This window comes from Oncorhynchus kisutch, linkage group LG14, assembly GCF_002021735.2.
Source record: "Oncorhynchus kisutch isolate 150728-3 linkage group LG14, Okis_V2, whole genome shotgun sequence".
Classification (NCBI taxonomy): domain Eukaryota; kingdom Metazoa; phylum Chordata; class Actinopteri; order Salmoniformes; family Salmonidae; genus Oncorhynchus; species Oncorhynchus kisutch.
This window is the reverse complement of record NC_034187.2, coordinates 50502579-50574667: the sequence shown is the minus strand read 5'-3', so window position 1 is coordinate 50574667 and position 72089 is coordinate 50502579. Positions and strand designations below refer to the sequence as shown.

The following is a 72089-nucleotide window of genomic DNA, read 5'->3' as shown; positions in this document are numbered from 1 at the left end:
ACAGGCTTCCTTCTTTTCACTCTGTCATTTAGGTTAGGATTGTGTAGTAACTACAATGTTGTTGATCCATCCTCAGTTTTCTCCTATCACAAACATTAAACTCTGTAACTGTTTTAAAGTCACCATTGGTGTAAAGGGTCTGTATTTATTTTCTTAGTCAACCTTGTGTTCTGTTTCGTTGTGTTCTTGAACGTAGCTCTGTCTTTCATTTTTGTTCATTGATTTCACCTGTATTTGTTACTCACCTGGTCTCATCAGCTCCTTATTTGGTTCAGTTCATTCTGTTTGTGCCTTTGTGAGGTATTGTTCGTTTTGACTCTACTAAGCCTTTTCCTAGCTCGTTTGTGAGAACCAGTTATAGCCTTCAGTCCTAGTTTTGATTCACCTGCCTGTTTGCCTACCTGTGTATGACCATTGCCTGCCTGTGACCACAATTCCTGCCTTCTGCGAAGGCGAAATAAACACCTGCTGCTCTCTGCTCGTGAATCTACACCTTTTTCTCCCTGAGTATTCATTACAATTGGCTTCATGGTGAAATCCCTGAGCGGTTTCCTTCCTCTCCGGCAACTGAGTTAAGAAGGATGCCAGTATCTTTGTAGTTACTGGGTATGTTGATACACCATCCAAAGTGTAATAATGTTACAATACACAAAGAGATAGTCAGTGTCTACATTATTATTCTTTGCTCATCTACCAATAGGTGCAATTCTTTCTGAAGGCACTGTATAGCATATCTTGCAATACAATCTTCTCTAAAAACAGTTGTACAATGTCCTCTACAATAAGATAACCAGAGTTTGATGTTAAAACCAGATGAGTTCTCAAATAGCAGCTGCCCAATACCATGGTGGGCATGCAGAATGTTTGACGCGTTGGAATAAAAGTTTTGGAGAATGATACAGATCCTGTAGGATTATAGAAAAAAACAGTGGGGAAATGAATGTTTGAGTTTCAAATACTAAAGGTTCAGTGAATGTGAGTATATTTGGGTGGTTTACATGATTAACTTTCTGTCACGAATCCCGCTTCCTGAGTCTGTGTTTGCCTGTGTTTCTGTCCTGGAGTGTGTTTCCGGTGTCCTGGAACTGTCTGGTTGCCGGGCGAATTAGCTTGTTGGGAGATCGATGTTCACTCGCACCTGTATCCCATCAGTAATCTGCACACCTGTCCTGATCATCACCTCTCCCCTTCAAAAGCTCTGACCTGACATCCATTCCCTGCCGGATCGTTAGCCATGAACAGTATGTTGTGCCATAGTATCAGCCTCAAGTTGGATAGAATTTGTTTTGTTGTTTTTTTTACGTATTGCTTGTCTTAAACTTACCTCTGTTTGTTCTGTCTTCAGTTACTCACCCGGATCACTTACCCCATTCCCGCCTGGTCGTCGGAGGATTCCGCTACCCCATTGGATCCACCTATTTACTCCCATCAACTCACTGCCCGCTACGCCACCTGGATATATCTACCCATTCACTTGTAAATAAATGCTCACCTTCTTCCTACTCTCCTTGTCCTGGTCTGCTTCTGGGTTCGATTTTGAAAGAACGTGACACTTTCTTACTAACCTTTTAAAAGATGACAGTGCCAAAATATTATATTCTACTAACTATGACTGAGTGTGATTCTATTGTTAGGTTCTGAACAAACAGAGTAAAAATACGGACGACTCGAAAAAGCTCAAACCAAGTTTATTAACCCACTGGGTTCAACAGCTGCCCAGATCAAAACATGTTTTTACAAGCACATGTATTTATACCCACCTACTAGGCGGAGGCAACTACTTTCACATCTAGACAGCCAATACATCTCTGTTGCTAGGCAGGAACTTTATTGGTTCCTTTCATTGGTGTAGTCATGGCCCTGCCTCATGCTAGAGCCTTCGTGGGTGTGGAAATATGTGTGTGGGATAGGACTTTTCCTTCTCACTTCATCTGATCTGACCTCGGGCCGAATTCCTCACTCTTCCCTAATCCACGGCTGTCCTACCTTATCAGTCACTGAAACCAGACAGTTGCCTTTTCCCTCCCTCAAATTAAAATCTAATTTCATTGGCCACATACACATGGTTAGTAGATGTAGCGAGTGTAGCGAAATGCTTGTGCTTCTAGTTCCAACCGTGCAGTAATCTCTAACAAGTAATCTAACAACTTCACAACTACCTTATACACACACGTGTAAAGGAATGGATAAGAATATGTACATATGAATATATGGATGAGCAATGACTGTGCGGTATTGGCAAGATGCAGTAGATGGTATAGAGTACAGTATATAACCCGGACAGGAAGAGGTTGAAAATGTCAGTGAAGACACTTGCGAGTTGGTCATGGCCTGCTCGCTGTACACGTCCTGGTACTCCGTCTGGCCCTTTGGCCTTGTTTAAAGGTCTTACTCACATTGGCTGCGGAGAGCATGATCACAGTCGAGCTTAGAAATAGTTTAGCTCGTCTGGTAAGGCTCGTGTCATTGGGCAGCTTTCGGCTGTACTTCCCTTTGTAGTCTGTAATAGTTTGCAAGCCCTGCCACATCCGACAAGCATCAGAGCCGGTGTAGTACGATTCGATCTTAGTCCTGTATTGACGCTTTGCCTGTTTGATGGTTCGTCGGAGGGCACAGCGGGATTTCCCACTCCTTAAAAGCGGCAGCTATAGCCTTTAGCTCAGTGCGGATGTTGCCTGTAATACATGGCTTCTGGTTGGGGTACGTACGTACAGTCACTGTGGGGATGACATCATCGATACACCTATTGATGAAGCCAATGACAGATGTGGTGTACTCATCAATGCCATCGGAGGAATCCCGGAACATATTCCAGTCTGTGCTAGCAAAACAGTCCTGTAGCTTAGCATCTGCTTCATTTGACCACTTTTTTATTGATCAAGTCACTGGTGTTTCCTGCTTACATTTTTTCTTGTAGGCAGGAATCAGCAGAATATAATTTTTGTCAGATTTACCCAATGGAGAGCGAGGGAGTTATTTTCCTCTCATTGCACATTTAACATGCTGACAGAAATTTGGTAAGACCGATTTAATTTTCCCTGCATTAAAGTCCCCGGCCACTAGGAGCGCCACCTGGGTGAGCGTTTTTCTGTTTGCTTATGGCGGAAAATAGCTCATTGAGTGCTTCAGTCTGTGGTGGTATGTAGACAGCTACAAAAAATACAGATAAAAACTGTGGTCTACAGCTTATCATGAGATACTCTACCTCAGGCGTGCAAAACGTTGAGAATTCCTTAGATATCGTGCACCAACTGCTTACAAAAATACATAGTCCGCCACCCCTTGTCTTAGCAGATGCCGCTGTTCTATCCTGCCGATACAGCATATAACCAGCCAGCTGTGTGTTGATAATTCCGTCATTCAGCCACGACTCCGTGAAGCATAAGATATTACCGTTTTGAATGTCCCGTTGGTAGTTTAATCTTCCATTTTTCATTATTATAAATGTCGCCAGCCAAACAAGAAACAACAAAAACGAACGTGAAGCTTACTAGGGCTATACAGGCCACTAACAAAGACAACTACCTACATAATACAAAAGCAAAAAAGGCTGCCTAAGTATGATTCCCAATCAGAGACAACGATAGACAGCTGTCCCTGATTGAGAACCATACCTGGCCAAAACATAGAAACACAGAACATAGAGTTTCCCACCCGAGTCACACCCTGACCAACCAAACATAGAGAATAAAAGATCTCCCCCCCCCCCCCCAAAGGTGCGAACTCCGGCCCCAAACCTAACACTATAGGGGAGGGTCCACAGTGTAAATCAAATCAAATTTATTTATATAGCCCTTTGTACATCAGCTGATATCTCAAAGAGCTGTAAAGAAACCCAGCCTAAAACCACAAACAGCAAGAAATGCAGGTGTAGAAGCACGGTGGCCAGGAAAAACTCCCTAGAAAGACCAAAACATAGGAAGAAACCTAGAGAGGAACCAGGCTATGAGGGGTGGCCAGTCCTCTTCTGGCTGTGCCGGGTGTGTGCCTAGCCCCCGACACATAAACTACTGCAGCATAAATACTGAAGGCTGAGACAGGAGGGGTCAGGAGACACTGAGGGGTCAGGAGACACCACTTTGCCAGAGCACAGCCCCCACACCACTAGAGGGGTATCTTCAAGCACCAACTTACCATCCTGAGACAAGGCCGAGTATAGCCCACAAAGATCTCTGCCACGGCACAACCCAAGGGGGGGGGGGGGGGGGGGCAACCCAGACATGCATATAATTGGTCCCATTGGATAGAAAACACTTTGACGTTTGTAGAAATGTATCTATCCATTGGATAGAAAACACTTTGACGTTTGTAGAAATGTTTAAATAATGTACAAGACTATAACACAATAGATATGGTTCTACAGCTGCACCATCGAGAGCATCCTGACCTGGTTGCATTACTGTCTGGTATGAAAGCTGCTCGGCCTCCGACCGCAAGACACTTAATTTTTTAATTGCGTTGTTGGTTAGGGGTCGTAAGTAAGCATTTCACTGTAAGGTCTACACCTGTTGTATTTGGCGCATGTGACTAATAACATTTGATTTGATTTGAAATGCACTCAATCTTTATGTGGGCAGTACCACGTGTAATAGTACCATCATATCCTCTGAGCGTATTCAGCGGACATTGACTCATGCATGTTTTAATTACATCTCTCTGCACTTTTGATACTGATTCATCTAACATGGTTAAAGAGGGAACATTGATTGTCCTCAGGATGTTTTCACTGCTGAGATGACAGAGTGAACCTATCATAGTTACATATATGCCAGATTATGAAGGCTGTGTACTTGGCCACGTTGCATTTAGTTGTATTTATATACAAATAAACATGCTGTTTTTAGCCTGCCTCCTATTCGCCAGCTATACACCATCCATAAAACTGTTGCTCTCCAGCGTTCCTTTATTTAACCAGTATGTTATACATTGGATAACTCCTTATGAGTTACAGCATACAAAGACCAATAGTCATCTACAGTGAGCTCCAAAAGTATACTACAACACTTTGGATTTGAAATGATACAATGACTGTGATGTTAAAGTGCAGAATGTCAGCTTTTATTTGAGCATATTTTCACCCATATTGGGTGAACCGTTTAGAAATTACAGCACTTTTTGTACATAGTCACCCTATTTTAGGGGACCAAACGTTTTGGGACAAATTCACTTAACTGTATTGGTGTAGTCAAACGTTAAGTATTTGGCCCCATATTCAATAGCACGCAATGATTACATCAAGCTTGTGACTCTACAAATTTGTTGGTGTTTGTTTTGGTTGTGTTTCAGATTATTTTGTGCCCAAATAGAAATGAATGGTAAATAATGTATTGTGTCATTTTTTAAATCACTTTTATTGTAAATAGGTATATAGTTTATTTCTAAACACTTCTACATTCATGTGGATGCTCGCATGATTACAGATAATCCTGAATGAATCGTGAATAATGATGAGTGAGAAAGATACAGAGGCATAAACGTCATACCCCACAAAAAAATGCTAACCTCCCTTATTATTGTAATGGTGAGAGGTTAACATGTCTTGGGGGTATGATATTTGTGATTTCTCACTCGTCATCATTCACGATTCATTCAGTACAATCTGTAATCATGCGAGCATCCACATTAATGTAGAAGTGTTAAGAAACATATTCTATTCTTCTTCTTTTTTACGATAAAAGTGACTCCAAAATAACACAATACATTATTTACCCTAAAATGGGTGGACTATGTACAAACAGTGCTGTAATTGCTAAACGGTTCACCCAATATGGATGAAAATACCCGTAAATTGAAGCTGACAGTTTGCATTTGAACCTCATAGTCATTGTATCATTTCAAATCCAAAACACCAAAAAAAGGTGTCACTGTCCCAATACTTTTGGAGCTCACTGAATAGTTGAGCACACAAGATTTTTCACTTGAACGTATTATGCCCCACTGAGTTTGTGATCCAAAAAGAGGGCAAAAACCTTTCCTCACAGGTTTGCTGATCCAGAGATATTTCTGTGTGTGTGTGTGTGTGAAATCCTTTCTACAAGAACAAATCGGACCGTTTTCATAATACTCCTCATGTTTGTAACCGGGTGGAGGAGTTTTTTGACCATTGCAGTTGTGCAAAGGAACTTTGGAATGAAGGGTACAGGGAGTATCGACAAAAAAAAAAAATACCGCCTAACTTTCGTAAGCACAGCATCCTTTATCAACCTCCATCACTGTATACTTGGTCAACTTTAGAAATGTCTGTGCACTTTTAAAATGTGAAGGTATTCAATCACAACTTCCTTGCTCCATTCCGAGAAACGTGGGCTTTTTAAAATAAAATTACAATACAAGTAGAGTATCCAAGGAATATTCGCCAGTCAATGATACTCTCATGACATCACAGTGAGCCCCTTAAAGGACTGATCAAAGAAAGTCCTTGAGACGACTGGAAATAAGACCTACGTGTACTAATAAAAAATGTTTTTTAAAGAGCCACAGTTGAACAAAAGCTGTGGCTTCAGAGTGAGGAATAGTGGGGAAGAGAAGAAAAAGAGCCCCAGTGTTCATCAGCGCATCTCCGCAGTATAACTGTGACAAAGATGGACTTCCTGACAGCCCAAATATGGGCAGTCGTCGATGAGGTGTGCAACCGATGACTCATCTGCTAGCCACCCACGTACAATAGCCTCAACATGTGACAGATTTGGAAAGGGATACTGTAGAAAGGAAGAGACGGAAAATAAAGAGAAGCAAAGATGTACAGTACCACTGCACTGGTTTTCTTTTTTTAAAGTAACCTTGTGGACAGACATTGACCTGCAAACCGACATGCATGTTGGGCTACATCCATAGATCTGACAGGAGAGACAAAGATGCAGAGGGAAATGCCCAGTTTCTGCAGACTGTGATGTTATGGCTATTGTGCAGAGAGTCCTTTGTTCCAATGTAGGCAGTGAGATGAAGTACATGTTGTGAGCAGTGGTATGTGGAGTCCACCTACGCTGATTGCTCTATAGTTTGTCCCTGATACATCAATATTATCCAGAGAGCTAGACAAAAAATGATGCCCTGCATTTGTTTGTTCACAGGAGAAATATTGTGAGAGGACAAATCAGAGACGCCTCCTGCGATTGAAAGTAAAAGGGAACCACAGCTGGACAATACAAATGCTGATCAATGTGCACAAAACCACCCAGCTCATACAGTAGTTTCGCATTGTTAACCACGTTAGATGGTGACAATCAATCAATGACATGGCCATGGATGTTTTGACATCTCTGTGTTCGATGCCCAACACAAGTAGCTCTGTCATCTGCAACTCAATGTGAGATACACACAAGGCACTCTTGTGTCAATGACACAGCTATTTCAAAGTTATATCGGGTTTTTAAATAAGCGCGGAAAGTGAATACCTGAAAGGTGCGTCGGGTGAACCTAAACACAACTGTAGACACCTTCGTCGTCTTCGGAACCTATTATTGACACAGCAGCGCTACTGTAGCTATGGAAGTGTAGGAGCGGTTGCAAACTAACTGCAAGCAACTTTAGCTAGCCCCCCAAAAAAAGATATTTCGACAAACATGTTATTGCAAACCCATTGCTTCAATGTGAGCACTATTGCATTGCTATCAGATGGTGCAGCATCTTTACAGGACCAGCACTACGGCTTCCTGGCAGAACTGCATAATCATGAAGGCCAGAGTGGTTCCCTTCACATGACGGCGTCGCGACATTATCTGTTCACCTCCCCCTCCATGTAAAAACAACCTTTCCTCAGTGCACTGTCCAGCCAAATGATAATGACTCAGAATTACATGATATGTTATAAGTTCCTTCTCTGGCACTGATGTTGTTATTGTTGATCGAGAGACGAACACCAGGCTGGTGTCTTACAGATTTAAACAGGGTTTCCTTTGTTGGCAGGGTCTGTGGCAGCAGCGTCCTGCTGATCAGCACTGATACCAACACAAACACAAGCACCCTGTTGTGTCCACATTGACTCAGCTCGGCACTGAGGCCCCATATATTATCAATTGGAAAGTGATATTGACAGACAGCATTGCCACACAAGGTATCTTTCCACCGTTTGCATCACCGCCTGGTATGGCAACTGCTCGGCATCCAACCGTAAGGCACTACAGAGGGTAGTGCATACGGCCCAGTACATCACTGGGGCCAAGCTTCCTGCCATCCAAGACCTACAGTTGAAGACGGAAGTTTACATACACTTAGGTTGTCTTAGAGACTTAGGGAGTCATTAAAACTTGTTTTTCAACCACTCCACAAATTTATTGTTATAACAAACTATAGTTTTGGCAAATCTACTTTGTGCATGACAAGTAATTTTTCCAACAATTGTTTACAGACAGATTATTTCACGTATAATTCACTGTATCACAATTCCAGTGGGTCAGAAGTTTACGTACACTAAGTTGACTGTGCCTTTAAACAGCTTGGACAATTCCAGAAGATGATGTCATGGCTTTAGAAGCTTCTGATAGGCTAATTGACATAATTTGAGTCAATTGGCGGTGTAAATGTGGATGTATTTCAAGGCCTACCTTCAATCGCAGTGTCTCTTTGCTTGACATCATGTGAAAACCAAAGGAAATCAGCCAAGACCTAAAAAACAAATTGTAGACCTCCACAAGTCTGGTTCATCCTTGGGAGAACTTTCCAAACACCTGAAGGTACCATGTTCATCTCTACAAACAATAGTATACAAGTATAAACACCATGGGCCCACTCAGTCGTCATACTGCTCAGGAAGGATATGTGTTCTGTCTCCTAGAGATGAACGTACTTTCGTGCGAAAAGTGCAAATCAATCCCAGAACAACAGCTTGTGAATATGCTGGAGGAAACAGGCACAAAAGTATCTATATCCACCGTAAAACGAGTCTATATCGACATAACCATGAAAAGTCGCTCAGCAAGGAAGTAGCCATTGCTCCAAAACCGCCATAATAACGCAGATTACGGTTTGCAACTGCACATGGGGACAAAGATCGTACTTTTTGGAGAAATCTCTTCTGGTCTGATGAAACAAAAATAGAACTGTTTGGCCATAATGACCATTGTTATGTTTGGAGGAAAAAGGGGGAGGCTTGCAAGCAGAAGAACACCATCCCAACCGTGAAGCATAGGGATGGCAGCATCATGTTGTGGGGGTGCTTTGCTGCGGGAGGGACTGGTGCACTTCACAAAATAGATGGCATCATGGGGAGGGAAATTATGTGGATACATTGAAGCATCATCTCAAGACATCAGTTAAAGCTTGGTCGAATATGGGTCTTCCAAATGGACAATGACCCCAAGCATACTTCCAACTTTGTGGAAAAATGACTTAAGGACAACAAAGTCAAGGTATTGGAGTGGCCATCAAAAGGCCCTGACATCAATCCTATAGAAAAGTTGTGAGCAGAACTGAAAAAGCGTGTGCGAGCAAGGAGGCCTACAAACCTGACTCAGTTACACCAGCTCTGTCAGGAGGAATGGGACAAAATTCACCCAACTTATTGTGGGAAGCTTGTGGAAGGCTACCCAAAATGTTTGACCCAAGTTAAACAATTGAAAGGCAATGCTACCAAATACTAATTGAGTGTATGTAAACTTCTGACCCAATGGGAATGTGATGAAAGAAATAAAAGCTGAAATAAATCGTTCTCTCTACTATTATAATGACATTTCACCTTCTTAAAATAAAGTGGTGATCCTAACTGACCTAAATCAGGGAATTTTTGCTAGGATTAAATTTCAGGATTTGTGAAAAACTGAGTTTAAATGTAATTGGCTAAGGTGTATGTAAACTTCCAACTTCAACTGTATATACTAGGTGGTGTCAGAGGAAGGTCTAAAATATTGTCAAAGACTCCAGTCCCCCAAGCTATAGACTGTTCTCTCTGCTACCGCACGGCAAGCCCTACCACAGAGCCAAGTCTAGGTCCAAAAGGCTCCTTAACAGCTTTTACCCCCAAGACCCCCCCCCCCTGTTTTTATACTGCTGCTATTCTCTGTTTATTATCTATGCATAGTCACTTTACCCTGACCTACATGTACAAATTACCTTGATTAACCTGTTCCCCCGCACATTGACTCAGTACCGGTACCCTCTGTATAAAGCCTCGATGTTGATATTTTACTGTGCTATTTTTATTTGATTTGAATTTTTACTTTAGTTTATTTAATAAATATTTTCTTAAATCTATTTCTTGAACTGCATTGTTGGTTAAGGGCTTGTAAGTAAGAATTTCACAGTTAGGTCTACACCTGTTGTATTCGACGCATGTGACAAATACATTTGATTTGATTTAGACATGGTGTGGAGTTTGTAAACACTGCTGGGTATTGCATTAGCCGAAGTCATTTTCCAACAGTCGATCTCTTGTTGTCATTTCAAACGGCAAAGGCTTTCAACCCAAATGCTCAAAGCTACATGTTCATATTGATCCCAATTCCCATGTATTATCTAACCAACGTTGACATTCAGTACAGTCAATCATTTCTTGAGCTCTTGGACAATGGCCCCAGAGTTCACCGTGACTTCTAGGTGAACTCCCATGGGGTCATTGATCCAAGCCATGGCTGCATCCCAAATGGTACCATTTTCCCTTTGTAATGCGCTACTCTTGCTCAGGGCTTATAGGGCTCCAGCCAGGTCTGGGGGGGTGGTCTAAGTCTTACTGGTCTAAATCTTACTGATGACAAAAGTGCACTCACTTGGCCATTATCACAAAAGGGAGAACAACACAGAGGAGGAGTGAAGGTAAGGTATATGGATAGAAGGCATCAGAGATGCTGGGGATGAGAGGAGGTGAGAGCGGGCGTCTGGGCAGGGACAAAGCAATGAGACTGTTTGGAGACCTGCTTGGACTCCAGCAAGAGTAGCGGCTGCCTTGGCAACAGCTAATGGGGATCCTAATAAATACTAAATACTGTGTCTGCATGTGCACACTCAGGTGGTTTGTAATAGGTGTCATTATATAATTGAGAATGACAGTATTCATTAACTATATTCTATTATACTCACTTCAAAATTATTAAAACGTCCTGTTTAGACCCACTAAGTATTTTACAAACTACAATTTTTACGGTCTGCAGGCAGACAATTAGTTTGAGTTTGAGTTAATTTTTTATTTTTACAGGGACATTGCACATTAATCAACGTTTCAGTAAAAGTGCCGGTTTTAGCCAGCCGGCTAATTTTCAACCGCAGTCCCTGGGCAGGTTATTAAAAACAATTACAATATAGACAATAGCAACATAGAACAAGCAAGACATAGCAACATAGGACAAGCAAGACATAGCATACAGACAGAGCAACATAGGACAAGCAAGACGTAGCATACAGACAGAGCAACATAGGACAAGCAAGACGTAGCATACAGACAGAGCAACATAAAACAAAAAGCAGCAAGACAAAAATCATAAAAGCAACAAAGTTTTTCCACACCTCACAAACTACAGACAACAGACAACATGGAAAGCGGCAACACACAGCTAGGGACCATGTTCACAAATCTAATTAATATAATGGCTTTGTTTAAGTATTTGAGGTTTTGTTCTTATCTTACAACGAAGAGGAAAAACGTTCTACTAAATGGCAATTCTCCTTGCAGTGACCTTCCCTTCTTCCTTTCAGTAACCTTCCCTTCTTCCTTTCACTTCTTGCTCCCCACTCCTGTCCCTCTGCGAAGGTCTTATGTTTGAGGATTGTACACCAGGCCACTCTGTCCCCACTAAGGATATCCAGGAATAAACCCACCCCTGTTACAAAGACAAAGAAAGATATGAGTTACATAGACAGGTCATGGGGCACCCCATCATGTGTGGGAGAAAGATAGATCCTGGTCCCCATCGTGGTTAAAAATGATTGTTTTGTTTGTACAAGAGAAATATGGTGATGGATCTACAGTACAGGGGTATAAAGGTCTTCATATGAAACCAGACACGGAATAAGAGGTCTTTAAAGTGTAAAGGAAATGGAGACCAAGGGCGAGATTCAGTCAGACTGTCCTCTGGGTGGTGAACCATTCTTGATAAACACGGAAAACTGTTGAGCATGAAAAACCTAGCGGCGTTGTAGTTCTTGACACACTCAAACCAGTGCACCTGGCACCTACTACCATACCCTGTTCAAAGGCACTTCAATTTTTTGTCTTGCCCATTCACTCTCTGAATGCTACACATACACAATCCATATCTCAATTATCTCAAGGCTTAAAAATACTTATTTAACCTGTCTCCTCTCCTTCATCTACACCAGGCCTGGGCAAAGGCCAGCCCGGGGTCTGTACGTCCTGATTCAATACGGCCCGCGGAATCATGCTCGGATCACATAAAGAATTTACGTATTTCTTAATTCAAATTAAAAGCCCAATGAATACTTGATTTTGTATAATAATTTAACTCCCACCTCTTGTGGGACATTTATTTTGAAGGCATGTATAAATAACTACTGCACGAGGACAGACAGTGACTGACAGGTTGACACACAAGTCAGTTACAAATAGTAGCTTGCAAGAAATTGCGCAAAAATGAGTTTTTCAAAGATTTCAAAGAAAAGGAAAGTAGACAATAAATGTGGGGTGTTCCAGCAAGAGTGGACATCAACATATTTCTTTATTGAGGTATCAGGGAAAGCTGTGTGCTTAGTGTGCTTGAAAGATTACAACTTGTCCCGACACTTCCAGACGAAGCATGCAGAGAAATATAGGAATATGTCTTCTGAGCAGAGGGCAAGTGCATCGAAAGAGTTGCTTTCTCAGTTGCAAAAGCAGCAAGGACTTTTCACAAAACTACATTCAGCAAACGACGGAATTGTGAGAGCTAGCTATGTACTGCCCCACAAACTTTCCAGACATAGCAAGCCATTCGCTGAGGGCGAATTCATTAAAGAATGTTTAATTGACTCTGCAAGAAAGAGCTGTTTGAAAATGTTTCCCTGTCAAGACGAACAGTGACACAGCGTGTTGAGGACATAGAAGAGAATATGGAACAGTTGAAAGATTTAACCTATTTCTCCTTGGCCCTGGATGAGAGCAGCGTGACACGGCGCAGTTGTTGATATTCTTACAAGGCATAACCCTAGACTTTGAAATGACAGAAGAGCTCGCTTTAGTGCAGTCAATGAAGAGCACAACCACAGGGAAAGATTTATTGGAGGATAATAAGTATGGGGCAAAGCTGGGACTGAGTTTTGAAAAGTTATCAAGTGTGACCACTGATGAGTGCCCAAACTTGACAGGAAATGACGTTGGCCTTTTGAAAAGGATACAAGATCAAGTAGCTGAGCTGAACTCAGATTAGAAAATGATTTTCCTGCATTGCATTATTCAACAGGAGGTGTTCTGAAAATGAGCCATGTTGTGGATACAGTCACTAAAGTGGTAAACTTCATAAGAGCAAAATCTTTCAACCACAGGCAGTTTGTCTCACTGTTGGAAGATACAGAGTCGGGTCATGCAGATCTCCCCTAACACAAAAAGGTGAGATGGCTGAGTTTGGCGAAGGTGCTTAAAAGGTTGTGGGACCTGAAGTCAGAGATTGCTAAATTTGGAATTCCAAACTACAAGGGAAGGGCCTTTTCACACATCAGATGTACAGCCTTGTCAAAGCCTTCAAGGGAAAATTACTCCTACCTGACCCGCCAAGTAGAAACCAACAATCTCACCCAACTACTGACACTACTAGTCTCTCCCTTCACCGTGGATAACACTCCCACTGACCTGCAACTTGAGCTTATCGATCTTCAGTCTGATGCAGTGATTGGAGAACTATTCAAAACAATGTCGCTGACAAGGTTCTATGCATCTCTCGAACAAAACTACCAAAGATTAGAAGTCATGCTCAGAGGATGTTTGTACTGTTTGGGTCAACCCCATGTAAGTGAACAGACATTTTCAGTGATGAAATATAACAAGTCACAGATCATCTCTTACTGACTCTCACCTTTCAGCAATACTGCGCATAGCAATGTTTTTTTTTTTTTTTTTTTTAATTTTATTTCACCTTTATTTAACCAGGTAGGCCATCTGAGAACAAGTTCTCCTTTACAACTGCAACCTGGCCAAGATAAAGCTATCAGTGTGACAAAAACAACAACACAGAGTTACACATGAACAAATGTACAGTCAATAACACAATAGAAAGATTCTATGTACAGTGTGTGCAAATGTAGAAGAGTAGGGAGGTAAGGTAATAAATAGGCCATAGATGCGAAATAATTACAATTTAGTGCCAAGTTTGGGACCCAAAAATATATAATTGGCACATTCTAAGATCCGATGACAGTATCAGTAATGTGTTTTCGGACCCTCCTTTGGTTGTATTCTCGCTTGGAAGAAATCTCAGATCAATTGGTAAACTCTGATTTACCACCTCCAAAATATCCCTGCACAACATCTATTTGCGCCCCTACTGGATGGAAACTACAAGTGTAATGGCTGTGCTCAATGCAAAGGCCCTTATAAATGAAGTTCCTTTAAACACCCCAAAACAGGGAAACAGATCCCAATCAAAGGTGTTATCACGTGCTCCACTAAGGCAGTTATTTATCTTATAACTTGTCCTTGTGGTAAAAATGATGTGGGTAAAACAAAGCACGAATTAAAAGTATGAATCTTGGAGCATCGTAGCCCCATTAGGTGCAAAAAGTCAACTTACCCAGTTGCGGCCCACTTTTTGGAAGCAAACCACTCGATTTCGTCCCTACGTTATATCGGCATCGAACATGTCATCCCTAGGAGAGGAGGGCGACCTCAACAATTTATTGTTAAAAGGAGAGGCTGTCTGGATCTTTAATTTAAAGACCCTTGCTCCCTTCAAACTCAACGTAGACTTTGATCTGAAGCCATTCTTGTGATTATTGTGATTTTGATATTCATTGTAAATGTTTATAGGCCTATAGAGCCAAATTGTATCCATGATCGTATGCTATCCATTCATGTTTTTGGTATGTTCTTTGTATATCTGAGAATTAACCAATGATATCAGGCCACACCCAGCCATGATTACAGACACCTGTGTGTGTCCTTTGACACTATATAAAGTAGTCACCCCGTAGTGTTTGTCATTATACCCTGATGAAGACAGCTTGTCTGTTGAAACATTGGTTATTAGGTTATTCAATTATTGCATCCGAGCTACTAGAGTGTGCCGCTCTCCTTTAATTTACCAAAAAGCACCTGAACAGCTTCTAACCCCAAAGCCATAAGACTGCTGAACAGTTAATCAAATGGACAATTTACATTGACTTCCTTTATTATTGATTTATGTTTCTTAATTGTTTTGCACTGACTCTACGCATACTATCTAGACTCTACCCACACACTGACACATACTACACTGACACACACACACACACACACACACGCGCGCACGCACACACTACATTCGCTCACACATACACTACATTCGCTCACACACACACACACACACACACACACACACACACACACACACACACACACACACACCCACTACATTCGCTCACACACACAAAACACACACACACACATGCACATGGACGCCACACACACTTACACATAGACACAATTTCACACATCATGTACGCTGGTGCTACTCTGTTAATTATATATCCCGATTGCCTAGTCACTTTTACCCATACCCACATGTACATACTGTATTACCTCAACTACCTCAACTACCTCGTTCCCCTACACATTGACTCGGTATTGGTACTCCTTGTATATAGCCTCGTTATTGCTTTTATTGTGTTACTATTTCCTTTTTTATCTAGCAAATATTTGTCTTATTGTTTGACTCTGCATTGTTGGGAATGAGCTCTTACAGTTTTTTCCAACTGCTTACACACAAAATCTTTTCATGTCACACAATTTTTGAAACCTCTCACTCAAAGTGCAAAACTACACACCAAATATCCAAAACCATAAGCTATTTCTCAGCCTTTGACTCAGTTATCAATTGCATAAAATGCTTTTTTCAAAACACTACACACAATTCTCTACCTAAAACACAAAAATCTAACAGGAAGTGACTTGCTTTCCTTTTCCAAACACAACCAAAATGCTACAATTATTCACCAGGTCACACACACACTCCTCACATGTGCAAACACTAATAGCTTAACTGATCACTTACCAATCACTGCTTTACTGTAGTATAGGCCTTTACATAGGTCAAAGGTCAGATTACCTGTTTTGAACAATGGATGCCAACAATGGACAGAGAGCAAGAGGAGTAGGAGGGAGAGGAAGAGGATGAAGGACAGGGGCAAAGAAGAGAAGGAAGGAGAGCCATCTATGATGAGATTAGGGCAACACTTGTTGATCATGTGTTCAACCACAGTTTGACCATGAGAGAGGCTGGACTGAGAGTCCAGCCCAACTTGAGTCGATTTACAGTGGCGTCCATAATTCGAACCTTCAGAAATGAGAACAGGTATGCAACTATAGCCATCCACTTACTGCACTGCAATGAATGAATGAGGTTGGTTATCATGCTGTACTACATTTTTTTGTACATTGTTTACAGTTCCTATGCTGAACACATACTGTGTTTGAATTCTGTACAGAATGGAAAGGCAAAGACATCATGGAGGACAAGGACGCTTGTTTACGTATGTACAAGAAACTGTAATTATAAATATGGTTTTGGCCAACAATGCAATTAGGATTCGGGAGATAAGAGAGCATATCTTGAATAATGACACCATATTTAACAACATCAATGCTGTAAGCCTGTCGACCATACAACGCATCCCCCAATGGCACCGAGTGACGATGAAACAACTTTCCAAGGTGCCATTTGAGAGAAACTCTGACAGAGTCAAGAATATGCGACATGACTTTGTAGAGGTATGTATGCAACACTACTTCCAGTACTTCAGACATACCATATTTACTCATCTGTATATCCTTTTGTCTGTTACAGAGAGTATTGGAGCTGGGTGCCCATGTAATTCGCCATGAATTTATTTATGTGGATGAGGTTGGCTTCAACCTCACCAAAACCAGGCGCCGCGGAAGAAATGTAATAGGACAGAGGGCAATTACCAATGTCCCTGGACAGCGTGGGGGTAATATAACTGTGTGCTGCCATCACTCAAAACGGGGTTCTCCATCACAATGTCACACTGGGTCCGTACAACACCGGCCATATGCTCACTTTTCTGGATGCAATTTACACAATGCTTGTCCCTGATCCAGATCAGGAGCCTGCTAGATTTGTGGTTTTATGGGCCAATGTTAGTTTCACCGGGCTGTTCTGGTCCAAAACTGGTTTGCCACCCATCCACAATTTGTAGTTTTGTACCTACCCCCATATTCACCTTTTCTAAATCTCATAGAGGAATTCTTCTCAGCCTGGCGCTGGAAAGTGTATGATCGCCAACCCTATGCCCGCATGCCGCTTCTCCAGGCAATGGAGGACGCATGTGGGGACATAGAGGTTGCCTCTGTCCAAGGTTGGTTACGCCATGCTAGGAGATACTTCCCTCAATGTTTGGCAAGAGAAAACGTATCTTGTATTGTATTGTGGCCAGACCCAGGCCGGAGAAGAGATGAAGCGTAACTTAGCACTGGTGACTGCCCCCCCCCACCACCAATTCCTGGACTACCCCCCGGGACCCCACACACACAATTGTGTTCTTTACTGTATTCTAAAGAATATACTTTTTGTTTACTTATGTTTATGGTTTTGTTGTATGCTACTGTATACAGCAGTAATGTTTGGCCTAATAAATATTTTTTGTTTCTACATTGCATTGGTGTTTACAGTGTACTTGTTTACCCCTCTCAGCAGATTACTTTCGCTGTAGAACATTGTATTGAAATGTAGATATAAGCCTATGAAATACCAAAGAGCTTTAGATTTAGAACAACAGTGTTTACATGGTATATCCAAAAATGTACTATTATGAAAGCAGTGTTTGCCATTTGATGCAAATGCTTCATTCCGACATGTGTTTATGGCATTTTGAATGCAGTGTTACATTTTGAAGGAGATGTGAGGCATTTTGCATTTTGTGTGTGCAGTTTTGGTAATTGTGTGTAGAGTTTTGAAGAAAAGGAGACAGTTTTGAAAACGTGTGTAAGCAGTTGGAAAAAACTGTAAGTAAGCATTTCACTGCAAAGTCTACACCTGTTGTATTCGGCGCATGTTACCAATCAAATGTAACTTGTCATCGAAAGAGCAGGTGTAGACTTTACACTTCTTGAAGATGACGTGCTAAACAAAAACAGATGTACATTAGAGCCAGTGGGAGTTGAACTATCGGTCTATCTCTCCAACATTAAGCATCAACATGATATTTACAACCCCAGTATATGTTCCACATTGTCTTCATTTTTCTACACTTTACAGGATCAAAGAAAAAACATAAAACACGTTTCTCCTCAGCCATTACACAGTTTCCAGAGCTTTCTGATTTTTAGCGCACACAGCATCTCTCTTCACTGTGAGGTCTCTTGTCCATGGAATATAAAAAGCAGCGCCCTCTAGAGTAGAGATCGCTTCACAACCACTTGAGCAGGAGAGAAGCCCGAGATGCAGCCTGCTGCTGAGAGAAATAAAAGCAAGTGCCGCACATCTAGCAGGTTGTGACAAGTAATGTGACTGATGGAGTTCATTTAGACATAAAGTGCAAACTCTAAGTAATACAATGACCCATGGAGGCTGCTAATTTATTGACCCTTATTTTAACAGGTAATACTGAGAACATGTTATATTTTACATCAACGACCTGGGGAAGAGTTACAGGGGGAAGGAGAGGGGATGAATGAGCCAATTGGAAGCTGGGGATGATTAAGGGGCCATGATGGTATGAGGTCCAGATTGTGAATTGAACACTCCTACTTTTACGATAAGTGCCATGGGATCTTTAGCGATCGCAGAGTGTCAGGACATCCGTTTTAAGATCCCATCTGATAGACAGCACCCTATGCAGGGCAATGTTCCCTTCACTGCCCTGGGTCAATGGGACGAGTGTCGGCTACTGGACCTCCAACAACACATCCAGCAGCATCTGGTCTCTAATATTTTTTTTTATTTAACCTTTATTTAACTTGGCAAGTTAGTTAAGTACATTAGTTAAGTACATATTCCTATTTACAACAATGGCTAACACCGACCAAACCCCAATCATGGCCGGTTGTGATACAGCCTGGATCTCATTATCCAGGGACCGAACAGGACCGACCCTGCTTAGCTTCAGAACCAAGCCAGCAGTGGGAGCAGGGCGGTATGGTATTGCCAACAATGTTGCTCATGCTGATGATAAAGATAGTTGTAGTAGTAGTACTAGCAGTAGCAGTAGTAGCAGTAGGGGTAGTAGTAGCAGTAGCAGTAGTACTAGTAGTAGCAGCAGTAGTGGATGAAGCACTATTTAGTTTAACAACTATATTGTAGTAACCATCATAGTTTCCCACAGGCCCAGATTATTGTCATGGTTAACATGTATACATGCAGCATGTTCTCTTTGTATACTACTAGTACATTGTTACATTGTAGTGCATGGTATGTGTAGCTTGCCATTGTCAATGATGCAGGGGTTGCCTCTGTTTGGACACGACGCTGACTCTGCTACCGGGTGGAAGTTTTTTCAAGCATACTCTGAAATAGCATAGTGAAGGGCTGGCCCGGGCCATGTGGGATGGCTTATGCGGAGGCAGCAGTGGTTGCAGTGGTGGTGATTCCTCACAACTTTCCCTCCCACTGTTATGGGCATCTGTTTGCACACCGGTAGCAGTAGGATGATGTTTGGGCATACAGCATATTGTAAGTTGTTAAATGCCCAGAAAAATACACAGTCTTCTTTTTTTTTCACCTTGATTTAACCAGGTAGGCCAGTTGAGAACAAGTTCCCATTTACAACTGCGACCTGGCCAAGATGGGATAAACAAACGTACAGTCAATAACACAATAGAAAAATCTGTATACTGTGTGTGCAAATGAAGTAAGGAAGGTAAGGCAATAGTGGCAAAGTAATTACAATTTAGCAATTAACACCAGAGTGATAGATGTGCAGATGAGAATGTGCAAGTAGAAGTACTGGTGTGTAAAAGAACAGAAAAACAAAAACAAATATGGGATGAGGTAGGTAGTTGGTTGGATGGATAGGCTATTTACAGATGGGCTGTGTATAGCTGCAGCGATCGGTATGCTGCTCTGACAGCTGATGCTTAATGTTAGTGAGGGAGATATGTCTCCAACTTCAGTGATTTTTGCAATTCGTTCCAGTCATTGGCAGCAGAGAACTGGAAGGAAAGGCGGCCAAAGGAGGTGTTGGCTTTGGGGATGACCCGTGAAATATACCTGCTGGAGCACGTGCTACGGATGGGTGTTGCTATGGTGACCAGTGAGCTGAGATAAGGCGGAGTTAGCAGTTCTATCTTGAGGGAAAATATTGTAATTGAGAATGGAAATTTCATAATTTTTGGTGGCTTTCCTAAGCCAGGATTCAGACACGGCTAGGACATCAGAGTTGGCGGAGTGTGTTAAAGCAGTGAATAAAGCAAACTTAGGGAGGAGGTTTCTGATGTTAACATGCATGAACCCAAGGCTTTTACGGTTGCAGAAGTCAACAAGTTAGAGGGCCTGGGGACACACGGGGCCTGGGTTAACCTCTACATCACCAGAGGAACAGAGGAGGAGTAGGATGAGGATGAGGGTACGGCTAAAGGCTATAAGAACTGGTTGTCTAGTGCATTGGGAAAAGAGAATAAAAGGAGCAGATTTCTGGGCGTGGTAGGATAGATTCAGACAAGGGTATGGTAGGGTTCAAGTACAGTGGAGGTAAACCTAGGCATTGAGTGACGAGAGAGATTGCATCTCTGGAGGTGCCAGTTAAGCTAGGTGCGGTCTCCGCATGTGTGGAGGGTGGGACAAAGGAGCTATCTGAGGCATGTTGAGCGGGACTAGGGGCTCCGCAGTAAAATAAAACAATGAGAGCTGCCCTAAACAACAGTATACAAGGCATATTGACATTAGAGAGAGGCATAAAGCAATCACAGGTGTTGATTGGGAGAGCTAAGACAACAACGGGTAAGACAATAATGGGTTAACAGCTAAGACAACAACAACGGGTAAATGGCAATGACTGGGCAGAGAGGGTCAGCTAGCTACACACAGGGCCTGAGTTCGAGGCTGGGGCCGACAGATAAACAAAATGAAGTACCGTGTTAATGAACAGTCCAGCAGGCATCAGCTGTGTAGCTGAGTGATCACAGGGTCCAAGGAGCAGCAATAGATGAATTAGGGAGCCGTTCGGTAGTCATTACTACGCTAGGCAAGCGGGAGACACAGAGTTCAGAAAGCTAGCGGGCCAGGACTAGCAGATGGGTCTTCACCCGACATCCACGACGCAGAGGCCGGTTGAGAGCACATCGGACAAATTACGTCAGCAGACCAGTCATGATGGATCGGCGGGGCTCCGTGTCGACAAAGGGTCCAGGCCAATTGGCAAGAGAGGTATTGTAGTTGGTGTTCTTCGTTTGCTAGCCAGGAGATGGGCCTAGCTCGAGGCTAGCTCGAGGATAACTGGTGCTTGCTTCTGGACAAGGGTGTTAGCCACAATAGCCAATCGGTAACCGCTAGCTAGCTGCGATGATCCGGTGTGATGCCCCAGAGCTTGCGGCAGGAATCCGGTAACGTAGTAGAAAAAAGCAGTCCGATATGCTGTAGACTGGCAGGTATTATCCGGGCTATCCGGGCTAAAGCGGCTGGTGTCTGAGCTAAAGGTAAAGACCGCTAGCAGTGGCTAACAATAACTAAATAGTTAGTAGCTAATTAGCTGGATAGCTTCTGATGGCTAGCTTCTGATGGAGGTTCCAGTTTTAAGGTCTAAAAAAATAGCAGATCCATACCACATTGGGTGAGGCAGGTGGCAGGAAGGTATATTTAATCAGAAAATGGAAAAAAGAGATTGAAATATATTGAAATGTATACAAAGAAAACGGGGGGAAAATGAATATTTACACGGGACAAAAACAAACACGTCTTACTGCTACGTCATCTTGGATTGATTGACATGCTAGTGTGTCAGTTGGATGGTTTGCTTTTGTAACTGTATGGTGCCCAGCTGTCATCCCTCAGCAGACATCGCTGGCTCGTGCTCCTCTTGCCTTCTTAGATCCTAATTAACAGTGTTAGAGCTCTCCTCAGTTGTCCTCCGTCTGCCCTGTTGACCTGACATCAGCGGCTGTGTTCCAAATGGTACCTTATTCAATACATAGTGCACTCTTTTAGACCAGGGCCCTATGGTCCTGATTTCACCCGCTGTTTTCCTGAACAGCGGGTGAAATCCGCTCTCCACTGCTGAGTGTCTAATGACTGATCTGATTACACAATTAGTGGGCTTGACTTGGTATCTCCATGAGTTCTGTAAATTAATGTAACTTGAAGGCTGTGTCCCAAATGGCACCCCTATTCCCTATGTAATGCACTACTTTTGATCAGGGCCCACTGGGACAACAAGTCAAGTCTGGGCCCTGGTCAAAAGTAGTGCACTATATAGGGAATAGGGTGCCATTTGGGACGCAATGTACCTCATTGTCAGATAAGTCCAACATATTGTTGATGAACAAGATAGCTCCTCCATACTGATTAAACTTTCACACGTTGTTATTGCATAGTAAAATAGTAATAAATGTGTTATTATACAATTAGCAGAGTTTAATCTAATGGCCAGGCTATATGCATGCACAAGGATGATTTTTCTGTAACACAGCTTGGTATCATAGACTAGACGTCACATAGTAAATGTAATTCCAGAACACCCAAATTAGCATGATATGTTACGTTTGGTATGGTTAGATAAGGCAGAAGGTTACTTAAGGGTGGTTGGTCGGTCAGTTGTGATGGGTGGGTGTATAACGCGAAAACCCAAGCAACCCAATGATTCCGTATTCGAATCTCATCACAGACAACATTATTATTTTTTCTCATTAGCAACATTTCAACTACTTACTACTTTTTAGCTACTTTGCAACTACTTAGCATGTTAGCTAACCCTTCCTCTAACCCTAACCTTAACCCTTTAACCTAACTCCTAACCTTAACCCTAACCTTAACGCTAACCCCTAACCTCTAGCTAACATTAGCCACAACAAATTGAAATTCGTAACATATCATTTGTTTAGCAAATTTGTAACATATTGTATGTTTTGTAAATTTGCAACACAGGATGATAGGCATCTACAAATGTAACATATCATATTAAATGGAGTGTTGCAGCTTTACATCTGAGATTTACATACAGGATCATTTTGAAATACCCTGAGACCGGGTTGTGTAAGAGCACACTTCTATGTCATTGCCTGCATGCCCCTTAATTATCCTTATGGTGCATTTCAGACCTCATAAAGGATGTCAGTGCTGCAATGCTCAGATGCCATGACTCATCTCATCCCTCAACTCAAGTGAGTCTGTTGTGGTAATACTTACAGACCATTTTGTGTGCTCTAGGGTCGCCACTGCCACTAGTGAGTAGGTCTGCACTCCATTATTGTATTTTTGCCTCTTTCTCCAGGGGATGCCACACATGTCACATACTGTATGACATCATTACTTCCATAGTGCACGTAGGCTTTAAGCCCCCAATCTTCTATGACTCTTTACTACTCACCTATGAGCATTCAGCCACGTTTCTGTCCTTTTGGGGACATCATGATGTTGCCATTAAAGCATATGCATTAAGAAAAAAGGTAGGATCAGTTAGGAGCTACAACTCGTGTTTCTTGTGGTTTATATAATGTTGAGTCATGTTGTCCGAGTATTGGGTCTAAATCATGCACAGTCGCCCTCTTAAATAGTTGTAGGTAGGCTTGCCTATAGCGCAGTAGGAGCCAATAAATCCAGCAACCTGACGCCCCCATTGGTGCTCTCCTTCCCAGCAGCTCACATGGAGGGACACTCGCATTCCGAAAGCCCATTCAGAGTCATCTACTCCCCAGAAGCGGGGGAGTGTATGGGCTGCTGCAACGTGTTTTCCCTCTTTCTGACATTAATTACGACCTTGCTTCAGCCTATCCCTACCACAATTTTTGATTGACGTGTTTCAGATTTTGCAGCGCCATATCAGAATCATTGGAAAAGTCATGCATTCACTATTAGATTACACAGCATATTGAACTGGGTTTTCTTTTCACTGCATCCACAACCTGGTCTCAGAGCATTTCGTACTATTCTGTACGTAAATCTGAGATACTCCATTTAGTATGATATGTTATGTTATGAATTTGCTAAATGTACAATATGTTATGAATTTCCAAAGAGTACAATATGTTATAAATTTGCTAAACATATGATATGTTATGAATTCTAGCTAGAAGGCTAGGTGCTAACATTAGCTAGCTCAATAACATTAGCTAGGCTAGGGTTTAGGGGTTAGGTTTAGGGTTACGTTTAGGAGTTATGTTAAATGGTTTAGGTTTAGGTTAGGGGAAAGGTTCGCTAAAAGGGTTAGGGTTAGGGGGAAAATGAGCTAACAGGCTAAATAGTCGCAAAGTACAGTAGCTAAAAAGTAGTAAGTAGTTGAAAAGGGACCATGATCAGATTCTAAATCACAACCGTTGGGTTGTTAGGTATTCACAATATACGCCCACCCATCCACCCACCATCAATTAGTTTTTGCCATCTGCCATCTGTCTTATGTAACCATACCAAACATAACATATCATAATAAATGGAGAATCCCGGATTTATGTACAGAAGAATACGAAATGCTCTGAGACCAGGTTGGCATCTTTTATCCCCTATTAAAGCTTTTATTAATCTCTGCCCATGAAACTTAAATTGCCAAGTAACAAGCAGCTGCTCTGTCAATAGAAGCTTTATTGCATGCACCTGTAGCCCAAAACCATATAATATCCCCAAATTATGATGATTTGTTTTATTCTTCAAGGTATTTATCATGTAATTATCGCATCTTATACAATGGTGCATCACATATTAGCCTGCCCTATAGGCTACTTCGCAGATATGGTGTGTGTCATAATATTATGTTAACTTGAGGCGCTTATACCATTATTTTCAATGATAGACAATGCTTGACTTGGCGCAGGAGCTGTCCAGAGTTGAGTACCGGCACCTCAACTGTTCTACTGCTTGAGCTCTTGTTCCTCTTTCAGAATACTAGCTCAAAAGTATTGTGGAGCTCCTGCACCTAAATATTAACGGTACCGGCACCCAAAATGAGTACTGGGACCTATTTCAATCCAAGTCACCAAGTCAAGCACTGATGATAGCCTGCAGTACAGACATAGGCTATGTAGACGACAGCTCCCCTTTCCGGTGCCCATGCTCCTGCGTCCATCTCTGCGTAGTTTGGTGCTCACATCGTCTTTCTCTCTCCCTCCTTCTCCTGTCTCTCCCGCCCTCCCTTCTACACAGTCACACGCACATATACATACCCCCACCTTTGCGTTGTCTCATTCACTTCAATGTGTTATCCACGCAGAGACTCCGACTCAGAGCAGGGGGGGCGGGGTAGGATAAATACTATTGAGAAGATGCCACAAGGCACACTGAGACTGAAACCCACTTGCAGTTCAAGAACCACAAGCAGGACTCCGAAGCCGGGAGTAAAAGTACCAACGATATATTGGAGCTCATAAAGGAAAGACAAGAACACATCTTCTGCTTTTAGGACTTTTTGGAGCTCCGATATACAATCAATTCGATATTTGGCTATAGTCAGTTTACCTGGATATAGCAACCAAAAAAAGTTGGTAGTACACTCTTTGGAGTTTGGTCAGAGTCGTTTTATTTTACTTTTGCTTGTGGAAGTGGACACTGCTCTAGAACTTGGGGTCGATCCGATACAGTCGTGTCTGGACTTGCCATTTACAGTTTCTGCCGTCGCCCCTTGCTGAACGTTTTGGCCCGAACATTCTGCGATGACAACGTGAAGACTCCGAAAGTTGCTTCCTGAATCCAGCTCGAAGAATTGTGGACTTTTGGATGGAGAGTGTGCACTAAAAGAACATTCTCAAGGTACAGTAGTATCCGATTCTATTGGTTGATTCATGTTTTACGTGTTTTGTTGCTTTGTCTTTTTGACAGTTCAATCATGTGGTTTGTCAGTAGTGCTTGGTCAAATAGTTGGTATTGCAATGTATTTTTTTCTTGCTGTGTTTACATGGAAGCTTATGTGAGAAAGTTGTCTCTTCATATGTGAAAAACCTGCCAGACTTTTGGAGAGTTTAGGTACTGGAATCTTAGCATGACTTCAGTCAGTGAAACGAAGCACGCATTAAGACTCACTCGCTGTACACGGTGCTGAACAACGACATTCTGACTCGGTCGCTGTCCATGGTGCTGAACAATGAGAGTCGGGTTCAGTCGCTGTCCAAAACGCTGTCAAAGTACTTCCGTTTGTTTGCAATCGTCTTATTGTTGCAATATTGTGACTTCAGAGAACATTATTGCAGCAACCTGCACATGGGATTCATGATTAGCCTGCAACAACACCACACGAAATGACAAGCTTTAATGCATGTGAATCAAGCATGCAAATGCAAATAATTTCAACAGGTCTCTCATGTACTGCTCCACTTGTTCCTTCTCTCCCTATAAATCGCCTTTAAATTATTTTGTGGGAGCAAAGGAACTATCATTCCACCTTGAGAATAGCCGTTCAGATCCGTTTGGGCTGCACGAATCTGAAGCGTATGTGTTGCATTGTTATGATCGCAAAAAATCGTCCACGTATTAATGATATCATGCAATTGCTTTACCCTTGGAGATATCAACTTGACGAATCCTTTGTAAGTTTGCACTCAGCCGGGCAATATTTCTCAATGCGCTATATGTCATTTCATATAGACACGGACACAGACAGACATCATAAGAAACCGTGTGCAATGAGCTTGTAAATTGGAAGTGATTCTTGACGACAGCATGCATTTGATCATGTTTATTATGAATGTTATGAACATTTCCGCGCCGTGGGAGTGGTGATATATTGTCACATGGACAGCAACAGAAATATACATGCATCGGCATTTATCAACAGGTTGCTCTAGCAAAGATTTCTCAATGATGGTTTCTTTTAACTGTCCAGCATTCCCGAGCGTCACAATTATACCCTGCTGAACTCTGACTCATCTCTGAATTTGATTTGATTTAATAACGTCTGTTAAGAACCTATGATTTGATTATGCAACATTTGCTATTCATATTGCTTAAATAGTTTCATGTTTACCATTTCAGTTTTAGTTTATTCTATGACTATGGAACTAGAAAAAACACTTAATAATCATCGGTGTCTTCAGGCTTTGATGACCTTCCTAATGCATGACATCCGGTGCATGCATGTTGTTTTGTCATTTCTGTGACTCAGTGTTCATGTAATGCTTCGGAAGTTAAGACACAGGAGCACATACAGACGACTTGTTTTCACATCAAGGTTTGAATTTACTAACTTGCTGCCTGCTGCCATTGCACAACATTCACCGAAAGTGCATTTGGGAAAAAACACACACACACAGTTGCCACAGCAACTGAACTGACTCTTACCATAGGTCTCCAAAACAAAGGGGGGCTGTTAGAGGCAGTAGTGCTTTATAATGTGAATAATTAGGACCATTTTGTTCCAGTGCTAACTAACAAGTCAGATCTCATATGGAGACACAAAGGGTGTGAACTTGGAATGAAGCAAAGCATATTAAAGGTTGCCAAAAGCTGTCTTGGCTTGCACATGGCATGCAATTGAATAGAAACAGCTTGAGCCATTTATTTGACTTGATGACCCCGAGAACGCGTTTATTTATTTTTTCATGTTTTTGCTTTTGCTGTGAAAGTCAGCAGAAAGAGAGCAATCTTGCAGAGAAAGGAAAAATGGGGACACAAAAGTAGAAGTGACCTCTCCTCCCTCGTTCACCCCCCCCCCCCCCCTCCTCCCCTCCCCCTAGGGCTTCTATCACAGATGGTTCAGTTGCAGCTTGCTTATTCCCATCTTTCCCTTCTCCAACCTCTGCACAAAAAGATACAAAGTGATGGAAGATCTGGGGATTTGTTTGGTCACCTGCAGCAGCTGTGGACTTAATTGCCTGCATGTTATCTTTTCAGAAGAACCAAGGAGATGTCCCTGTGTTCAAACAGTTCATATACATATTACAGGCAGTGTAGAATAGAGCAAGCTGTGTGACAATGTACTATGATTTGACTCTGATTAGAGTAGTCAGGACTTGACAGCCACAGGTATATATATCCTGCTGGCAGAATACTTGTCAACTGATCTATGATTGCCTTTAAAACAACCACATATGTACAAGGGGTAATGGTTTCTGTGGCAGCAATATAACTCCCCCACACACACCCAGTACTTTCTCACAGCTCTCCATTTTCATTAGTCATGCAAACCCATGGCCCTTCTGGCTTAAAGCGATTCTTCTATCTCTGCAGATCTCCTGTGAAGTCTTGAATCATTGTACTTCAACATAGATATGTTGTACACATTCCTAAGTCCACATCTCCGGAGAAAAACGGGAGTGTTTGTTTACTGGGCTGTTAGTGCTGATGGGTGCATGGTATTATGCAAAGCACAGCATCAGCTCTCTGGTGAAAAATGCCACTTGAAAGCTGTGCATCACAGCACAAGCAGACAGAGAGCACCTGATGGTAATTTAGCTCTTTTCCCTCTTCTGAATTTTACACTAATCTGCACAAAAAAAAATCATAACAGCTGTTTCCATAACTACCACCTGATTACGCGTAGGCTGCCTGCTTTTGTAGAAATGTTGTTGACGACAGCGAGATAGGGAGAGAGGTAGAGATGGAGCGATGAAGACAGAGATAGAGAGAGAGAGAGGGAGGGAGCAAGGGTGAGAGAGAGGGGCTGTAAATGTGACAGCCATACATGTGTTTCTCTCCTCAGTCCTCGCCCCATTTAAAGCCCATTTATGGAGCTTCCGGCTGGTTACTGAGTGGCGGAGGAAGAAGAGAGAGTGAGACACATACTCCCACACAAGCAGAAGTCTACCTCAGAGGGAGAGTATAGGAAGGAGGCTGGTGCAGAGCATGGGCAAATTGATGATGGTCTAGCTTTGAAGGATGCAGGTGCATCGCTACTGAAAGAAGGAAGGAGGAGGCAATGCTGAAGTTGTATTTAAAGTTTTTTTGTATATCATTCTGCACCTGGTTGTACCTCCTGCTACCCCACCCACCCAATAACTTAGCCAAGGCTTTGAATCCCTTTGCAGACCTACTCATAACGTTTTAATTATTTGTGAATTACTCGGCATCAGTTGGTGGGTTAATAGTGTTTTAGGGCTTCTTCCGACATTAGTCACTAGCTCAAGACGACTGGGCTGCCATAGAGACATGTAAGCAGGAAGAATAGCCTTGCCCTGCATGCATGAGAAAGTTGTTGCTGAGCAACAGTCTTCTTCTCTCCTTATTCCCCCTTAGGCCTAGGGAACGACCCCAAACCTAAGTCACCATAACACCTAGACAATGTGTAACCTCATCAAGTATAAGGTGCCACATGGAGAGTCCAGTACAGGGATACTGATCTTGTGTGCTCTTTGTTCCAGGGCCAGATAGGGTTATTCCTAATAATGACTTGACAGATACAGATGTAGGATCTTAATTTGAACCAGTTTGCTACTGCAGGAAAATAATCCTGCAGAAACATGCCATTTTAATTATTATGTGGATGACAATTAATGGAGATTTTTGTTGTATATATTATTTATTTTTTCATGTTTTTGCTTTTGCTTTTGCTGTGAAAGTCAGCAGAAAGAGAGCAATCTCTCTCTTTATTTACAAGAGAAAATAAAGTCTGAAATTATCAAATGGGAATAACAAACCTCAAATATACTACAAGTTTTAAATGTGATCAAATTAAGATCTTGCATCTATACCTCTCTCCACAGGGCATTGTAGTGCAGCAACTACATGCTGTATATGTTGGTTTATGTCTAAACATATTTAGGGTGGGAAAAGCAATGTTGCATGAGTGTCATCCCAATGCACTCCACAGCTGCATATTCTAGTGTGGGAACTGGCAATCGAATAGACCCTCCCTTCAGTCTGTCCTGAATGGGGCTCCTGATAACCAAGGCTTCTTCATTTTTGAGGGAACGCAATAGGCAAGGGTCAAACAAAGTTCATGCAACTTGTGAAGCTGTAAGTGAGATCAATGACTTAACCTTACCATGTTGCTCTTGCTTCTCAGATTCCTGGGCATTGTAGAGTGTAATTGACTTTAAGTGTTGTCTGCGGTTCCCAGTGGCAACGCGCCAGCACCAGACGTCAGCCTGACGCACTTCGGTTAGCATTTAGCGGCACATTCCCGTGTGTGGGAGGAAAGAGCGAGAGAGACAGAAAGAGAGGGAAATTGAGAGAGAGCGGAGGCTAGGACTGTAATTGCAGATCCACACACTGTTATTAAACTCTGGACCCTCAGTGCATTTGTTCACTGGAGAGATCTGCTGCTGCACAGTATTGCTAATCACAGGCTCAACACTCAAGTGGAGATAGATGTAATCAGGAGACTGGGAATTATTTTTCACCTTTATTTATACAGGTATGTCAATTACCTCAATAAAGACCAAATTCTCACTAACAAGGATGAGCTGTGCAGGTTGCAATGAGCATATGTATATTAGAAGTTAGTTCTGAAGAAATCCTTGAATTCACCATAGGGCCAAGGTACCTCTTGGTTGGTTCTGATCAGATAATTGTTACACTTAGTGACCTGTCATGTTTCTTTTTTTCATCTTCCCTTTGTCCAACAGACACATCTTTGACACATGGCTGTCTGTCTGTCCCACTGAAGCCTTTGAACCCCATCCAATTCCTCGGAAAGTAAACCAACAAGTTCCAAGCAACTGAAGTCACATCGCAACAAATTACATAAATAGAGGAGAGAGAAAAGAGTGAAATCGATTTGAGTCCCCTTGAAACGTCCTCTCGAAGCAACCACAGAATGGCGTGGCCCTTAGTGGCCCTTGTGGCCCTCCTTTTCCTCGGTTTGACTTCCAGCATCCCGTCTGGCCCTGCCTCTGATACCTGCGCCACCCTGGAGCAGAGCCGCTTCTTCGGGCTGTTCTCTTCGACCGCCAACCTGCCCTCCACACCGTGCTCCTGGACCCTGCAGAACCCAGACCCTCGCCGCTACACCGTCTACATGAAGATCACCAAGCCCAGCGACTCCTGCCTGCCCCGCCAGGTCAAAACCTTCCAGTTCGACTCCTTCATCGAGACCTCTCGCACCTACCTGGGTATGGAGAGCTTTGATGAAGTCGTCCGATTGTGCGACGCTTCAACATCTGTAACCTACCTGGAGTCTAGCAAGCAGTTCCTGCAGCTCCGCAAGGTGGCGCCAAGACACGGCCTGGAGATTGTGGAGGGAGAGGGCAGCGGTGAGTTCAAGGCCGAGTTCCTGGTGGTGGGCAAGAGGAACCCCAGTATGCCAGCCTGTCAGAAGCTGTGCCAGTGGCTGGAGAATTGTTTGTCCACCAGCACTCATCCCAACCCCTGCGGCATCATGAACACCCCCTGCCAGTGCTGGGAGACCCCCGTCAGGAAGCCCGGTGGCTGCTACCGTGGAGGCGTCTACCTGGAACAGTGCATCCCAACCCCCAGAGACAATGGACGTGACATTGTACGTGACACCGAAATCATAAGTGAGTAGAGTTACCACCACCTAACTGGCTTACTGTGTAATGCTCAATGTCCACGAATTCACTTGTCTGTTTTTGTTTTCCCATCCAATAGAGTCTAGACTAGATCTCTGTCTGGCTGATTGGAATCATGTTCCCTTGGAAGCACAGCCTCCCCATGCTGACTCAAACTAATCAACCCTCCCCCCCATTAATGATCTAAATTCTAGAGGTATAGAGAACGTGAGGTTCTGATGAAGATGTGCCCTTTGCTGCCCCAGTATCATAAGGCATAAATGAAGGGTGTTAGGAAGAGACTGTGCCTCCTTAAGGTCTAAGTGGTCAGATTGCTCCCACTGCACAGTGTTAGCTCGCCATTTTGTTTTCATGGATGGCGGACATGTTTGCTGGCTCTTTGCTGGGGGATTGAGGGATGCAAAAGGCACACACACAGTGTACACAAAGCCCTCACAGTTAGCTGGCACAGGAAATCGAAGCCAATCACTTGCAGTAACCATAGCAACACGCCAGCCTTGCACACCGTGCTTTCGAGGGCGCTGGAAAGCAAACAATCATTTCAAATGAAAAACTTTTATCTGGTGTGGTTTCCTCACAAAGAGCTGTCCTTGTGCATTTCTCCTTAGCTCTCTGACAGGCACAGTAATTTCCAGTTACAGTTTTTACATCGAAATCCTTGAGAACACTACCTGAAAAAACATTTACAGTCTTACTGAACTGTAGCAATTTCTATATCTACATTTCTGAGCGGTAGGGCTTTTTAAGAAAGAGTTAAGCTCCATCCACATCTATATATCATCTTCAAGAAGGATGTCTCTGGACTTGTATGTGATGCCATGTGTCTCATGTTTTTCTCTTCTGCAGAGGGCTGGAATGGTTGGGGCCGCTGGTCTGAGTGCAGTATGGAGTGCGGGGGTGGAGTCCAGGTGCGCAGCCGAGCCTGTCATCCAGAGGATAGTGTGTGTGAAGGCGTGGTCGAAGAGGGGCGGGCCTGCAACCCTCAGCCCTGCATTGGTGAGTCTACCTGTCAATCTAGCTGTCTAGTTGTTTTCTTGGAAGTCTGTAATGTCTAACCGACTGTCTGTCTTTGTGTTGATCTGTTTGGAAGCGGCTTGAGTTTCAGCTCACTAATCATTGTTTACCTCCCAAGGTCAAGTGCGTGCCCGTAGCCAAGCCCTAGCTTCCATTGTTGGCCTGAAAAGAGAGAACGCTGATGTTCCTAGCACTGGAGTCGTGGCCCCTCAAACAGGTGAGACACACATTCTGGTGATAAAGGATACAAAATCCAGTTTTGGAGATAGTTGGAGAGGTGTTTACGATAGTATAATACATTTAAAAGACCGGTAGATCATTTGCAGTTATGTCATGTATAGCTTAGCTCTACCATATAAGTTGTGTTACGGCCGCCGGACCTTCAGCGCTGACTCTTTGACCCCTGACCTTTTGTAGTGGACGCTGCTGCGGTTGCAGATGAGTGGTCCCCCTGGAGTGTGTGTTCAGTGAGCTGTGGAGAGGGCTGGCAGGCCCGCTCCCGTTTCTGTGTTACCTCCTCCTACAGCACCCAATGCACCGGCCCCCTCCGCGAGAACCGGCCCTGCAACAACACCATGGTCTGCCCCGGTAAGTGGTGGCTCATTTACAGGGGGCCGTGTTTAGGGTGGTGTTTAGGGTGTGTGTGTGTGTCTCTAGACAGGTTGGCAACTCTGGTCAAAATCACAACTCCACCTAGTGGATAGCTCGTGAAATGGTCCCCTCCTTGAACTCACAGTCAATAACCCAAAGACCCTACAACTCAGTTACCTATGAATAATTCATGTTCATTTTGAGGGCAAAACCATCACGTAAAAAAAAAAAGTATGTTTGGTGACATGGTCTGAATTTTTCCTCTTGTTTTCAGTTGATGGAGCTTGGGACGAGTGGTCCCCATGGAGCCTGTGCTCTTCCACCTGCGGCCGTGGTTACCGTGACCGCACCCGCACCTGCAAGCAGCCCCAGAACGGAGGAGAACCCTGCAAGGGACCCATCAAACAGACCAAGTTTTGCAACATCGCAGTCTGCCCAGGTTAGCCTTTTTACTTACTTAATTATGATATATGCCACTTAGCTGACTCTTTTATCCAAAGCAACTTACAACAGTGAGTGCATGCATTTAAGTATATGTGAACCTAGCGGGAATTGAACTCACTACCCTAACTCTTAATGAGCATATCTTTGTCAATGGGTTGGCTTTGTCACTGACCCCTGTGGGAAGACCTCTGACTGACTAAGAGACGTTCACTTTCAAGGCTTCTCTCTTTCCTCCTTCCTGACTTCCTACCCGTTCTAACTCACATCTAAAATCCTTTAGTGATGGTGGTTATCGTGGGGAGTAAAGTGTTGGTTTGGCATCACATCTGACGTACTGTATCTGCAGAACAAATACCTACAGGGCTTAGTCATGGGCTATACAGGCAGTGAGTCATACACTCCTCATGGTCATCCTCACCACTCTCACTCTCACACACACACACACGTCGGAGCTTCAGTTCTCTCTCTGGTGATACATACACACCGCCCACTGGCAGTGAATGGTTAGTCCTCTTCTCTCTCTCACCTGAATGTTTAGTCAGTCTGAACCTTAGACGTTTTTTAATTAAAATAACAATGGCTTTATATTTTGCAATTCCGTTATTCACATAGCACATAGCTGATTGTCTGCCGCTCCTCAATACTTCGGAGTTAACTCATTCAATCTGCCTGGCCATGTAGTTTCATACTGTGGACAGCAGATGGCAATATGCACCACCAAGAGATGATCGCTGTAAATGACTGTCCTTACTTTGGGAAAATCCCATTTCTAACACTGGACTTGGCAGTGAGAGAAAAAAAGGCTCCTGCTTCATCCATATAGGCTGATGGGATCACTTAATGAGGTGAAACTCGGGGAGTGATGGAATCCGACGTCCTCCAGAGGCTCCTAATTAGGCCTGCCATCCCGTGTTGGGAGACATTGACTGCATCTTAAATGGCACCCTATTCCCTATATATAGTGCACTACTTTTGACCAGAGTCCATGGGATAGCTATAGGGCTCTGGTCTTCCCATACGACACATAGTTGTAGGCCCATGTTGACCTCCAATGAGCGAGCAGACATTTTTCTCCCTTTAAATGCAGTACACTTGATGAGGTTCTCCCAACGACTGGAGGGTTTTGTGTGTCGTTTGAGGAAGGCAATTGGTTGGGGAGGCATTTAGAGTTAGAGACACCTGCAGTGGTGCATGAAGGGCAAACGAGAGCAGAAGTTGAGCTTTCACTGCTGCTCAGTCACAAAGTAGGACATGTTGAAATGTTAATAGCATCTCTGTGCCATGATGATTACTGGCCCGAGGCTTGACGGTGTCCTAATTCTCCACCTCCCTCTCTGGTTCCCTCTAGTGGACGGTGCCTGGAACGAATGGTCCGGTTGGACCACCTGCTCCGCCTCTTGCTCGAATGGCACCAAGCAGAGGACACGTGAATGCAACGGACCGTCCTACGGAGGCTCGGAGTGCCGTGGTGATTGGCGTGAGACCAACAACTGCTTCCTGAAAGATTGCCCAGGTAGACAGCTAGCACCACCAAGTTTGTAATGGAGACCTCTTTTGTCATAATAACTTGTCAAGCACCTTGTTCCAGACGTAGTCTATGTGTAAAAGGCCAGCATTGGGCCACTATGGCCAGTAAAAGGCCACTATGGCTACTGGTCAGTCTGTCGAAGGTCGGGGAAAAAACATTTGTTTGTCTCTCTCTAGTTGATGGACGCTGGTTATCATGGAGCTCATGGGGAAGCTGCAGCAAGACCTGTGGTGGAGGAAGCCAGCAGAGACAGAGGATGTGCGAAGGACCTTACTTTGGTGGAGAGCCTTGCCCTGGAGAGAGAGGAGAGCTGAGACGCTGCAACGAGAAAAGATGCCCAGGTCAGTGAGTCGAAACAACATGGCTGACATGTGGGGTGAAATCAAATTCAGTGGTTCAACACAAAACAACAGTTTTCTAATACAACTTGACCAAAGACAACCAAGCAATACTTTATTCAGTCCAACCAAATATGCAACCAAGTCTCCTTCTCTTCTCTTCAGAACCCCATGAGATCTGTCAGGAGGAGACCGATGGTGATGTTGTGTGGAAGAGAACCCCAGCAGGAGATATGGCGGCCGTGACCTGCCCTACAGATTCCACAGGTCAGTACATTAACACATGTAGCCCATTATTCTTAAAAGATGTTCACATGTTTAAGTAATGTAATCATCCCTGTGTATGATCATGCTGACCTCTGGTACTCTGTCGTACACACAGGCTTGACCTTGCGCCGATGCACCCTTGGCGCTGTAGGCCTTGCTTATTGGGAGAATCCAACCTATATCAAGTGCATCTCCAAGAACTACCAGGACATTTCTACACTGGTAAGTTGACTAGACCAGAAAGGAGTGTCTGGAGATGTATCTTCCAACAACCGTGCTAGTTATGATCGTCTATTGTTGTCTCACACAATTAGTAGTCAATCCTTTAAACTCTGAAGATGCTGCCCTTAAAGTCATAGCTACAAACCATTAGAGATGGGGCTCACTACAATGATAGATACCTAATATGAAGATCGTTGAAAACACATCTCCACAACCTATGATTTCCCGGCCGTGTACTCAAGCTACGTTGTATCAAACTCAACTCCAGAACTCAAAGCAAGTTCCACTGCGTTATTTCATTGTTCCCCTCTAATCAGGGGAAACAGACCTGAAACAGACCTGGGACACCAGGTGCTTGCAATTAAATATGTAGGTTCGGAGTTGAATGCTCCTGAACTAGAGTGTGACCTCTCTACTTACCCTCCTGTCCTATAGGCCCAGGATGGTGTTGATAAGGCTAAGAAGGGCTTGATGGCTGATGGGATTTCTGAGGTGATCTCCCGACTGAGGGCCACCTCTGATGAGGGAACCAAGTACAGCGGAGACCTACTGTCCATCATGGATGTCCTCAGGAACACCACTGAGATCTACAAAGGAGCTGGATACAGCCTGAGCAATGCCGATGTGGAGGTCAGTCCGAAATACTGTGTTGCTTTTGAATTAAGCATTGCAAATAAAATTGCAATGTGTATTGTCACTCACACATTTTAAGCTATTCCTTTTGCCATTGTGTTATGTTCTGACACTCCTCCGGCAAAGTATGATTTGGGCTTGATCAAGTCTAACACCCATCGCTCATATCTCCTCTTCTACAGAACTATGCCCAGACAATCAGCAACTTACTGAAGGAGGAACATCATGACAAATGGGAGGAGGCACAGCTGGTGAGTGACAAGTTCTGAGAGCAGTGTATTTAGGCAATGCAACATGTGAACAGGTGCGAGTGGATGACTGTGTCACTGAGAAAAAGAGTGGTGGAGAAAGTTTTTCATCCTTTGTCAGGTTTGTGTGAGAGATGGAGTGGAGGAGAAAGTTCGGTCTGTGAGAGCGAATGGGGGAAAAAGTGGTAACTGGTGGTACCTCATTATCACCCCCCCCCCAAAAAAAAAAACATTCAGTTCACTACCATGGAAATAATAGGCTCCATAGTAAAAAACAGGACACTCAGAGAAAGAATGGGCAAAAATGTGAGAGTATTGATTAAAAGGAACAGAACGTGTCATTTCAATCCTCACCCCTTGACTTCCCTCACACCACCCCATACTGAAGATAGTGTTAGGAGCATTTTTAACATGTTATGCTCTGAATCAGATGAGCCTCGTGAGAATTTTAAGGAAGACTCTTGGCGGTCTTTTTTCTCATTTGTCATGACATGTTGCTATATGTTGATTGTGTTACTTTAAACCCCTGTTCAAGTGAACTTTGACCTCCAGCCTCATGGATAGGATTAGTCCAGGTATTATTGTAATAGATATTGTGTTCTCAATAGCCTACTTGGTTAGATAAAAGTAATACATATATTAGTATGGAAAACTCCAGTCACTAACCAAAAGGCTCCACATTCAGGGAATAACAATTTGCTCGTCAAATTGAAGATGAACTGATTACGAATTAGCCGTGTGTCAGTTCGGGGCAGAGAGAAAGAGCAAGGCAAGACAGGGAGAATCACAACGCCCACTCTCCAATCTGTCTCCATACCAACCCACAGACCATGGTCGTTGTAAAGAAGGGACACATACACAGACACTGTACAATATGTATTACACAGATATACACACACCTTTCGCCCACATTGCTACAGTTCTGCGTCAGAGAGGTGCAAGAGCCCTCCCTCCCGTCCACAGAGAACAGAGAGAAAAAGAGGAGAGCGAATCAACAGCCTGCTGCCTGATGCCCATATATGTCCCTCCGGAAGTTAGGAGGCTCCACAGTCGATGATAGTGCTTTTCACTGCTCAGGAACATTGGTATTGTGAAAGACTAAGATACCGTATGAAAGGCATTACATATACAGTGCGGTATAAGGCGTATACGTTCATTGTTCCTCTTTATGCTCAGCATAGATAAGCGATGCTATGAAAAACAAATAGTCTCCCAGCCGGCCAAACTGGCATTGTAATAGTCACGCAATTTCAACCGGACAACAACAAGTTCTGGTTGTAAATTCGTTGTAATGACGTTCATTCAACCAACTTCAAACAACCCCTGGATGTTTCTGATTTTCCTTTATCTAAACGTATGGTCTCCCCTCCTCTTTTCTTCCTTCTCGCTCTCTCTCTCCCTCCCTCCACTTTAACTCACCTCTAGATGGGCGCTAACGTCAAGGAGTTCTTGCAGCTCGTCGAGGACTTTGTGGACATGATCGGTATGCAGATGAAGGACTTCCAGGACATTTATGAAGTCACGGAGAATTTAGGTGAGCCCCTCATTTTTCCTGGCAGGAGCTCTCTGCTCTGACATCCCACTGTGATTTGTCTTTACCTTTTATCCGGCCACAGAGTGCATCAATCTTAACCATGTCACCGAAGAGAGGTTCTAGATTAACAAGAAAAAATGTATCTGTTATCACTGTGACATTTTGGCAGGCCCGTTAGTAGCAATCCATCTTCAAGATAGTTTTGTCCTATAGCATCTGAAATATGTCACAAATCTAATCAAATACAATGTTATTTGTCACATGCTTAGACAACAGGTGTTGGCTAATAGTGAAATACTTTACTTAGGGGTCCTTTTCCAACAAAGCAGAGTTAAAATATATTTTTTTAATGAAAAAATAAAAAATGAAATAGTGACACGAGGAATAAATATACAGTGAATAACTAATAAAAAGAATGAGTAAAAATAACATGGCTACATATAGGGAGCAGAAAATAACATGGCTAGTAACAGGAAGTACCAATACCGAGTCGATGAGCTAGATGCGATGAGCTAGATGCAAAGATACAAAGATAAACCCCATCCTGCATGTTACCAATTACGTGGGAGGAAGCTAGAATCCGATTGGGTTTTACATAAGCTCTCAGAGAAGGCACATACTGTCCAAACTGTAGAACTCACACTTATTTCTTGCCATGCCGCCTTGACTATAGCAAAGCTGACATTCACAATCCCAGTTCACACAGGATTCAGCAGCAACTCCTCCAGACAGTTAAAAGAAATTATGTGTGACGCATGAAACCATAGCTGTCTTTGGCTCTTCACTTACCAGACCCTAAGGGAGTCGCAGTATCCTATACACACCATGTATTCCAGGGACACTCTTTGACACAACACCTTCCATCTCTTTTTCTCCTCTCCAGTGTTGAGCATCCATAAACGCCCCACAGCCATGACCACCGACTTCACCTTCCCAGTGAAAGGATGGAGAGGCATGATGGACTGGGTCAGGACCTCAGAGGAGAAGATCACCGTCTCCCGCGACGCTTTGTCGATCGACCAGTTCGGTGAGAATGGCATACACACTGTATTTAAATAGTGTACATTCACAACCACTGATGCATGCATGGTACAGATAGTCTACAGATACACATGCGTGTACGTATTTGTGTGAAGAAACCGATAGCAGACAGTAAAACAAAACCGTTCTGCGGAGTCTCAAAACACCTCGAAGCTCTCGCCTGCTCTTGTTGACACCCACTGTTTTCTTCTCTCCTAGTGAATAATAACAATAATAATTGTGTATTTGTGTCTGTGACAGAGGGCACCACTGCATTTGTGACAGGGATCATTCTGTACAGAAACCTCAGCTCCATCCTATCCTTCCAAAGGTAAGACTTTCCTACTGAATAACTCCTACTCTATTCTAGCACACTTTTACAGTGCCCTCTTGATACACCTTGGGGGAAGGTAGACTTTACTCCAGTGAAACCCTGGCAGGCACGGGACTGATTTACAGGCATATGGTTACTTACTGTACAAACCCCATTCAAACCATTTTAGCATTCCCCTGAAGTATTCGCCGTTGATTGCCAATTTATCCCATCAAACATTTTGTTTGACCAAATGTCCTGTCTCTTCTCTCCTCAGTAACAGCAGTGTACTCAACTCGAAGGTAGTTACGGTTGTGGTCAAGCCCACCCCAGGTCTGCTCTCCACCCCAGTGGAAATCGAGTTCCCCCACCTCCATAATGTAAGTTCCCATTGGATACCCACCTAATGGCCCTTTAGAACTACAAGTCCCCTAAGGGTATTGTCGTTGTTATTATTTTATTTTAAACAAGCAGCAGTACGTTAAGTCGCATGAATAAACCTTGTGTCATTGCGGTAATGAGGAGTGGATGTTTTTAGTGCAGTAGGTGTGGGGAAAGAAACGTTGGATGGTGGTTAGCGCCATGCTGTTGCATCTCACGCATGTGATAATAGATTGTCCAATTGTGCATCCCACGCATTTCCTTTTCCTTAGATCCTTACCCCGCCTTTTCTATTTTTTTCCCAGGACACCATCAATGAAACGTGCATCTCCTGGGATGAGAGTGAAACGTAAGTGGTGACTAATGTTGTTTACATCCCGTTTGTCTATTCACATTCATAAATATCCATCTTTTCATAATTCTGTCAACCCATTTGGTGATAGTTGATTATTCCAGAACAAGCAGGGACAGAGCATCAATAGATTATGTTGACATGACCCATCTCTCTGGGCTTTAAGGGTAACAGCCGCTCTTATCCTCAGAGCCCCCTGTGACACCTTTCACGGATCAACAAGTCATCTGGATCCATTCATACCCCACTAACTAGGCAGGGACACAACACAGAGGCAAAATTTATGTAAAGTTTAATTCCGATAATAGCTAATCATCCAAAGACAATGGCAACTCTTCTTCTCCCATCTCTCCCGTGTCCATTTGGTCATTTTAGAAGTTAATAGATGTTAACAGGAAGTGACACATGGACTTTAAAAAAAAGATGTTTAGATGCATTTTAATGCATCCTGAATACCCCCCGCTGTTCAACTTACCCCCAGCTCTGGGGTGGCAGGGTAGCCTAGTGGTTAGAGCATTGGACTAGTAACTGAAAGGTTGCAAGTTCAAATCCCCGAGCTGACAAGGTACAAAATCTGTCGTTCTGCCCCTGAACAAGCACTGTTCCTAGGCCATCATTGAAAATAAGAATTTGTTCTTAACTGACTTGCCTAGTAAAATAAAGGTCAAATTAAAATTTAAAAATCACCGTGGGGCATTGGGTGAATCCTAAATGGCACCCTATCCCCTATATCGCACACAACTTTTGACCAGAGCCCCATAGGGAATAGGTTGTCATTTTGGAGGCAGCTGTACTGTGCCCTCCTGAAGCACAGGTGGGCCATTTGCATTTAGATAGATTTGTACACTTGTGGAGCTCAGATAAGCACTGCAATGCATTCAGCTGAGGCCTCGTCCACATCCGCATCCCTTCCCTTCCCCACCTGAGAAAAGCAGCCCAAGAGAAGAAAAAAAGAGGTAGAGGAGAAAATGTCATTCACTCATACACTTTCAGAAGGGAGGAGGGTAGGACAAGGGAGAGGGTACGTGCCTCCAGCCAAATTAGTTTCATTTTAGACAGCAGATGTGATTAATGCCTAGATGGAGGGAGGATAGGGGGAAATGGTAGAGAGGGAGAAGCCCTCGATCAGAGTTTGGGTCAAAGTTTACTTTGTGGAGGAGCACTTGTTTGGTTTTGAGGCAGGCTCACTGGGGAAATGCCATTATTCTACATGTCCATTCACGCCCAACTGTCTATGCTATGCTACAGACACACAGATTGAGGCCAAGTGCTAAGCTAGGCTATTCTAGAGTCCGTGTCCATCTCTCAGTGACATGCAATTAGTATTAGATATTAGACTAATTCCAAGCTAACATACTCTGTCTGATCCCTTTTCAAAGCTACACAGTCAGATATCGCACAGTTACACAAACCATACCAAGGAACAATGCCTAGTCTACCCTCCACTTCACCTCACAACTTCTGACCCATCTGAGTGATCTGAGAAATCGAGCAGGCAAGCAGGCATTAAACTGTACTGGCAGCAGAGCAAAGCCTCCTCTCCAAGTTGACTTTGCTGTTGACTGCAGTGACTCCTGCTATTGCTCGACAGTGTGTGGACTAATGTCTGGGGGGAGGGGGGGAGGGGGGGGGCTGGCTGGTGGTGGTAATCACAGCCTTTTGCTCAGGCAGGCTCACCAGTTTGTGCCCGGGGCCACGGTTCAATGCCTCGCTCCCTTCTCTCTCCCCCCTGACACTCACATCATGTGAAACGCTGCGAGGTGGCAGCGTCTGCTGCTGCACAGTGCAGCCAGATAACTTTATCCCCATAACCACTCGTTCATGATGTGGAAAAGGGATTGTTGCCGTCTTAAGATTGTTGATTACAATGCCTTTTAATGGTCATTGATGACAAGATGTTGCCCTTTGTCTCCATACCTAAAACTGGATATTCTGGGATGGAAAATCCATAGTGGCCATCTTAATGACTGAGAGTTAAAATTATACACAGTAGATGTTCAAAAGGTTTAGAGAAGACCCTATGGCAGTCTTAGAGGTCATGCGTGAAGCAATTCCCATGCCCACACCATACGGCCATGCATGGTTTAGCAGAAGGGCACCGGTGAAATCCATCATGTTTCTTATTTTACTCATACTTTTGAGAAAGTGTGCAAGAAAATTTTTATTCTCATTTACAACCTCCTCTTTCAGTGTATTGACTGTAGGCTTGTTGGGGATATCCAGTGTCCACCATCTCATATTTAATGCCTCTTGGGAAAGATGGTCAAGAATATAAATTAGACAGATTCTTGTTTATGTTTTTGGTATAGTATTAGCAGCAATAGTGTGTTCATCCCATAGCAAGGCTGCCATTTCAAGTGTTAGAACTACAATTACACTCAAAGTTATTATAACAAAACTGTTTTTCTTGTGAAAGCAACAGGTTAATTCCTATATCATTTCTGTGTAATAAGAAATTAGATTTGGATTAAAACTCACACACATACCACGTATCTTATCAATCACATATCAGATATATGAATTCCTCTGCATTTCAAATTACCATGCAAAACTGAAAGACCTGTGATTTGCTATTACAAATATGCCGGGTATATTTTACGTGGTCTTATTATAGACTAGGCTACAATGCTTTTTGGGGGGATGGAGAGGTTGATTTGAGACATTTCTCAGATTATGTTTCCTCTCTCATAACCCGCTGTTCCCTTTCACTCTCGCCCTGTGCAGTTCTTCGCTGCTTGGATCTTGGTCTGCGCGTAGCTGCAGAGCGGTCGCTGTTGATTCTTTCAGAACTAAATGCGTCTGTGACAGGCTCTCCACCTTCGCCATTTTAGCACGGCTGAACCCTGATATGGTAAGGTGTTGCGCTTATTTACCTTGTGTTCCTTCAATGTTAACGTTCGTTATGTGTGTGTGATGGAAGAATTCAATGTAAACAGTAGGCGTTGTTTTTCGAATTGTTTTTCGCGCTGCCAGCCTCCCCCTCTTTGTCTCTGTGCAGGTGCCATTGACCATAGATAGGTTTGATAGACTGGTGATTTGAATGGTCAGACAAATAACTGTGCAAGTAACATGTCGATATTCGATACGGAATGCCATTTCTATCAAAATAACGATCGATTAATGGTAGGCTAATAATAGCCCTAATCGTTACATTTGAATGTTGGTTTTCAACTAGACTCACTGTCTTATTCAAATATGTGCAAATAACATTCCCGTGTGTGCATTAATAATCGGAGACAATTCTGTGTCATTCTTATCAATTGAATGAAATTGATAAATTCATGTTTAAAAACATAAAGCTAAATGGTTTCGTTGTGACCTACAAATAGAGTGAATAGCTACAAGGCGTCACTTGAAAAATCATATCAGAAATTGTTCTACATATCAGAAATGTGTCTACATTTGTCCTTTAAATTTATTTTTCCATTTGATCAAGATTATTCATTCATGCATTTTGGGTATTCAAATTCATAGGGGATTGCATTGCATAGTTTTCACAGCATGCATTGACTTGGTGGAACATATACTTTGATTAGTGTATTCATTCTATCAATACTCAAAGAGCTCTATTGCGCAAAGGCAAAGTGTAATTTACCCCAGTTTAGATTGTGCCTCCATAGCAGTTCACTCTCTAGTTGCCCTGGTAACGACTTCTGCAGCAGCAAGCTTGGTCTGTGTGATTTTAGCTAACTGAGATATTGAGGGGGGGGGGGGGGAAACACCATGACCAAAACCACACTGACAATCAACAGATAGGACAGGCTATTACAATTCAGCGAAATGCAGGTTTTTGTCTCAGATCGGCTTAATTGCCCACACCTGTAGTGGGCTCAGCAGAATAGATATACAGCATGTCAAAGACTATACACAATGCACAGTCACTCAGTCGGTATGCTTGGACTGCATGATTCTATTGCATCTAGCAAAAGATGCTGCCAATCTGAACATAAGAGATGCAATCTGGGCTTTGTTTGTCTCTAGACCTGTTGTCATCGATTTGTTTGGTCTCTGTTGCCGGTCTGGAAAAGAGAAAGGTAGCTACAGCGCCCCCTGTGTTTGTGAGAAGACATCAAAACCCGCCACCCCTACCTGCCCCCCATAGTCGACGGCCAGCTGCGCCAATCATTTCGCCTGCCAATACCTCTGAATCCTCTATTACACCCCCCCCCCCCCCCCCCCCCCCCCCCCCCCATCCTCCTCCCTTCCACCCCACCCCTACGGGTCGCATATCAAGTCTCTCTGAAAAATGCCAAAGACGGTTCCACCCGCCCCATCATCCTTTGATGTGTGCTGTAGACATTTTCAATACTGTCCCTCCGGCTGCCAGCTGTATGGGAGAGGAGAGAACAGCCAGACACTGCAGTGTTTCAGTTCTCATTTGATACGGTCTGCTCCCTGGACCCTGCACCAACGTCTTGGACACATGGTCAAAGAGGCAGGAGTGGCCCACCTAGTTAGTCAGTGGAGAGAACCTTGTCCACTGGACCCCAATTAGAGCGGTGCGCACTGGGTAATCAACCCTTATCACAAATGAAAATGCACACTTAATAGGCACCATAAAGGACTCTTTTTTTTCTCCTGTCCTTGATTTTAGGTTTAGGAGAAAATGGGAACTTCAAGGGCTCCTTCAAGGGCAAAAGCAAGACATGGCTCATATTTAGATCAAACTCGCTGGATTACAGTTTCACTCAGTTGCCCATGGACAAAAGGCAGCATCAACCCAGATAGACAGACATATAGGGAGGGAGGCAGCGAAGCTAGCATACTGCTGCCACAGTTCTTTTTCTCCCTGGCATTAGCAAACGGCAGTTCAGCTCACCCCTCCGCTATCTGCCATCTGGTTTGGGAGCCTCTGATGTAGTTGGATAGATTTCTAAACAAATGTGCTGTGCTAATTTAGCATTTGGCAGCCGTAGGCCCGGGTTTGCCAGCTGTGCTGTGATATGAGGTATGTCCACGCAGAGAGCAGAGAGCAGATAGCGATATAGATGGCCCTCCAAGGCACCGCATTCATCCCCATTTTAGCCTCTCTGGCATTATCTGCATTATCTGCAATGCCAAAGCGATGTGGCTCTTGTGGTATTTCCTATGCTACAGACACAACACTTGATGGGTTTATCATAGAAATCCACTGGAGGGCGTAGCCAATTTCACTTTCCTCGCACCTCAGGTTTATCACATTTGAAGCATTGGTTTTGCTTTTTTTTTCCCTTCCTCGGCAATTAGCTCACCCCTTAGCCTTTCAAACCTCTTTATAAGTGCCACAATTCCTAACCCCGATCAAAATGCCTCATTAGATTCTTCGCCTGTGAAGGCTTCCACATTGGGCGCCTGAACATGGTTTGTCCGCGTCTCATTTGCACCACAGTGATGCAGATTAATCTATGGTGTTAAATTAACTCAACTCCTCCAAAGTCTATTCAAAGCACGGGGACGAAGACCCAGCCAATTAGCTGGTGGGAGTGGGTGGGGGGCAATGGGTCCCTCTCATTAGTATTGGCGCCCTCGTAGCCCCACAGGTGAGTCAGCATCAGGGCTAACAGGGTGCGAGACCTCTCCCGTGTGCCCGCCGCTAAGGGTTCAGTGTGCCAGGTCTGAGACACAGGCGGGCACTAGTAGGGCACTAAGCTGCTGTCAGAGGCGTGGGAGGTGATAACCTGTCCACTCCTACAGGGAGGGGTAACAAGACACTGGGCACACACACAGACACAGTAAATATCCCCTCATAGAAAGGCACCGCGGCATATAAATCCATGCAGATATCAGCTTGTAAGGAAGGCCCAGGATATTTCTCCCTCTTTCTCTCTCTCCCTCTGCTTAGTAGCGGGAGATATATGTTCTGTATCCTCCATGCCTCATTTGCTGGTTCAAAAGCTCAATGGGAAAACGCAGTGACCTCGGGCCGAGTCTTTGGCTCGCCGCTCCATCTTTCTGACACGTTCACCTTGGGGTCACCTTGCCTTAGCCGTGGCCTAATTGTGCCATTCAGCTGTCTGCCCACAGGGAGCCGTCTGCTGTTGCAGATAGCGCAGCAGAGAGTAGACTCACTGCCTGTGTGTGTGTGTGCGTGTTTTCATGTGTTAGCCTTTTTTCATGTGCGTGTGTTTGCTGGTGTGCAGCGTAGTAAGGGAACGTATTGTGTTGTCTTGTCTCCTCTCTACAGAACATGGAGAAGAATCTTCTTCCCTCTGTGACGCTCATCGTGGGCTGTGGGGTCTCCTCTCTCACCCTACTGCTCCTCATCATCATCTATGTCTCCGTCTGGAAGTAAGTGCCCCCTGGAAGCAAAACCACTAACACATTTCACGTCTTTGTGTGCGCAACACGCTTCGTCTTCCCCACCGTCCTCACTCTCTCCATTTCGTCCTCCAGGTATATCCGCTCGGAGCGCTCGGTGATCCTCATCAACTTCTGCCTCTCCATTATCTGCTCCAATGCCCTCATTCTGGTTGGACAAACCCAAGCCCGCAACAAGGTATGGCACAATTCTAACCAATCCCCTCTTCTTTTTCCTTCTTCTCTATGGCTTTGACCTTCTCTATGGCTTTGACCTTCTCTATGGCTTTGACCTTCTCTGTGGCTTTGACCTTCTCTAAGGCTTTGACCTTCTCTATGGCTTTGAGACCTTCTCTATGGCTTTGAGACCTTCTCTATGGCTTTGAGACCTTGGAGATGAACCACACCACTGACACCGTTTTTCTCTCACTCTCTTTCTCTCTTTCCCTCCTTCCTTTAGGTGGTGTGTGGAGTGGTGGCCGCCCTCCTTCACTTCTTCTTCCTCTCATCTTTCTGCTGGGTGCTGACGGAAGCATGGCAGTCCTACATGGCTGTCACGGGCCGTCTGCGCAACCGCATCATCCGCAAGCGTTTCCTCTGCTTGGGCTGGGGTACGTGCCCTAAAAAATTGTTTTCTGTCTGTATTTCTGTCCATAGAAATATAATTGCTAGAATGGGCATCCCCATTCAAAGTGTAAATAAAGTAATAATTTGTTTATGACTCTGTTACTATGTCTATGTGTCTGTCTTTCCTCTTTCAACCATCTTTGGACATTCTAGCTGTACGTTTTCCTGTACTTCTGCCATTTATTTCTTGTTCAATCCTAACTCTGTTCCTTCTCTCCCCCTCTGTCTTATAGGACTCCCTGCTCTGGTGGTGGCTGTGTCTGTTGGATTTACCAAGGCTAAGGGATATGGCACCGTCAACTAGTAAGTTGAACCTAAATCTGTTTCTTCCTCCCCACCTCTCTCTCTCCTTCTTCCCTCCGCTCTCTCTCTCGCGAACTCCCTTTCTCCAGCTCATGTAATAATTGCTCTTGTTCTGTCTGTTCCCTGTAGCTGCTGGCTCTCTCTGGAGGGTGGACTCCTCTACTCGTTTGTTGGGCCCGCTGCTGCTGTTGTTCTGGTATATATCCCTATATATCTAATCATTTCGAAATACATAAAAAAAATACTTATTAATGAATGCTTTACCATGCATTCTCTTATGACATATGGTAGTTCAACCAATTTCTAACCAGCTAGCCATATTGTTAGCCATAGCTCATTGCTCACTACAATTGTCTCACTCATTGTGTCTTTAACTTCTTTTGAACAGGTGAACATGGTAATTGGCATCCTGGTCTTCAACAAACTGGTGTCCAAGGACGGCATCACCGATGTCAAACTGAAGGAGCGAGCGGGAGCGTCACTGTGGAGCTCCTGTGTGATTCTGCCCCTGCTGGCCCTCACCTGGATGTCCGCTGTCCTGGCCATGACCGACCGCCGCTCCGCTCTCTTCCAGATCCTCTTTGCGGTCTTTGACTCCCTGGAAGGGTTCATAATCGTCATGGTGCACTGCATCCTGCGTAGAGAGGCAAGCACAACGTTTTCACCTCGGAAGTTATTTTCCTACGTTTTGGTTTGTATTGAAGGGTGTTTCCGAATGTAGCTGACTGTTTGGTCATTTCGCCACTATTTTCATAGGTTCAAGATGCAGTGAAATGCAGAGTTGTTGACCGTAAGGACGATGGCAATGGAGATTCTGGCAGTTCCCTCCAAAATAGCCACCACACCCAGCTCATGGTGAGTGTCTTTGTTTATGCTTATAATGTCGGAATAACATAGTTATGAATGACTGAAACTTGTGTTTTCAATGTAAAAGTAAATACACTTTCAATCAGTACTAATGAAACCATCTCTTTGTATTTTGTTTTACAGTCTGATTTCGAAAAGGACGCTGACTCCAACAGACCTGGTGAGCCTCTTTCCTTTCATTACTCTCCTAACCATTTTTCCATTCACTTACTTAAATGCCCTCCAATCATTCGTGGAGGTCATTTGTTTTGTCCATTTAGAATGAAGATATTTTAGAGGCAGGTTGCTACTTAAGGAAAACATTTCAGCACTTTGATTACTTCTAAATCTATTATTTACGTTTGACCATCCTTTCAATCAATGTGAATCAACAGACATGCCCAGCATCATTTTACTGTCAGTGCACTCTCTTACCTATTTGCCCCGACCCTCCTCTCCATTCCAGGTGGCATGAACTCCTCCTGTGAGGAGAAGATGCCCCTCCCACCTCAGCTACCCCTCCCCATGAGCTCCAACTTCCACACCCTGCCCTCCCACACCACCAAGGCCCACATGCAGGCCGTGCCCGAGTACTCCAGCCACACCCTCACCCTGAAGAGGGAGAAGACCCGGCTGCATGGTGGCATGGACCCGTCCTCCTGCGGGAAACCCGTCTACGTGTGCGAAGGCGAGCTCTTCCAGCAGCTGGACGCCAACCTGGCGCGTGGCCAGGCGGAGGGGAGCTGCCCCGACGGTAGCGGCTACTTGCTCCTGCCCAACACCACCTCCACCCTTCGCAAGGCCAAAGAGGACCCGTCCAAGTACAACATCAGTGTGGAGCAGCTTCCACAGACCAGGCTGGTTCATCTCAGTGGGCCGTTCGCTGAGCCCCAGGCTGCCTTCGGACTCAAGACGCTACCGTCCGACCGGGTCAGCGTGTCCTACTCGGAGAGGGACTCTCCCGTCCAGAACATCCACAACATGTCCAGCGAGTCTCACATCACCCACAGCAGCCTGGGAGACACCTTCGACTCAATGAACTCCATGATGTCCAAGAGCGAGACCATCTCCACACTGTCCATGAGCTCCCTGGAGAGACAGAAGTCCCGTTACGCTGAATTAGATTTCGAGGTATGTATCATTATGTAACCAAGACAACGTTGTTATAGAACAAATACTGTATTATCATGTTAATAGCACATCTGTAAACTTGTAATAAACATGGAATAACGTCAAAGAGCTGAATGTAAGCAATCTCAAGTGTATATTTGTATATTAGCCAATAATATGGATGGAATTCATCAGTAAGAAATTACATTTGTCTAAAATGGGGTCATTTTGTGCCATTTGCTGACTTACTATTCCTATGTGTCCTGTAGAAGATAATGCACACAAGGAAACGTCACCAAAACATGTTCCAGGACCTCAACAGGAAATTACATCACGCTGAGAAACAAGACAGAGAGTCCCCTGCTTCAGACAGCAAGGTAAATAATCCTATAGGCATCTATTTTACAGTGTACACACAGATTCACATACAGTTAATATCATTTTTTGTTTAAATGCAGCAGAAAATAAATGGGCAGTTGCTAGGCTAGACAACATTAATAGAGAATGAGAGAGACCATTCCAAGCAATGCAACATCTTCAATCATCTTTGTCGTGCAGACATGCTGAGTCTTTATTTACATAAGAGTATTGTTCTGGAAGAAAACCTGACCTCAGCCAACCATATTGACCTCGGCGGTTATTGAAATTGCATTTAAGAATGTTTAAATAATGATGTTTTTTTTCTTCTTCTTTTTTCTAACAGTCTGTGAGATGGAGTGTGTCCTCTGGAGGAAGTGACAAAACAAACCACAGCGTGAGTCCTATTACCCATACTGGTCTAACTGACTGAATATGCCTTTTCTGGCATTGTAAATAGGGCATACTCAGCATTGCAATGCTTCACTAGCTCCCCAGTATGAGAGGAACAGTTTATCCACATTACGCAATCATATTAGCAATTTTTAAGTTACCTTAAAGGTAGGTAATGGCAAGCCGATTGACAGTTGTTTGGATTAAACAAGGAAAGACTACAATGACTGACCGTTGATCTGCCTATCAACCAAATTCACAATTTTCATTACAATATTAGGTCCAGCTTTATTTCATTGGACTATCCCCAAATCCAATTTGGGCCCATTGATGATACCAATACTCATGGCCTTTTTTTGTTCACCTCTTCAGGACAAGCAACTGCCACAGGTGGAGAGACCCTGGGAAGGTGTCCAGAGGACCCAGCACTCGCCCCCCGCCTGGGTGCGGAAGGACCTGGAGCCCCTGGCCGCGTCGCCCATGCATATGCAGCAGGTGGAGTGGGAGAAGGCTGGAGCCACCATCCCAATGGTCAGCCAGGACATCATCGACCTGCAGACGGAGGTCTGAGAGGAGAAGTCTGAGATTGTTCCTTATAGTTCCACCTCAGTCACCTATTCTATTGGTTGAGGGAGAAGAAGAGCCATGGATCCACGTGGATAGAGTTAGAGGAAGCCAATAATGAACAGGTGAAGAGAGGAGGGGTAGAGAGAGCTGAGAGAGTGCTGAACCCAGAATCCATGTCTTCAGACCCTTAGCAAGAGAAAGATGGAGAGATGGAAGGAGGGAGGCTATTGTGTTGTGCTGTGGGGATTTGTTTTCCAGCAGGGACTTGATAATGAGCAACACTAGAGAAGCACTGTGATTCTGACCTGCGGTTAGTGTCAGGTAGTGACGGATGGTTCCCTGGTTCCAAGGACTGGTTCTGGTTCTGTTCGCAGCCCGACCACTGAGAGGTTTCTTACCGCCTGGACTCAGGAGAGGTGTGGTCGACATGGTTAAAATGGAGTCAACGTGCCCCTTTGACTCGTTTTAAAACGCTGGGTCTCACTTTACCCGGGAGCTCCAACCAAACGTAACATTTGTACGCTTGTGTTTGTGGCCAAGGCATCTTCCAAGTTAGCTAGGACAAGGCAAGAGGAGCGGTCTGGACTCCCTTCAGACTTGGGGTCTGACTCAACGCGGTGGTTTATCAATCAATGCTTGATCATGCTTACAGAGCTGAGAATTATTCTTATTATCATTATCATGTTGTTATAGTATTATGATTCTCATTCTTCTTCTTACTATTATTGTTATCATCATCATGTTATAGTACTATGATTATCATTCTTATTATTATCATTATCATGTTGTTATATTATTATGATTCTCATTCTTATTATTATCTGTATTATTGTTTGATTGTTTTAGCATTGATTTGAGTTTATATCTTACTACTGGTGAATTTACAGTTTTTTGCACTGTATATATCATTAGGCTCAAATATTTTATTTGAATTGGAAACCCCAAAAAAGGACTGCAAAGCATTGGGACAGCCAGCGTGGTGGTGGGAGCACAACCCTGGTTCTGCCAGCATTCTGCCTCCGCGGCACATGACATGACTGGAAGAACAACCAGCTTTTTTTACAGGAATAGCAGTGCATTCTGGGAACTGCTGGGCGGCATCATCAGGAAGTGGTGGACAAAGACCACTCGATTCCCACCACTCCTCCTCAGCTGGCGGCAGAATGCAGGCTCCTCCGGGTTCATAATAAACAAGAGCCCCCACCATGAGATCTCGTTTCCATCCTGCTACGCATGCAGCCTTGCAGACAGAAGCCCAGGACTAGAAGCCGTCGGGCACTTGCCAAAACGACATGACTTCACTTCCGCAGTGCCAGCTACTAAAAGACTTCAACACAACATATGTGTTTTAAAACCATCAGTGTGAAACTCGTGCAAAATGATGGGCGCTTGATGCTCAAGCAGGACTGATATCAGGATTATAAGGCCGATTTTTCTTAAGATGTTTCAATACTCTTTTATAACGTGTTCCTCCCATTTACAGAGCATATAGATACTTTATTGTATAACAAATCTGTATTAGTAATGAAACTCATTCATTCAAAAGAGGTTTGGTTGTGTTCCGAGTGGAAGTGTAAGACTACAAATTATTTGGAGGTCTATGATTGGTAGATTATTGTAATTCTAAAAAACAGATGTTATATAGAATTAATAATAGCCTATAAGAATATATCTAAAAAAACTGTGCTTCAGGATAACGGATTTGATTCCATACCTCACAGTGTGGAATAACTGAACCTCATGTCTTCTGTAATAGTGTTTTGGATCATCTTGTCATATTACCCTACAGTATGTGCCCAAAATCTTTCCTGTCCCCTATTTCTTCCTTCCTAGCCATAGCGCCCAATACATACCCCCCCCCCCCCCCCCCCCCGAGTTACTTGTATCAAATACCCATTTGTATCTACACTTCCCCTTAGTTTTTTTGTTAGAATACAACTTTTTTTGCGTTTCTCTTGTTGTAAATGTACAGTTTTCAGAGCACAAGATGAATGTGATTTTTGTTCTAATAAAATGAAAACATATCTATATGAGCTGTCCTTGTTAGTACCTGAAATGATGTTGGCAATGGCACGGTCTTAATTATTTACCAGGATAAATTAAATAATTTAGCTGGATCTGACACTCTACAACCCTTAACCTGTACTGCATATTCACTCACCCCTAAAACAGCAGGGTGATATGGACAAAAATACATGTTATGATATGTTGACTGAATTATCATATCGATAAATAGAATGATACACAGCCCAGCTCTGACCCCTACTACCAAATAGTTCAACTCTCCATCTCATTTGTATGTGATATTTGGAAGGTTATGGAAGTTAACTTTTAGTTAACCACAAAACCAACACACCATTTGGTCCTACTACTTCTATCACGGGGCCATCGTCCACCATGTTCTGTGATGGTGCTTCAAAGTAGAGCTGAAATAGAGCTGAGCTTCATTGTAACTGATGTGGTACTGCTCTATATGCCAGGCACCAGCTCAAGTAATATTCTAGAAATAGGACAATAGTGCAATAAGTTCGAGAGGGAACTAACTAAAAATGGATGCCGATTTAGTTTGGTCGCGTAACTTTTTATAATCATTTGGGTCCCTAAATATAGAACCAAGTCCCAGGTAAAAAGGAAATATACAAGGTGATAAAAGTGTGCTGCTCCATAGTTCTATTTTCATTAGAGAAGAAAGCTTTGTGCCAAGTTGACCCATTCCATAAATATGAAAATCTACACAGAGAAGATCTACATTATTATGCGGGAGAAGCCAAAATAGCATATATTGATTGACCTTTTTCAAAAATACAACCCAACAACCCAAATTTACTTTCCAGTTTATCTAAGTATTGTTGTTTGATATCTGAATTCCTGAATTCTGAGTTCCTGAATGTTAATTGAACACATCTAATTCTGCATAAGACCGAATAGATTTGCATTATCCGCACTGCTCATTTTCACGAGGTCATCTGGAGAGCGAGCTTAGCTGGTTTGGTTGAGAGCTCTCTGCTTTAGGGGCCCTGGTCCACTGACGGAATTAAAGACGAAGCCATTTGCCATTTGCAACAGGGTCTTCTGATATTGCGACCCTCTTAAAGTAATAGGCATTCAGCCATGCATATGAGCAAATTTGTATTTTATTTTTTTACCTTTATTTTTTTAAACCTTTTCTTGGTGTAAGGACAGGAATCAGGAACTGAACCCCCTGCCTTAAGGCAACACCTGTTCCTGTGTGACTCAATTGGTACAGTAGGAGCATGGTGCTAGGAATGCTATATGCTTAGGGTTAGGGTTGTGAACATGAAGATAAGGTTAGGGCTAAGGTTAGGTTAGGGCTTTTTCAGGTATTTTACCATATATTCTTTCAAATACATGTGGAAATCCCAAATAATCTATAAATTGTTTAATTAGGAGTGCGTAGGCGTGCCCCTTTAACTTTCTGAATTCTGAAGAAATTCATTGTTTGCTTATGGGAAAATATTACCATCAATGTCCACATAGGACCATGTAGATTGGTTGTCTCTGAGACCCCACCCAACAACAAAAACAAGTGACAACGGCAATGAGATCCAGATGCAACATCATGCTCGTCATCACCCTCAATGCCCCACTGCTAATAACTTCCTAAAGCCCTCGAATTCCACTCTGCTGTTCATTCCTTACCTCTGTTCTTGTGCGTTCCAGTATGAAGTAGCACCTAGCTGGATACGGGGGGGGGGGGCTGTCACGTAATTGAAGTCTGTTGCCATGGAAACTGCAGATGCTACTCCTGGGGATGGTTGGTGAGGCAGACAGAGCTTGCGTCCCAAATGGCACCCTATTCAATTTATAGTGCACCACTTGTGACCAGATTCTTGTGTCCTGGTCAAAAGTAGTGCACTATATAGGGAATGGGGTACCATTTGGGATGTAGAAGAGGCAACTGTGGTGGTGGCTTTTAGCAGAGAGAGGAGAGGAGACACTACCGGTTCTTGCTGCAGGCAATCATGTTCCTGCCTAATGATTGTCAGCACTAATAATGGTATGAGATTGTGAAATGTAAAACAGCAATGTCATCTGAAGATGTCTCTAGTCTGTATTGCATTTGGCTCCTTCTAGTGATTCACATTGTCTCCCATAATCACTCTGTTGACTTGAGAGGAGAATGAAAAGAGAAGGAAAGCAATACGGGGTAGCGCTTTACTGTAGGCCCCCTATGTACAGTTCTGTATGCTTTCATGAGACCTTTGTAACAGCTACAGAAGATTTTATAGCATCCGACATAGCCAGTCATAAACATTGAACAAATAATGAAGATGTTATGAAGCTGACAGCAAAATGTGGCCCATTATTGATGAACTCTGTAAACTTGAGAGGAGAATAAAAAAAATGGAAAGCAACATTGATTAACCTCGTGTTACCCTGAAATTAGAGCATATTCGTTGGAGATATACACTACCGGTAAAAAGTTTCAGAATAGCTACTCATTCAAGGGTTTTTCCATTATTTTTACTATTTTCTACAGTGTAGAATAATAGTGAAGATATCGAAATGATGAAATAACACATGGAATCATGCAGTAACCAAAAAAAGTGTTCAACAAATCAAAATATATTTAATATTTGAGATTCTTCAAAAAGCCACCCTTTGCCTTGATGACAGCTTTGCACACTCTTGGCATTCTCTCAACCAGCTTCACCTGGAATGCTTTTCCAACAGTCTTGAGGGAGTTCCCACATATGCTGAGCACTTGTTGGATACTTTGCGGTCCAACTCATCCCAAACCATCTCAATTTGGTTGAGGTCGGGGGACTGTGGAGGCCAGGTCATCTGATGCTACACTCCATCACTCTCCTTCTTGGTAAAATAGCCCTTACACAGCATGGAGGTGTGTTGGGTAATTTTCCTATTGAAAAACAAATAATAGTCCCACTAAGCCCAAACCATATGGGATGGCGTATCACTGCAGAATGCTGTGGTAGCCATGCTGGTTAAGTGTGCCTTGAATTCTAAATAAATCACTGACATTGTCACCAGCAAAGCACCCCCACTCCTCCTCCATGCTTTACAGTGGGAAATAAACATGCAGAGATCATCCATTCACCCACACCACGTCACAAAGACACAGCAGTTGGAAGCAAAAATCTCAAATTTCGACTCCAGACCAAAGGACAGATTTCCACCAGTCTAATGTCCATTACTCGTGTTTCTTGGCCCAAGCAAGTCTCTACTTCTTATTGGTGTCCTTTAGTAGTGGTCTCTTTGCAGAAATTCGACCATGAAGGCCTGATTCACACTTCTCTCCCCTGAACAGTTGATGAGATGTGTCTGTTACTTGAACTCTGTGTAGCATTTACTTGGGCTGCAATTTCTGAGGCTGGTATCTCTAATGAACATATCCTCTGCAGCAGACGTAACACTAGATCTTCCATTCCTGTGCCGGTCCTCATGAGAGCCAGTTTCATTCTAGCACTTGATGGTTTTTGCAAATGTACCTGCAATTTCTAGAAATGTTCTGTATTGACTGACCTTCATGTCTTAAAGCAATGATGGACTGTTGTTTCTCTTTGCTTATTTGAGCTGTTCTTGCCATAATATGGACTTGGTCTTTTACCAAATAGGGGTATCGTCTGTATACCCACCGACCTTGTAACAACACAACTGACTGGCTCAAACGCATTAAGGAAAGAAATCCAAAAATTCACTTTTGAGAAGGCACACCTGTTAATTTAAATGCATTCCAGGTGATTACCTGATGAAGCTGGTTGAGAGAATGCCAAGAATGGCCATCAAGGCAAAGGGTGGCTACTTTGAAGAATCTCTCATTTGTTTAACCATTTTTTGGTTACTACATGATTCCATATGTGTTATTTCATCATTTTGGGGTCTTTGGGGTCTACAAATAAAGAAAAACCCTTGAATAAGTAGGTGTTCTAAAACTTTTGACCGGTAGTGTAGGTTGCAGAAATATGGATTTGACTCATTTACATTTATGCAGACACTCTTATCCAGAGCATCATACAGTAGTGAGTGCATACATGTTCACATTTTGTTTGTACTGGTCCCCCATGGGAACCGAACCCACAACCATAGTGTTGCAAGTGCCATATTCTACCAACTGAACCAACATTTTGTTCAGACTGTTTTTCATGGCTGCAAGTGGTCTACACAAATCAAAATATCTTGATTATTCAATTCAGCGTAAAAAAAGTGAGGTCCTGTAGGCAATGCCTATTGTAACACAGAGTAGAGAGCAGAACAAAGCATCGAGCATAGAGACATCCATTTTCCATCTCATGCATGTCCAGTGAGCCCTAAATGAATCTGTGCATGAATGCTTTTCCCATAAATCAAGATGATAAAGACTTTACATGCAATCCCAGTCTAGCTCTACTTTCTGCCCAGTGGGAAGGACGTTCTGCTTCTTTGGCTAAAAGCCATGTTAATGCAGTAGTGGTCACAGCAACAAACAAGTTAATAAGCCAGGGAAGACCTCTGACATTCAATTGCAATGTTCATTATTTAATTGGCTTGGTTGTGTGGGCCTTCGTTTCCAGCTCTGGAAAACAAACAAGGCTTTCTGGTGCAGCGAGGATTCTCTTATCTGTCACACAGACAGTGTGACACATTCAAAGGGGCCAGACTCTAATGCGTTGTTTCCGATGGTGGCATTACTGCTGAATATCAATGTGCATTTGAAAGCAATCACACCACTTATTGAATCAGGATGTCAGGGGAAGGGGCTGGGGAGGATACGGGGGGGGGGGGGGGGGGGGGGGGGCGTTGGCGGTCCGTTGCTCTGAAAGGAGCACTTATACATTTTATGGTAATTATCCTTTTCTCTCTTTCTCATTGTGAAAAAATACCATATTCGTGCCATTAAAAAAATTGCCTCCCACGTGATACCTACCTACTACACGTGAATGACAAAATGTTAAATGCAATGGATTACAGCTGTGTTTGTGCGTCATATCTAAATGCCAACAGTCTCTTGAGCGTAGTTCCCTGGAGGGGTATGGTCACTGATTGGGGGCGGGTGGGTAATGACTGGCTATGGCACTGATGGGATGGTAAGAGGCCTGATGTGAAAAGAAAAGGACATAAGGTACATTCAATAGCTATGGAGAGTTAGGGAGACAACAGACTCGAAAATCAGAGATAAAAAGGTCAAATAAAGTGTACCTTACTAGAGTGTAGCCTGGGTATCAGACCTGTTTGTACAATCATTCCACTCCCTACCACTCAAGAGGTAATGTTTGATATTTGAATCAGTTCTGGTATTTATCGAAATACACTATATATACACAAAAGGTATGTGGACAGCCCTTCAAATTAGTGGATTCAACTATTTAAGCATCACCTGTTGCCGACAGGTGTATACAATCGAGCACACAGCCATGCAACCTCCATAGACAAACATTGGCAGAACTGAAGAGCTCATTGACTTTCAACGTGGCACCGTCATAGGATGTCAACTTTCCAACAGGTCAGTTCATCAAATTTCTGCCCTGCTAGAGCTGCCCCGGTCAACTATAAGTGCTGTTATAGTGAAGTGGAAACGTCTAGGAGCAACAACGGCTCAGCCGTAAAGTGGTAGGCCTCACAAACTCACAGAACAGGACCACAGAGTGCTGAGGTGCGTAGTGCGTAAAAATCACCTGTCCTCAGTTGCAACACTCACTACCGAATTCCAAACTGCCTCTGGAAACAACATCAGCACAATAACTTTTAGTCAGGAGCTTCATTAAATGGATTTCTATGGCCGAGCAGCTGCACACAAGCCTAAGAGCACCATGCGCAACACCAAGTGTCGGCTGGAGTGGTGTAAAGTTCACCGTCATTGGCCTCTGGAGCAGTGGAAACACGTTCTCTGGAGTGATGAATCACGCTTCACCACCTGGCAATCCAACGTATGAATCTAGGTTTGGTGGCTGCCAAGAGAACACTACCTGTTCCAATGCATAGTGCCAACTGTAAAGTATGGTGGAGGAATAATGGTCTGTACACCTGCTTCCCTCGTCACGCACATCAGCGATCATTTGGACTCACCTGCACTCAATCACCTGTTATTTCCTTCCCTATATTTGTCTGTCCCCCAGCTCTGTTCCCTGCTTCCACATTAATGTTTGTATGTTGTTTTGTTACCCCTGTGAGGACGGTGTTTCTGTCTTGTTCCTTGTCTGTTCCTCATTAAAATGTTTGACTCCCCGTACCTGCTTCTCAACTCCAGTGTCGGTCCGTACAGAATGTGGAAGCCATCAAACAAAGCATCAGGGAAGGGTTGGCATGGCTGGCATGGTTACACATGATCTGCGGTTGTGAGGCCGGTTGAATATACTGCCAAATTCTCTAAAATTACGCTGGAGGCCGCTTATGGTAGAGAAATTAACATTAAATTCTCTGGCAACAGCTCTGGTAGACATTCCTGCAGTCAGCACGCTCTCTAAAAACGCTCTCAAATTTGTGGCATTGTGTTGTGTGGCCTATTATTGTCCCCCGCACAAGGTTTTAGAGAAATAAGCTTTGTGTGTGTATGGAACAGCATTTTAGAGAAATAAGCTTTTTGTGCATAGAAAACATTTCTGGGATCTTTTATTTCAACTCATAATACATGGTACCAACACTTAACATAATGTGTTTATATTTTTCTTCAGTATAGTTTAAGGTTAAAAGTAGGCATGTTGGGGCCTCCCGGGTGGCGCAGTGGTTAAGGGCTGTGCCACCAGAGACTCTGAGTTCGCGCCCAGGCTCTGTCGTAACCGGCCACGACCGGAAGGTCCGTGGTGCGACGCACAATTGGCCTAGCGTCATCAGGGTTAGGGAGGGTTTGGCCGGTAGGGATATCCTTGTCTCATCGCGCACCACCGACTCCTGTGGCGGGCCGGGCGCAGTGCACGCTAACCAAGGTTGCCAGGTGCACCGTGTTTCCTCCGACACATTGGTGCGGCTGGCTTCCGGGTTGGATGCGCACTGTGTTAAGAAGCAGTGCGGCTTGGTTGGGTTGTGTATCGGAGGACGCATGAGTTTCAACCTTTGTTTCTCTCGAGCCTGTATTAGACGTTAACTGCAAAGTAGGCTTACCTGGCAAAAGTATATCGTGGGGAAGTATATAATTTGTATCTATTATTTCTTAATTGCAAACTTTGCCTAGTTTCAGATGGTCGGACGCTAGGGGCCCTGGGCCACCCTACCGTACCTCCTTGCCCGTCCAAATAAAATATTAAAATATTGATCACTTATTTGACCGAGATACACACCAACAGAAAGATGCATCAATCTCCTATAAAGCATCCGTGCGAGCGAAACAGCGCCCCTCTGACTCCGTATGTGTAGATCATGTACCTGATAAGATCTGGACAAAAGGAGTATATTATGAAGCCATGGATTATAGGAAACATCCGCACCGAGCTAAAGGCTAGAGCTGCCGCTTTCAAGGAGCGGAACACTAGTCCAGAAGCTTATAAAAAAATCCCGCTATGCCCTCAGACGAACCATCAAACAGGCAAAGTGTCAATACAGGAAAAAGATTGAATCCTACTACACTGGCTCTGACGCTCGTTGGATGTGGCAGGGCTTGAAAATTATTACGGACTACAAAGGGAAATCCAGCCGCGAGCTGCCCAATGACGCGAATCTACCAGACTAGCTAAATGCCTTTTTAGCACCAGCTGTTCCGGATGACTGTGTGGTGACTGTGTGATCACGCTCTCAGGGCCAACTGGCAAGTGTCTTCCCTGAATTTTTAACCTATCCCTGACTGAGTCTGTAATACTGTAATATATGTTTCAAACAGACCACCATAGTCCCTGTTCCCAAGAAAGCGAAGGTAACCTGCCTAAACGATTTCCACCCTGTCGCACTCACGTTGGTAGCCAATGAAGTGCTTTGAAAGGCTGGTGATGGCTCACAACACCATCATGCCGGAAACCCTAGACCAATTTGCATACCTCCCAAACAGATCCACAGATGACGCAATCTCAATCACACTTCACACTGCCCTTTCCCACCTGGACAAAAGGAACACCTATGTGAGAATGCCGTTTATTGACTACAACTCTGCGTTCAACACCATAGTGCCCACAAAGCTCAACACCAAGCTAAGGACCCTGGGACTAAACACCTCCCTCTCGTGTTAATATTTCCCTTCATTGGAACTAAGGGGCCTAGCCCGAACCATGGAAAACAGCCCCAGACCATTATTCCTCCTCCACCAAACTTTACAGTTGGCTTTTGAGCAGGTAGCGTTCTCCTGGCATACGCCAAACCTAGATTAGTCCGTTGGACTGTCAGATGGTGAAGCGTAATACATCACTCCAGAGAATGCATTTCCACCGCTCCAGAGTCCAATGACTTAACACCTCTCCAGACGATGCTTGGCATTGCGCACGGTGTTCTTAGGCTTGTGTGCGGCTGCTAGGCCATGGAAACCCATTTCATGAAGCTGCAGATAAGAAGATTTTTTCAACACTCTGCTTCCCGTTCTGTGAGCTTGTGTGGCCTACCACTTCTGAGCAAAGCCGTTGCTCCAAGACGTTTCCATTTCCCAATAACAGCACTTACAGTTGACCAGGGCAGCTCTAGCAAGGCAGAAATCTGATTAACTGGAAAGGTGGCATCCTATGATGATGCCACGTTGAAAGTCACTGAGCTCTTCAGTAAGGGCCATTTTACTGCCAATGTTTGTCTATGGAGATTACATGTGTGCTCGATTTTATATACCTGTCAGCAACGGTTATGGCTGAAATAGCCGAATCCACTCATTTGAAGGGGTGTCCACTTACTTTTGTATATATAGCGTGTCTTAACAGAAAACAGTGCACTACTCTCTATTGTACAGTAAGGACATGGGGAAGAGTTGCAGGGGAGAGGAGAAGAGAAGAATGTTCCTATTTGAAAGCTGGAAAAAAGGAGTAGTTCATTACCCCTTTATTTTTTTTAAGTATTTCTTTTTTAATGCATTTCTAAATCAAGACTGTGTTTTATGAACTGATTCTGGATTTGCTAGAAAACGTTGGAGACCCCTGGCCTATCCTATTTTTTGATAATACCCTAATAAAGTTAAGCAACTTTTGGGAACGTCTGGTGTGGTACGGCTATTATTTGGCTTAGCTATTGCAGGCTTATGAAAGCAATGGGCACAGGCACCCCAACTGATTCTAACAGTTGAACTTAAGGTGAGGAAGAATATTTTATAATGCTTATCTTTATAAAAAATATTTTGATCAGAAATTTACGAATTAGCCTCTTTCTGTACGCTTATATCTGTTTAGCATAGAAATGTATAAAAATCCATGTCGGGAACATGGCGCCTGCATATCTTTCTAGCTTTCTCTCGGTCTCTCTAGGGCTAAAACAAAGCGTGTCTCCCTTAATATTTATTTTTGAAATATGAATATCATACAGTGTATGAATAGGCCTATATGCATGCAATGCCTTGATGCATTTAGCACTCAAATATCCAACAGCTGAACCGTTAAGTAGGCAATTGGTTCAGGAAAGAAAAAACTATAAAAAAAACAATAAATATACTATTTGTTTGTTTGTATTATTATTACTGAACATTGGACCTCGTTGTTATTATTATATTGCTTATGATCCAGGACATTTAGACAATGATGACTCCACACCAATTAATGGACAATTAATATATTGAAGTGTCATACAGACTGGGGTTCCTTCCTTCTGGGGCTACAGCGCATTGCATCCCTATGGGCTAAACTGATTAAGATAGTTAGCCAGTCCCATATGATCTACCACACAATTACTTTTGGTTTGGGTTTTTTCTCCCTGTTAATGGCTGTCCACCTCCGTTTACGCAACTGTATTCGGATAGCATTCAGACCCATTTACTTTTTCTACATTTTGTTACGTTTACAGCCTTATTCTAAAATGGATTCAATTGTTATTTTCATCAACAGTAAAATCTACACACAATACCCCATAATGACAAAGCAAAAACAGGTTTATGAAAAAGGGGGGGGGGGGGACAATTGAATCCATTTTAGAATAAGGCTGTAACGTCACAAAATGTGTCAAGGTGTCTGAATACTTTCCAAATACACTGTAATTTATATAGTGAAAAGGAGGAAGCCTGTACAGAATAAAACTATTCCAAAACATGCATGCTGTTTGCAACAAGATAATAATTGGAAGTGAGCAATTCAATTGTGAGATGTCATAAGGTTAGATACGTGTGCCTATTAGTTTGGCTGCAAAATCTATAAGAAATGCCGCCAAGCCATACCAAGCCACAGGAAAAGCAGACACACAGTGAGCACATTTACCGTGAGTATAGATTTCATAAAACCAATAGCAAAGAACAGACAATGACACTGGCAAAATGGAACAAAATCAATGCATTGAAGGCATGTTTTTGCAGGAAACATTTATGCAAGTCAATGTTTCACACAGAGACATCTTGCCTCATCTTGAAAGCTCTCTGTGTGACCTTACTGTCTTTGCTCAGGTTTGTGCTGTTGCCAGGATACTATTTCCCATGGCAACACTTGAGCTGGTGAGGTGAGCAGCAGTGAACAGAACAGACGCAGGTAGCGGGCTGCTGTGTCTCCCGACCAGAAGTCCATATATGTTCATATACCGGTGACAAAGTAACTGAAAATTCAATAAGTAATTACAAGAATGCACTCAGCTGAACTGTGACAGTACCAACAGCTATTCATCCCAATGTGTGCACCAGTGTATGTACTTTTCCCTCACTGTCCCTGCTGTATTGTAGACTGTGTTGTGCAGGGCATTACAGGTTATAGCAATTCATGTACTTCTATTGATGTAGGTCTATTCAATTTGTTTAGCCGGAGAGTATTGCTCCCCCAATCATCCTTCTTTTGTTTGTTTTTCTCAATAAGTGAGGTATTATTTCTGCTAAATGCCAATGCCTCAAAAAATATTTTTTAGGCAATTAGGGGGTTATTGATGACGACACTGGTCAGAACTGTCTGATTGCACTGTTTTTGAAAAAGACAATAATAAACCAAATAATCAAACATTTCTAAATGAAATCACTTTATCTGACCTTGATAGACTAAATGCCAGACAACTTTTCAGGAAAATGTATGTAATTATGATTCAGGATATTCATATCAACTATTTGCTTAAGCAAAACAGAGAGAAATTCATTCCTTATCAATATCCTTGAGATATGTTTTCCATATATTGTTCTTTGATCTCATCCTTATTCAACCCTCTTTTATAGAATAATGCATTAGATTAGGCTGTCATGTTGAAATTAAATGCGGAAATGAATCTGTTTATATAAGGGGGTCAAAGATCTTGATTAATATTTACAGCATTTGAGAGAATTGGAGTCGGTCTTGCTATAGGTCTATGCATTAGAGGACACTGCCACCAGTTGTTCTAACAGTGGAACTGCATCCGTTACCCTATCCTCCACTGTGTACAGGAATAAGATAAGGATAGTATTCAATAGAACATGGAGTTTCATTAGCTTTGAATGGGGAAGAACAGTAATTGCGAAATAAACTTATTTCTGAGAAAATAAATGCGTAACCTGTACTAGGAAGATGGACCTTGTATAGGGCAATTCCATGCCAGTGTAGGCCGAAACAACTTTTGGTGTCTCAGATGGTTCTGGCAATTCTCACATAGTAACCTCATTTTTTAGAAACTCATGACTAAAGTGGCCATTTTAGGCCCTTTTTAGACCTATACATGCCTCCTGTAAGATTATCTGTGAACCGTACATGAATACAGACAACATTTGGTGTCATTACACTCCTTATATTATGCTATAAAATATGGAGTGTGTCTTGAAAACTACTTTTCTCTAACATATACACAACATGACCAAAGGTATGTGGACACCTGCTGGTCGTACATCTTCCAAAATCATGGGCATTAATGTGAAGTTGGTGCCCCTTTGCTGCTATAACAGCCTCCACTCTTCTGGAAAGGCTTTCCACTAGATGTTGAAACGTTGCCCGAATCATGAAAAAAATGCCCCAGACCATTATACCTCCACCAAACTTTACAGTTGGCACTATGCATTTGGGGCAGGTAGCGTTCTTCTGGCATCCGCCAAACCCAGATTCATCTGTAGGGCTGCCAGATGGTGAAGCGTGATTAATCACTCCAGAGAACGTGTTTCCACCGCTCCAGAGTCCAATGGCGGAGAACTTTACACCACTCCAGCTGACACTTGGCATTGCACATGGTGAGCTTAGGCTTGTGTGCGGGATGCTCAGCCATGGAAACCCATGGCCGAGCATGCTGTTTGTCGGGAAACTGTCCCGACAAACAGTTATTGTGCTGATGTTGCTTCCAGAGGCAGTTTGGAACTCGGCAGTGAGTGTTGCAACCGAGGACAGACGATTTTTACACGGTAGGCGCTTCAGCACTCGGTGATCCTGTTTTGTGAGCTTTTGTGACATACCAAGGCAGAATGAGTGAGCAACGTACTTTACTCAACAAGGCACAAGGTAACAATTACACTTGACCAAAACAAGACGGTAAAGATAAAGCACGGGTGAACACAGCATCCGTCAAAAAAACAGCCATCAAAAATAAACCTAACTGAACATGTAATAATCCCGCACAACACCATGGGTAAAACAGAGAGTTTAAATACAGGAACAAATAATTGTGAAATGGAAAAAATAGGTGTGTGAAAACAAAGACAAAACCAAAAGGAAAAAGAAAAGTGGTGATGGCTAGTAGTCTGGCGACGTCGAATGCCGAGCGACGCCCGAACAAGGAGAAGCACCGACTTCGGCGGAAGTCGTGACACAAGGATGCACCTGAGCTCAATTTCAAGTCTCATAGCAAAGGGTCTGAATACTTATGTAAATATGTTGTTTTTTTTAAATACATTTGCAAAAAAAAAAAAAAATGTTTCGCTTCATCATTCATCCATTTTAGATTAAAGCTGTAATGTAACAAAATATGGAAAAGGTCAAGGGGTCTGAATACTTTCCGAAGGTATATAGTGTATTTTATGGAAAAGAGATGTTTTATGCAGATTGCTGTTAGACTTGAGCAGACTTGAGCAGGACTCGCCTCCCTCGCCGCTTTTGCCTATTCACGTCACGGACCATAGACCGATGCACCGCGGCTCAGATTAATAGAACTCCGTCAATGAGGGGATTCTAAACCGGCCCGTAGTCTTGTCACTTGACTAGGCGTAGCCGGGGAGGGAGACACGCCCTGCTCAAATCAATCTGTTGTCAACAAAGCAGCATGATCCATCTTTCAGAAACTTTTAACATCTCTTTTCCATACAATTCTATGCCATTCTGTGCCACCAGCTTCGCCCAGGTTAGTATTGCGGAGTAACTACAATATTGTTTCTCCTATCACAACCATTGAACTCTGTAACTGTTTTAAAGTCACCTTTGGCCTCATGATGAAATCCCTGAGAGGTTCTCTTCCTCTCCTGCAACTGAGTTAGGAAGGACGCCTGTATCTTTGTGGTGACTGGGTGTATTGATACACCACCCAAAGTCTAATTAATCACTTTGCCATGCTCAAAGGGATATTCAATGTTCTTTGCAAGGCATTGGAAAACCTCCCTGGTTTTTGTGTTTGAATCTGTGTTTCAAATTCACTGTTTGACTGAGGGACCTTATAATTATGTGCGGGGTACAGAGATTCAAAATATATTTTTAAATCATATTAAGCACTATAATTGCACACAGTGAGTCCATGAAATGTATTATGTGACATAAGCACATTTTTACTCCTGAACTTATTTAGGCTTGTCATAACAAAGGGGTTGACTACTTATTGACTAAAGACACTTCAGCTTTTCAACATTATTCCACTTGGACGTCATGGGGGATTGTGTGTAGGCCGGTGACCCACAAATCTCAATTTAAATTCAGGCTGTAACACAACAAATATGTGAAACAATCAAAGGGAGGCAGTCCGGTTTCTAAACTAATGCAATCACTTTTCACCTGGTGAAAACTATGCCTACCTGGATGCATGGTTCAGATGAATAGAACCCCCTCATTTCGAAGTAGAGAGCAGGAATCACAACACCTCCCATGGTCATTAAGCATCCACCCTCCGCAACTGTGAGGATGGAGAATGTCAGGGCCGGTGGGCTGTATTCTCATCCGGCTGTGAAGGAAGCTCGTCGATGGGATTTGTCATCCAGATTGGGTCCTTTTGACTAACTTCCATGACTCACGTGTTCTAAATACGTACAAAACATCCACCACCTCTAACAATATGGACAGTTTACCATTGTACAATCACAATGGCACTTCCAGACAGTACTTCAGGATGCGTGATGAATGTGATTTCACTCAGAGTGATAGGAATCAAAGGAACGTTTTAATTTTAAATGGGCTTTGAGTCAGACCCATCATATATAGCCCCTAAAGATAATGATCCATGGACCATGGGAATCAGGGCATTTTACAGGAAGGATGAGGGTTTTTAGTCCAAGGAAATCTGTGATTGGATTTCATGAGGACACCCAAACAAGAATGGGTTATGTGACCAAGCAGGTCAACAAGATTGTAGTAGGCAACCATAGTAGTTGTCTTGTAAACAACACCAGGTCATGATTCTGCTTGATAATGCTCTCACAATTCCTAGATTTCTTCTGCTACAAAACACCCTAAAGACCAATGTGTCAAAATAAAATAACATCCTTTTGCAAAGTATTTTATTTAATAAAAATAAATGTACAGTATATTGTATTTTAAAATACAAAAATAAATTTGGAAGTGGCCGGCTGAACAGCAACAACATTCTCAGAAACAGTTACAGAAACGTCTTACTTGCTATGTCTGTGGCATGTTGTTGTTCATCTGCCTTAGTTGAATGTACTGTCAATAAGAGCTAAATGATCCAAATGTACTGTATATGTGAAAATGAACAATGGCAAAGCACACTGGGTATTGTCATTGGCCTTGTTTGTCAACAATCTAAAAAATAGTCTGTGAAAGTTGAAGAATATATTTTAAAGATTCATAAAAAAATAATAACTAAAATAGTTGTTGCATTAGTTTTTAGCCCCTTTGTTTAGGCAAGGCTGAATTAGTTCAGGAATAGAATTTGGTTAAACAAATCACATAATAAGTTACTGTCACGTTTTATCAAGGTGGGTGGAATCAGGCGCAGAGAGCAGGTTTCAGTGATTCAAATAAAAAACACGGTCAACCCAACACACAGGGTGAATAATCCAACACAGGATCAAAATAGACCGGAGAATAAAACATAAGTACTACACCAAATGACACGAATACAAAAACAATCCCGCACAAAACAAGGGCGGGACAACCTACTACACATAAATAAACAAAAATACACACAGGTGAAACTAATAAGACAAAACCAACAGACAAACGAAAAAGGGATCGGTAGTGGCTAGTAGGACGGTGACGACGACCGCCGAGCACCGCCCGAATAGGCAGGAGAGCCAACTTCGGCGGAAGTCGTGACAGTACCCCCCCCCTCTGACGCGCGGCCCCCGCAGCGCGCCGCCACCGTCCTCGAGGACGACCCGGAGGACGAGGTGCTGGGCGATCCGGGTGGAGGCGGTGGAAATCTCTCAGGAGAGAAGGGTCCAAAATGTCCCCCACCGGAACCCAGCATCTCTCCTCTGGACCGTACCCCTCCCAGTCCACGAGGTACTGTAGACCCCCACCCGGCGTCTCGAATCCAGAATGCCCCGAACTGTGTACGCCGGGGACCCCTCGATGTCCAGAGGGGGCAGAGGGACCTCAGGCACCTCACCTTCTTGCAGGGGACCAGCCACCACCGGCCTGAGGAGAGACACATGAAACGAGGGGTTAATACAGTAATACCTTGGAAGTTGTAACCTGTAACACACCTCGTTTATTCTCCTCAGGACTTTGAACGGCCCCACACACTGCGGCCCCAGCTTCCGACAGGGCAGGCGGAGGGGCAGGTTTCGGGTCGAGAGCCAGACCCTGTCCCCCGGTGCAAACATGCGGTGCTGGTCAGCGCTCCTCTTCTGCCGTTCTCCCGCTAACCGTAGTGAGTCCTGAACGGCTTTCCAGGTGTCCTTGGAGCGCTGTACCCATTCCTCCACCGCAGGAGCCTCGGTCTGGCTCTGATGCCATGGGGCCAGGACCGGCTGGTAACCTAACACACACTCAAAAGGGGACAAGTTAGTTGAGGAGTGGCGTAGGGAGTTCTGAGCTAGTTCAGCCCAGGGAACATACCTTGCCCACTCACCAGGCCGGTCCCGGCAATAGGACCGCAGAAACCTGCCCACATCCTGGTTTACGCGCTCCACCTGCCCATTACTCTCAGGGTGAAAACCTGAGGTTAAGCTGACCGAGACCCCAGTCTCTCCATAAACGCCCTCCACACTCTGGACGAGAAATTAGGGACCCCGATCAGAAACGATGTCCTCAGGCACCCCATAGTGCCGGAAGACATGGGTAAACAAGGCCTCCACAGTCTGCAGGGCCGTAGGGAGACCAGGCAACGGGATGAGACGACAGGACTTAGAAAACCGATCCACAACGACCAGGATCGTAGTACTTCCCTGGGATGGGGGAAGGTCGGTAAGAAAGTCCACCGATAAGTGTGTCCACGGCCGTTGTGGAACGGGGAGGGGTTGTAATTTCCCTCTAGGCAGGTGCCGACAAGCCTTGCTCTGAGCACACACTGAGCAGGAGGAGACATAAAATCTCACGTCTTTAGCCAGCGTGGGCCACCAGTATCTCCCTCTCAGACTCCGCACTGTCCTCTCGATGCCAGGATGACCCGAGGAGGGGAGAGTATGAGCCCACCGGATCAGCTTGTCCCGGATCTGACCGTGAGGCCTCCTCTATCTCCGCGTCCACCTCCCATACTACCGGTGCCACGAGACATGACGGTGAAATGATGGGAGTTGGCTCAACGGACCGCTCCTCGGTATCATAGAGGCGGGACAGCGCGTCGGCTTTTGTGTTTTGGGAGCCTGGCCGGTATGAGACGGTAAACCGGAACCTGGTAAAAAAACATGGCCCATCTAGCCTGACGTGGATTTAGTCTCTTTGCTGCCCGGATATACTCGAGATTACGATGGTCAGTCCAGATGAGAAAAGGGTGTTTAGCCCCCTCAAGCCAATGTCTCCACACCTTCAGAGCCTTGACTACAGCTAACAACTTCCGGTCCACCACATCATAGTTTCGCTCCGCTGGGCTGAGCTTGCTTGAAAAGAAAGCACACAGGCGGAGCTTGGGTGGCACGCCCGAGCGTTGGGACAGCACGGCTCCGACCCCAGCCTCGGACGCATCCACCTCCACTATGAACGCTAAAGAGGGGTCCGGATGCGCCAACACGGGCGCATTGGTGAACAGCTCCTTCAAACGACTGGAGGCTCTGCCCGCCTCGGCTGACCAGCGCAAGCGCACCGGTCCTCCCTTCAGCAGTGAGGTGATGGGAGCAGCCACCTGACCAAAACCCCGGATAAACCTCCGGTAGTAATTGGCAAACCCTAAAAACCGCTGCACTTCTTTCACCGTGGTCGGAGTCGGCCAATTACGCACGGCTGTAACGCGGTCATCCTCCATCACCACCCCGGAGGTGGAAATACGATACCCCAGGAAGGAAACGGACTGTTTGAAAAACTCAAATTTCTCCGCCTTGCAATACAGGTCATGCTCCAGCAGTCGCCCAAGTACCTTTACGCACCAGAGACACATGCGCCGCGAGTGTGGCAGAATAGATCAAGATGTCATCGATGTACACTACCACTCCCTGCCCGAGCAGGTCTCGGAGAATCTCATCTACGAAGGATTGGAAGACGGCTGGAGCATTCTTCAACCCGTATGGCATGACGCGGTACTCATAATGACCAGATGTAGTACTAAATGCGGTTTTCCACTCATCTCCTCCCCGGATCCGCACCAGATTATACGTGCTCCTCAGGTCCAGTGAAGAAGCGCGCCCCGTGAAATGATTCCACCGCCGTAGCGATGAGAGGTAGTGGGTAACTAAACCCCACTGTGATGGAATTTAGACCTCTATAATCAATGCACAGACGCAGACCTCCATCCTTCTTCGTCACAAAAAAGAAGCTCGAGGAGACGGGTGATGCGGAGGGCTGAATGTACCCCTGTCCCAGCGATTCAGCAACATATGTTTCCATCGCTACCGTCTCCTCCTGGGACAATGGATACACGTGACTCCTAGGAAGTGCAGCGTTCTCCAGAACGTTTATCGCGCAGTCCTCTCGACGATGAGGTGGTAATTGGGTCGCCCTCTTTTTACTGAAGGCGATAGCCAACTCGGCATATTCAGAGGGAATGCGCACGGTGGAAACTTGGTCTGGACTCTCCACCGTAGTCGCACCAACGGCAACTCCTATACACCTACCTGAACACTCCTCTGACCACCCCTTAAGAGCGCCCTGTCGCCAGGAAATCACCGGGTTGTGTTGAGCTAACCAGGGAACCCCCAACACCACTGGAAACGCAGGTGAATCTATAAGGAACAGACTAATCTGTTCCTTATGATCCCCCTGCGTTACCATGTCCAGCGGCACCGTAGCCTCCCTAATCACTCCTGACCCTAATGGTCGGCTATCTAAGGAGTGCACGGGGAAAGGTAGGTCTAACGACACAAGGGGAATCCCTAGCCTTAAAGCAAGCCCACGATCCATGAAATTCCCAGCTGCGCCTGAATCGACTAGCGCCTTATGCTGTAGAGAGGGAAAAAACCCAGGGAAAGAAGTCAACACATACACATGACCGACTGGAAGCTCTGGGTGAGTCTGGTGCTTACTCACCTGGGGTGATCGAGCAGTGCTCCGCCTGCCCTCCCGACTCCCAGACGAGTTCCTCCAGCACCGGTCGGACGTGTGCCCTCGTCGACCACAACTGGTGCAGGAGGACACTCCTCCTCCGGTCCCCCTCGAAGCCGCCCCTCCTAATTCCATAGGGAAAGGGGAAGGAGGGCTGGGAAGTGGAAACAACAGGGCCTGATCCGAACGCCCGCGGGCAGCCAGCAGGTTGTCGAGACGGATAGCCAAGTCAATGAGTTCATCCAGTGTGAATGTGGTGTCCCAACATGCCAGCTCCCTGCGGACGTCCTCCCTGAGACTGCATCTGAAATGATCGATCAAGGCCCTGTCGTTCCATCCTGCTCCTGCGGCCAAGGTCCTGAACTCCAGAGCAAAGTCCTGTACGCTCCTCGT

The 72089-nt window shown here is 44.0% G+C and overlaps 1 protein-coding gene across 2 annotated transcripts; it reads left to right on the top strand.

The window, feature by feature from the left end:
- Positions 1-21084: 21084 nt before the first annotated feature.
- LOC109903749 (adhesion G protein-coupled receptor B1) lies at positions 21085-53002 on the top strand. 2 transcript variants are annotated; one of them, XM_031788519.1, is made up of 30 exons: positions 21085-21431; positions 30704-31594; positions 32453-32602; positions 32739-32837; positions 33038-33208; positions 33486-33650; positions 35004-35168; positions 35360-35524; positions 35687-35788; positions 35904-36010; positions 36446-36640; positions 36826-36894; positions 38317-38425; positions 39309-39452; positions 39707-39776; positions 40036-40138; positions 40445-40488; positions 43216-43342; positions 46655-46758; positions 46864-46966; positions 47228-47378; positions 47628-47697; positions 47827-47893; positions 48086-48343; positions 48454-48552; positions 48688-48724; positions 49010-49674; positions 49923-50030; positions 50357-50407; positions 50776-53002. In XM_031788519.1, the coding sequence occupies exons 2-30, from the start codon at positions 30895-30897 to the stop codon at positions 50971-50973; spliced, it is 4596 nt and encodes a 1531-aa protein (XP_031644379.1). In that variant the 5' UTR covers positions 21085-21431; positions 30704-30894; the 3' UTR covers positions 50974-53002. The 2 variants fall into 2 exon arrangements, with proteins under 2 accessions (XP_031644379.1, XP_020356240.1); XM_020500651.2 differs by lacking the exon at positions 21085-21431 and adding an exon at positions 25501-25955.
- Positions 53003-72089: the final 19087 nt, after the last annotated feature.

Excerpts from the sequence above, each read along its gene's own strand:
- LOC109903749 (XM_031788519.1), top strand. The coding sequence starts at position 30,895 with ATGGCGTGGCCCTTAGTGGCCCTTGTGGCCCTCCTTTTCCTCGGTTTG. Across the intron at positions 36,641-36,825 it reads TGAGCAATGCCGATGTGGAG|AACTATGCCCAGACAATCAG; the intron begins GTCAGTCCGAAA and ends CCTCTTCTACAG. Across the intron at positions 47,894-48,085 it reads CCGCTGCTGCTGTTGTTCTG|GTGAACATGGTAATTGGCAT; the intron begins GTATATATCCCT and ends TCTTTTGAACAG.